Source organism: Cucurbita moschata, unplaced genomic scaffold (assembly GCF_002738365.1).
Source record: "Cucurbita moschata cultivar Rifu unplaced genomic scaffold, Cmos_1.0 Cmo_Scf00057, whole genome shotgun sequence".
Taxonomy (NCBI): domain Eukaryota; kingdom Viridiplantae; phylum Streptophyta; class Magnoliopsida; order Cucurbitales; family Cucurbitaceae; genus Cucurbita; species Cucurbita moschata.
Window position 1 is genome coordinate 920,063 of NW_019268573.1, and position 72,089 is coordinate 992,151.

A 72,089-nucleotide genomic window follows, 5' to 3' on the forward strand; every position below is an offset into this window, starting at 1 on the left:
TTTTCTAAAATAGATCTTCGATCAGGATACCATCAAATTAAGATTAAAAATGAAGACATACCGAAAACAGCCTTTCAAATTAGATATGGCCACTACGAGTTTGTGGTGATGTCTTTTGGTCTCACCAATGCCCCAGCGGTATTTATGGAACTAATGAACCGAGTATTTAAGGAGTGCCTAGACTCGTTTGTGATCGTGTTCATAGACGATATCCTGATATACTCGAAAATGGACCTAGAACACCAAGAGCACCTTCGCAAAGCCTTAACTATCCTAAGAGAGAACAAGCTGTATGCCAAATACACCAAGTGTGAATTTTGGCTACGACAGGTTTCGTTTCTAGGGCACGTAGTGTCTAAAGACGGAATCTTCGTAGATCCCAATAAGATAGAAGCGGTCACGAAATGGAAACGCCCAACAACGGTCACCGAGATACGAAGTTTCTTGGGATTGGCGGGTTACTATTGAAGGTTTGTCCAGGACTTTGCTAGAATAGCCACGCCTCTCACCCAATTGACAAAAAAAGGTGTACCTTTTGTTTGGGACGATACTTGTGAGGCCAGCTTTCAAGAACTAAAACAAAGACTAGTATCCACCCCAGTGCTCACAGTTCCAGAAAGTTTTTTGGGATATGTGATTTACAGTGACGCGTCCAAAAAGGGATTAGGTTGTGTACTGATGCAACATGGCAAGGTGGTTGCATATGCGTCACGCCAACTAAAAGATTACGAGAAAAACTATCCTACACATGATTTGAAGCTGGCAGCAGTGGTGTTCGCGTTAAAAATTTGGCGACCCTACCTGTATGGCGAAAAGACCCAGATCTACACGGACCACAAAAGCCTAAAATATTTGTTCACCCAAAAAGAATTAAACATGAGGCAACGTAGATGATTAGAGCTGGTAAAAGATTACGACATAGACATCCAGTACCATCCTGGAAAAGCAAATGTAGTCGCTGATGCACTAAGTCGAAAAGCAGTACACTCGTTGGCCCTCATCACCAGGGAGCCACGAGTGCGAACTGATTTCGAACAGGCTGATATCGCGGTAGTAACCAAAGAAGTTGCTGCCCAAATAGCCCGACTGACAGTGCGCCCCACGCTCAGACAAAGGATCATAGACTCACAACGTGGGGATCCAAGCCTAAGTAAAATCCTAGACCAATTGGAAGTTGGCCCAGTGGACGGATTCACTAAATCAACAGATGACGGATTATTATGCCAAGGGCGTTTATGTGTCCCACCCATGAGCGAAATAAAAAAAAAGAAATCCTAACGGAGGCACACAACTCAACCTTCTCGATACATCCAAGTGGAACAAAGATGTATCAAGACTTGAAACAACACTTCTGGTGGCGAAGTATGAAGAAGGATATCGCGGAGTACGTGAGTAAGTGTCTAGTGTGCTAACAAGTAAAAGCCCCTAGGCAGAAAACCGCCAGGCTACTACAACCTCTAAGTATACCAGAATGGAAATGGGAAAACATTGCCATGGATTTCATAGTAGGCCTACCCAAAACATTAAAGGGCTATACGGTAATCTGGGTGGCTGTGGACCGCCTGACAAAGTCGGCTCACTTCCTACCGGGTAAGGCAACATATACAGTAGACAATTGGGCACAACTGTATGTTAAAGAAATTGTGAGGTTGCATGGAGTACCGGTGTCAATTGTGTCGAATCGGGACCCGTGTTTTACGTCGGCCTTTTGGCGCGGACTCCAAAAAGCAATAGGTACCCGCCATGACTTTAGCACCGCCTTCCACCCACAAACGGATGGCCAAACAGAACGATTAAACCAAATTCTGAAAGACATACTTCGGGCATGCGTTATGGATTTCACAGGGAGTTGGGACACCAAACTGCACTTAATGGAATTCTCTTACAATAACAGCTTCCAAGCAACCATCGGTATGGCACCCTTTGAAGCGTTGTATGGAAAACGATGTAGATCTCCATTGTGTTGGGACGAAGTAGGAGAACGAGAACTTGTAGGACCTAAGTTGGTCCGTGTCACCAACGAGGCAATCTAGAAAATTCGAGTAAGAATGCGTACCGTGCAGAGTAGGCAAAAGAGCTACATGGGAACGAGAGGAGGAAATAAAGCCTTACGTAATAACCACAGATCTAAAAGCTCCTAAAAGCCACAAATCTAAGAATCGATTAAGAAAACCTTATTTTTTGACCCGGTTACCGACGACGACGCTTACGAAATAACACAAAACACACCCTGAGTTATTGTGCTTTCGTTAGGGATCCTTCTCATGGTGGTAACAGGTCGTTTGGTGTTGGTTTGAGGGTGGTTTGAGGGCTCGTCGGAGAAACTGGACACTCGCCGACGTTTGTCCGAAATCTCTCTCTCTCTCTCGAAATTTTCTATCTTTTCTCCCTTTGCAGGTGTTCTGAAGATGCTGGGTGTCGTGGGTTGAGGGCTGGGCATGCTGTGGCCGTCGTTACGCGTGGGTTCTGCGAAACTCGGCGGTCGCCAGAAAACTCGCGGGTTTTCCAGCGACTGAGTTTTTAATTTATTTTTTTAATTTTTATTTTTTATTATATGTATATATATATATATATATTTCTTTCTTTCCTGGGTCGTTACACTTTTGTTGTGTTGTTTTAAAGATGTTTTCGAAACACGTAAGTCCATGGCTGTGTTTTAAGTTAAAGGTTATGTTTTATGGAATTTAAATGAAGTCTTCCGCATTCAATGTTTATGGTATGTATACAGTAGCGACCTTAAATTAAGTAGAAAATTTTTGGTCGTTATACTATTCTAGCCCAAGTCTAAGAAAATAAATACCACTATCCTATGAATGTGTCATGATCTCGAGTTGCGATGCCGTCGTCAGCCGTACAGGAATGCCTTGCCTTAACCTGAAAAATGTAGTAGGACAAGGCTTGAGTATTTAAAGAAATACTCAGTAAGTGACCCCACTATTGGGTTAAATGCAACAATCACATGCAATGAAATGATGGAACCTAGCTTTCGTTTCGTTTCGTTTCCTTTCGTTTTTCCTACGGTGATGTCCTAACGGGTAATCGTGGATGTGTACCATATACTCTACACACAGCCCAACGTGTGAGTATGGGCTCACCAGCTAGTTCGCACACCGCTGGGCCACTTTCCTTATCCGATGGGCATACTCTGGGAGCTCCTTATGCTGGGAGCCATTAGAACTAGTAACCGTCACGCTATGCAAAGCATAACGATCGTTGTCCTGCCATTGGATGTACGCGTCCGTACCCTCGTGATGGGATAGGGGTATCCCCCAAATGCATGAACACACATGATGCATGAGATCCCCACTACTTCTACAATTTCATCATCCTTTAATACAACCCTGCTAGCATTAAGTAACATATCATATCATTTTTCATATCGTTTCAGATATCGTTCATCATTCATATCATATTGTTTCTCATTCTTTCGTTCTCAAATCATACATAATTCTAACGGGGTTATATTTTATGTCATTTATCGTAATTTCATGTCATTCATATCATGCTGTATACACACAATTTAAGAGACCTAACATAACGTTCTATGCTTTTAACATAACATTTCATCATATACACATACCATGACATATTGCATCACAATGTATCATATCATAAATAAGTAATAACGTAAACACTTCATAGTCATATCATTCTCTAACTTATCATAGCCTTAACATTCTTATACCTATCACAGACATATCATTACATGAACGTACCTTAGTCATATCATCACAAGAACTTAACCTAACGCTATCGTTCTATCAATCTATCACTAACGTAATGGTCAAATTGACCTCATCTTTTGTGGGGATTTAAAAGGGGATCATGATTGAATCACTACCACTAACTTCTTTTGTGGAGAGACTGTAAATAAAATTAGAGTGTGAACGAATTAAATTGAGATCTTAAATTGAGACTTTCACCCTTAGAAATCCGAGCATCATCCTTGCCATTTCTAAGTTTTAAGCAATTCTTGTTGTAGATTGCATTTGAGCCATTCAATCAAGCCTTGGTTAGGTTTGATTATGGGGTGACTCAATTTAGAAGAAGGTTCCAAATCTTTCTTCTAGATTTTCGTTCTTAAGCGGTAATCTAATTCTAGCCTTATCTTTTGGTTGATAGAAATTTTGTATAAGGAGATGTTAATTTCATTTATTCAAGGGTTCTTGCTTCAACAAAAGCTTGGATCGTTGGGTTTTGGATTAGGGTTGCCTTATCACATGAATCCAACCATACCCATGGTAAGATACTCACATTCACATAGTGCCTTGAACTTTTTTCATTGTCGACAAACTTAAAATTTGTTAATACTAAGGTACAAAGATAGTGGCATTGTGTAGATACGTACAAGACACTACAACGGCATGGGAGCGTAAGGCAAGCCAATAGGAACTCACCATAGATGAGATCTAAATGGAGGAGTGACAGAAAAAATGGAGTCAAAAGGTCTTGAGAAAAAAAGAGAAAGGAAAGACTCGTGAATCAGGCGAAGAAGACAACGAGATATGGTCAGATTTGGTTTGAACTTTGGCAACCCATCACTAGAGACAACCTACAGCCCATCATTCCTTTCGGTTGGTGACCCATTTGCTACCCACGGCTCAAACAAGGCTCACTAAGGAAGTTGCCAAAGAAAATTTGGAGAAAATCGAACACAAGAAGCTTTCTTAAAAAATATGTATGGAAATCACTTGAATTTCAATATATACCCTAAGTCAAATGTGAATTAATGGTACATGAAAGAAAAATATTAAGAATCGTGAGGTAAGAGAAAAACTGGACGTTTTGCTAAAAACTTAAGTCACATTAAATTAACCCCATAAATAAGCTCCACTTGTTATAAAATTTTAATACTTGACATATTATTCTGAGTTAAACCAACATATGAAATTTGGTAGCCATTGGATATTCCTAAGATGGTAAACGGAAAGGAGGTTTAAAATGACCATAATGCCATTCGCCCAAAATAACCTCGTTTTACGACTTTTGAGACATTAAGTAACAATGGAACGGTATAGACGACCTTGAAAGGGGGTTATCAAGTTACTAGTAAGTTTTCACGCCCATCGAATCACATTAGGTTGTTCTTTAATGTTTACCTAAATTAAAAACTAATGAGTTTTGATGCTACTTCATGATATAATGTATAAGCCTATGTTCATTTATAGACCATGTTCTAAGAATACCTAGGATCAATTGAATATCATGGTAAATAAGTTGCTAGGATTCAAACCCAAAAGTGACTGTTATCTCCCATCACGCGGTGTGCGACAATGCCCCTATTCCTTTTTTATGTGGGATGCCCTACACTATGTATCATGAGCAAGATGATGAGGATGGTCTCCTATTTCCCTCACTTAGATGAGATACATGAATCTGAATTTACAATCTGGATGAGATGATTGTGGTAGCACCACTCATGTGTTCACGGGAAGAGAACTAAAGATTACTTTAGAGAAAAGTTTTTAGGATCAGTAAGTGACAGGTAAGATTATAAGCTCTAAGTGCCAAGATCCTGAAGACACAATAAAAGATAACATCCTAGCTTAAGGTTGCCATTAAGAGCCTACAAGTAGACTACTTATTGACTTTTTATTCACTCCATGTTTACATTTTTTTTTTCAGGCTAGGAGTTGGTCGTGAATGGGAGCGAACTTTGGAGCGTGGTGATAAGACAATCATAATCTAAGCCCAACAATCGAAGTTTTTGTTGAATACAAAACCCTTGAATCAAAGAAATTAACTCTTCCTATACCAAATTTGGAACAACCAAAAGATGAGGCTAAAAGTAGATTACTTCTTCAGATCAAAGATCTAAAACCACGATTTGAAACATTGTTCCAAGTTAAGTCACTCCACAATTGAACTTGATCAAGGCTTGATTGAATGACTCAGATGCAATCTACAAAAAACGGCATGAAACTTAGAAATGACAAAGATGATGCTCAAAGTTATAAGGATGAAAGTCCCAATTTAAGAGCTAAATTTCATTCATCAAAATCTCTCTTTTACCTAATAATTTGTAGGTATTTATAGTCTTTCCACAAAACAAACTTTCAATTGTTCAAATGCCCACTAAATGGTCATTTCTTAATTGAATCAACTTGTATCACATGGAATGGAGGTTGAATCGAGCCTATTCAATTTTGACGAGGAAGAATGAATGCTTGTTGAATAATTTTGGTCTTGGATCGTGTAATAGATCTAGCTGAAACATTTGGAACACTATGATACTTATTAGAGGGCCATAGACTAACCTTCATTTTAACTTAGTATATGTAACAGCCCAAGCTCACTACTAGCAGACATTGTCTCTTTAGGCTTTTTCTTTCAAACTTCCCCTTAAGTTCTTAAAGGTTTCCACACCCTTATAAAGAATGTTTTGTTTTCGTCTCCAACAAATGTTGGATCTCACAATCCACCCTTCTTCCAGACCCATGATCCTCACTAGCACTCATTCCTCTCTTCGATCGATGTGGGAACTCACAATCACCCCCCTTTGAGGCCCAGCATCCTTGCTTGCTGGCACTCGTTCCTCTCTCCAATCAATGTGGGGTCTCACAATCTACCCCTTTTCGTGGCCCAGCATCATCGCTGGCACTCGTTTCTCTCTCCAATCGATGTGGGATCTCACAATCCACCCCCTTTAGGGCCCAACGTCCTCGCTAACACTCGTGCCTCTCTCCAATCGATATGGGATCTCACAATCCACCCCTCTTTGAGTTTCAGCTTTCTCACTGGCATACCACCCAGTTTCTTACTCTGATACCATTTGTAACAATCCAATTCTCTTTGCGCTTTCCATTTCTGACTTTCCCAAAAGGTTTTTAAAATGCGACCGGCTAGGGAGAGGTTTTCACACCCCCTCTTCAATGAATTTGAGATCTAACAATCCATCCTCCTTGGGAGCCCAATGTCCTTGCTAGCACTCTTTCCTCTCTCCAATATATGTGAGATCTCACAATTCACCCGTTCGGGGTCCAGCGATTGTACCACATTCACTCCTGAGTGAGGCAAGCAAATTTGGATTCGCGTCACCTACGGGCCAAGCAATGTATGCTCAAACCTCTGGCCCAATTTTGAGAAGAAGGTTTTAGAAAACAAGGGCAGATAGATTTTCGAAATAGATTTTGTAAGAAAATTTGAAATAAGGTTTTGGAAGCAATTTTATAGGCTATAAGCAAGAAAGGTAATACAATAGCTTCGATAGCATATTACTTCCGATAGGAAGAATTAAAGATTAGTCACATCCCCCTGTAGTACATTTTTAGGCGATTTAGGTATGGCAGGCCTAGACATGATTTCGCCGAACAATCATGCAAATTTTGGTTTGGGAGAGTTGACATTTAGTTGCATCCCCCTATAGTACATTTTGAGTCTATTGAGGTCTGGCCTGGATATAGTTTCGCCAAACAGTCATACAAAAGAAAATACAATAATACGATAATATAACATGAAATCAAATAAAGAGTTTGGCATTGCATGGACATGTGGCCATTGGGCTATACGCCTTGGACGAGCATGACCGTAACATCATCCCCCACCTAATTGGTTGACATTCTTGCAATGTTATAGGCTATAACCTAGAAAAGCAACACAAAGGCTTAGATAGCATATAACTTCGGGGAGTAAGAATTGACGAATATGACCAATACAATTGGATCAGTGAGGTCAGGTTCAAGTAAAGCAATTTAGGTCGGTTAACTCAAACCATCTTCTTCCTCACGATACCAACTACTCAACTACACTATGATTCTCCTTCAACCAGTCACTATACTTGCTCCACGAGCAATGATTGTGTAACACAAGTCTGAGAAATTAGTGTTTTGCCAATTTTGTCCTCCATGCCTAATTAGGGTTGGGAGGACTAATGAGGAGGAAAGGAAAAAAAAATTAAAAAAAAAAAGAAAAAAAAAAGAAAAAAGAGAGGGTTTTAGATAAAAAGAAATAGTCATTCGATCCAATTATGAATTCGAGACCTCTCACACCCAAAGCAAGAATCATACTACCAAATCAAATACCCATATGTTTGCCATTATTTGATTGAATGTGTAATCACTATTTTATTATTAATAATGAAATCCAGGTAGAAGTATTATTATCCTACCTTTTAGCTCTAAACCTATGCAAAATTTGATTATTTAAAATTATGTTTATGGACAGTAACCATAGAGGAGAAAAAAATCGTTGAAGTTATTCCATAATATAATTTTTAATTTGATAATTTCACTTTAATCATCCTCATGAATACACAAAGAAAATGTTAGAATTTAGATAGACTATGTGAATTGATAAAAATAAAATAAATAATAATAATAATAATAAATAAATAAATAAAAGTTAGGGAGTAAGAAGGTTGTCCCTTGCATCCTCAAGATATGCATATTTCACTATTACAAGGCCATATTTCGGAGTCTAATGTCCTAACCACTAGACTATAAGAATTTGTGTGTAATAAATCTCTTAATTTCAAAAAATAAATAGTACCTTCATATACTTTCAGAACTTCAAAAATTACCAATGTATCCCCGTTCTTTTCAGTTTTGTATTTGATAGGATTTTAAGACATTAAAATTAATTAATATATTAGGTGACGTTTACAATTATCTACCATTCTTTTTTAGCCCTACGATAATAAATATGGTTAAAAAGTAGTGAAAGAAGTATTTTCTTCGCCCAATTTTCTACCATTCTTTTTCAGGCCATGAGAAGCATACCCACGGTAAGATACTTGCATTCACGTTGTCCCTTGCGTTTTTCTTCACCGTCAACAAATTTACAATTTTTGAATATTGAGGTATAAAGATAGTCGAATTGTGTAGGTACAAGACACTACAACGTCGTGGGAACACATGGCAAGCAAATCGGGACTCACCATAGTTGAGATATGAATAGAGGAGTGACGGATAAATGGAGTCAAAAGGTGTCGAGAAGAAAGAGAAAGGCAGACAGAAAGACGCGTGAATCGGGCGAAGAAGACAACAGGATAGGGTCAAATTTTGTTTGAATTTGGGAACCCATCACTACAGCCAACCCACAACCCATCATTCCTTTCGATTGGTGACCCATTTGCAAGAAGTTCAAGAAACGAGGTTCCGAACACCAGACAAGAGGTAAATAAACATCTTTGAGTTTTCTGAATAAATACTTGAGAGAATCGATTGGATTTTAATATATAACCTAAGTCAAGTATGAATTAATGGTACATGAAAGAAAAATATTAGAACAGTGAGTTAAAGGCCTAAATCGGATGTTTTTTTAAAAAATTAAGTAACATTAAATTAACCCCTTAAACGAACTATGCTACTTACAAAATTTTAATACTTGGAATATTATTCTATGTTAAAGCTACGTATGAAATTTTGTAGCCATTGAATATACCTAGGATGGTAAACCGAGAGGAGGTGTAAAATGACCATAATATCCTTCACCCAAATTAAGTTACAAGTAAATTTTCACGCCCATGGAATCACATTAGGTTTCCCTTTCATGTTTAGCTAAGTTAAAACTAATGAGTTTTGATGCTACTCCATGATATAATGTATAAGCCTATGTTAATTTATAAACCATGCTCCAAGAATATACCTAGGATCAATTGAATACAATGGTAAATAAGGTTGCTAGGATTCATACCCAAAAGTGACCGTTATCTCCCACCACTTGGTGTGCAACAATGCCCCTATTTCTCTTTTATATGGGATGCCCTGCCCTATGTATCATGAGTAGGATGATAAGGAGGGCCTCCTATTTCCCTCACTTAGATGAGATACACAACATCAAAATTTAATAGTAGGATGATATGATAATGATAACACCACTCATGTGTTTACGGGAAGAGAACTAAAGGTTACTTCATGGAAAAGTTTTTAGAATCCATAAGGAAAATGTAAGAATATAAGCTCTAAGTGCCAAGACCCTGATAACTCAATAAGAGATAACATCCTAGCTTAAGGTTTCCATTAAGAGCCTACAAGTATTTATTGACTTTTTATTCCATGTTTACATTTTTTTCAGTTAACTAGGAGTTGGTCGTGGATGGGAGCAAACTTTGGAGCGTGGGTGATAAGGCAACCCAATCCTCATCTCAACAATCCAAGTTTTTTTTTTGAAGCAAAACCCTTGAATCAAAGAAATTACACATTCTTATACAAAACTCGGATCAACCAAGAGATAGTTAAAAGTAGATTACCTCTTAAGGTAAAAGATCTAGAAGCAAGATTTGAAACCTTCTTCTAAATTGAGTCACTCCACAATTGATCTTGATTAAGACTTGATTGAACGACTCGGATGCAATCTACTATAAGAATTTCATGAAACTTAAAAATGACAAATATGATGCTCAAATTTTAAAGGGGAAGTCTCGTTTAGAGCTTAATTTTATTCACATAAATTCTCCTTTTTACCAAGTAAGTTCTCACCTTTTTGCTCTTGCAACTACAAGAAGTTAAGGAATTAAAATAATAAAGAAAGTGTATGCAAATAAATTATCAATCAAGTGCTATTTATAAAAATTTGATCTTGTGCAAATATTCACTTTCGAAGCTCCAAATGGTAGTTCCTCAATCAAATCAACTTTTATCACATGGAATGGAGGTTGAATTGAACCTATCCAATTTTGAGGATGAAAAATGAAGGCTCGTTGAATATTCTTGGTCTTGGATTGTGTAATAGGTCTAGGATTGTGTAATAGGTCTAGTTGAAACATTTGGAACACCTTGATCCATATGCAACTAGAACTTGATAGTAAAATTATTTGTTCTCAAATCAGGAAAATCATAACTACATCAAAATAACTAAAGTAAGAGACATTGATAGTAAGATCAATTTTATAGGCATTGTTGTTAATTCTTTCAAGGACTTTGTAAGGGTGATCCCCTCTTGAATGTAACTTTGTTTCTTTTGACATGCAAATCACTCCTTGCGAAAATGTATCCAAACTCAATCATAGCGGTGAAAAATGTGTTCTTTTCGTCCTTTGTTAATTCTTGAAACAACTTTAAAATTTTGTTTCTCAATCTTCACATTTTTGTAAAGGGTTTTGATCAAATCTGTCTTGGCTGCTTCACTCACAAAAATATTAGAAGAAATAACAAACAAAACCAGAGGTATAAATGGATTAAAATATTATAAGGAATAACAAGCAAAACCAAAGGCGTAAATGGATTAAATCCATAAACATCTTTCAAAGGAAAGCAATGAATGGTACTTTCAATTACTATATTATATGCAAACTCTACAAACCATTCGTCCAAAGACTTATATTCTATTAACCACTTCCTTTTGTTCATCATTTTACTCGAGACTAAGTTAGTACCACTTCCTTTTAGAGCAACCCTACAAATAACATCTTAAAACTAAAATTTTTCTTGGAAAAGTTCTATAAAAAAGATAAGCTTTAGTTCAAGAGCTCTCGCACCAAGAAAAAGAATCATACCACTAGACCAAATGCCCATATATCAACATTATTTTTTATGTTTTATTAAATGTATAGTCATTATTTTATTAATAAAGAAAGAGGGTATTAACAAACCCATGTAGAAGTATTATTATCCCTAGAGAAGAGAAAAGGAAAAAAAAACCTTTGAAGTTATTCCATAATATAAGTTTTATAATTGGATAGTTTTAGTTTAGTCATCAATCATGAACACAAACACATGGATAGACGTGAATGGATGAATTGACCAAAATCTATATTTTTTTTTAGTATCCCAGAAGTGGCTAAAATCCACAGGTTAGATTTTCATTTTTGTAAATAAACATAAAAATAAGTCCCACCGAGATTTGAAATTAGTTTATTGGATCCAATGTCCAATATCCTAATAAATCTAAACTTTAAAAAATAAATATTATCTTCCTATACCTTTAAAACTTTGAAAATGACTAATGGATCCTCCTATTTTTAGTTTTGTATTTTATAAGGTTTCAAACACATTAAAACCCATTAATATATTATTAAATCAGGTTTACAATTATTCTACCTTTCTTTTTCAGCCTACCATTAAAAATATGATTAAAAAAGTTGTGAAATAAGTATTTTTCCATATATAAAAGAGAAGGACATGAAATAAAGAAAAAAAAAGTAGGGGTTTCCATGAAGGCCATAATTTTTGCTTTTTATCCTTCGAAATTTACTTTGCATAAGAGTATCATTATTATTTTCTTCATTTAATTTGATGTCTAATGTCACGTCATACTTTTTTCAACCGTGCTACATTGTGATCTTGACACACTTACGAAAAGCTTTGGAGGGAGCTCAAGCCCAATTCACATTTTTTGCTCGATTTTGTAGCTTTATTAAACCTTAGGCGAGGTTTTCCTTCACCAACTGAACACAACTGGTGTGGAATCCAAACTTGTTTTATCACACATGCCTCTTGTGTGTACATGTTCATGTTAGGATTGATATCAGTCGTTAGCTCTGATACCAGTTGTTAGGATCGCACAACAATGCACACACTCGATCTAGATGAACACAAAGAAAAGGATAGAGAAAATTGCAAGGAGAACTCTGGCTAAAAGGATTTTTTATTTGATGATTTTAGGTATGTACAACAAGAGAGAGTACAGAGAATAGAAAGTACATCTTCAAAGCTTTACCGGACCAGATATATATATATGGTATAGTTTACTATATATAGCTTTACCAGATTTAGCCATCTACTATATATAGCTATTTACCATATATAGCTTTACAGGATATAGCTTTACCATATATAGCTTTACTATATATAGCTTTACTATATATAGCTTTACTAAATATAGCTTTACCGGATATAGCTTTACCATATATAGCTTTACTATATATAGCTTTACTAAATATAGCTTTACCGGATATAACCGTTGACCAAGCTATAAATAAGTATCAGGCTTCATAACCTAACAATTCTCACACTTGGAGACTGATCTAGTCAACCAAGAATTTCACTCTCAAACGACCATGAGCATCCACTGCACCATACCAATTGAGGTTTTGCACAACCTCAACATTCCAACATCAACACATTTTGTCAACATGTTTGCTGGATTCTATGCACCCTCTATCTTCTCAAAACACATCACCATCTTCAACCAACCTCCGAGTGAAATGGTATCGCCTTCTGTGTTTTGAATGATAGACTGGGTTCCTCGCCAACAGCATGAGTCTCAGGAGTTTCTTGAGTATCTGCTACATCACTATGTGAATCTTTTAGCAACTCAACCTCAACTCCCACTTGCTTCACCTCTGATTTCTCAGCAAGAGTCTCAGGAGTTTCTTGAGTATCCGCTACAACATCACTCTGTGAATCTTTGAGCAACTCAACCTCAACTCCCACTTACTTCACCTTTGGTTTCTCAGCAAGAGTCTCAGGAGTTTCAAGAGTATCCACTACAACATCACTCTGTGAATCTTTGAGCAACTCAAAACTCCCACTTGCTTCACCTCTAGTGTTTCAGCAAGGGTCTCAGGAGTTTCTTGAGTATCCGCTACAACATCACTCTGTGAATCTTTGAGCAACTCAAAACTCCCACTTGCTTCACCTCTAGTGTTTCAGCAAGGGTCTCAGGAGTTTCTTGAGTATCCGCTACAACATCACTCTGTGAATCTTTGAGCAACTCAACCTCAACTCCCACTTGCTTCACCTCTGGTTTCTCAGCAAGAGTCATAGGACCATGCAACCTCCTCTGGAGTTTCAACGACGCTTCCAGCCAACGCAACACCCTCTGGAGTTTCAGCGACGCTTCCGGACGACGCAACCCCCTCTGGAGCTTCAGCGACGCTTCCGGACGACGCAACCCCCTCTGGAGCTTCAGTGACGCTTCCGGCCGACGCAACCGCTCCTGGAGTTTCAACGACGCTTCCGGTCGATGCAACCTCCTTTGGAGTTTCAGCGATGCTTTCGGCCGACGCAACTGCTCCTGGAGTTTTTGCGACGCTTTCGGTCGATGCAACCTCCTTTGGAGCTTCAGCGATGCTTCCAGACGACGCAACCCCCTCTGGAGCTTCAGCGACGCTTCCAGACGACGCAACCCCCTCTGGAGTTCCAACGACGCTGCCGGACGACGCAACCCCCTCTGGAGCTTCAGCGACGCTTCCGGCCGACGCAACCCCCTCTGGAGCTTCAGCGACGCTTCTGGGCGACGCAACCCCCTCTGGAGCTTCAGCGACGCTTTCGAGCGACGCAACCCCCTCTAGAGCTTCAGCGACGCTTCCGGACGACGCAACCCCCTCTGGAGTTTCAGCGATGTTGCCAGACGACGCAACCCCCTCTAGAGCTTCAGCGACGCTTCCGGACAATGCAACCTCCTCTGGAGTTCCAGCGACGCTGCCGGACGACGCAACCCCCTCTGGAGCTTCAGCGACGCTTTCGGCCGACGTAACCCCCTCTAGAGCTTCAACGACGCTTTCGCCCGAGGTATCACCCTCCAGGGTTTCAGCAATGCTTTCGCCCGAGGTATCCCCCTCCGGGGTTTCAGCAACGCTTCCGCTCGAGGTATCCTCCTCTGGGGTTTCAGCAACGCTTCCGCTCGAGGTATCCCCCTCTGGGGTTTCAGCAATGCTTCCGACCGACGGAGCCTCCTTCGGGGTTTCAGCAACGCTTCCGACCGACGGAGCCTCCTCCGGGGTTTCAGCAACGCTTTCGACGGATGTATCCTCCTCTGGGGTTTCAGGAATGCTTCCGACCGATGTATCCCCTTCTGGGGCTTCAGGAATGCTTCCAACCGATGTATCCCCTTCTGGGCTTCAGCAATGCTTCCGACCGATGTATCCCCTTCAATTCTCTAACAGTCTTTGTGAAGCTAACACGTTTATGTTTGCTCATAACGAAGTTCTCACAAGGACTCATAATAATCTCCGCATCAAATACACCTTGTTCATAGCCGACGGTTTTTCGTACATATTCGACAGCGCCTTCATCAGATCTGACGTTGTCTTCTCCTTGATGATGTTAAACGTCACGTTTCTGGATAGCGTCAACCGATCCTCCCTAAGGCTTGTCGATCCTTGAGCTTCCACTATTCCGTGGTCATGGTATCCGGCTTCACCCCCAATAGAGGTTCGTGAAGATCTTTCTGGTACAGATAATCTTCAATCTGCATCTTCCAGAAACCGAAATCGGATCCATCGAACTTCTCAATTCCAATCTTTGAACTTTCCATCTTAACAGATCGTGATGAATTTTGCCTTGCTCTGACTTCCGCCTGGCTCTGATACCAGTTGTTAGGATCGATATCAGTCGTTAGCTTTGATACCAGTTGTTAGGATCGCACAACAACGCACACACTCGATCTAGATGAACACAAAGAAAAGGATAGAGAAAATTGCAAGGAGAACTCTGGCTAAAAGGATTTTTTATTTGATGATTTCAGGTATGTACAATAAAAGAGAGTACAGAGAATAGAAAGTACATCTTCAAAGCTCTACCGGACCAGATATATATATGGTACAGTTTACTATATATAGCTTTACCAGATTTAGCCATCTACTATATATAGCTATTTACCATATATAGCTCTACCGGACCAGATATATATATGGTACAGTTTACTATATATAGCTTTACTAAATATCGCTTTACCGGATATAACCGTTGACCAAGCTATAAATAAGTATCAGGCTTCATAACCTAACCGTTCAATCATTTGCGACTCTATCCAACATGCCTTTAGACTAGGTCAAGTCATCTGACTCGTCTTTTTCTCTACTCTATGCCAAGATCTCTCTTAAGCAACGTTGAATCTCATAGTCATCTTGGTTACCAACAACATAATCCATGCATTTTGACATCATTTCTAGTCTCGATAAAGTTCGACCATCTTGGCTTGTTCTGACACATTCGTTGAGAACTGACCCATGTATTTACCATCTCACCATGACATCTAAAACATCTATCCATATGGGTTCTCATCACACATTTGAGCTTTTTGTGTCTATGCTAAACAATTTATTCTACAATTCTTTTTGGGCCCTAGGATCATAAATATGGTTAAAAAAGTTGTGAAATAAGTATTTTCAGCATATGATGTGGATAAGAAAAAAGGATGTGAAATAAAAAAAAATTAGAGGCATTCCGAGTATTGGATTTGGGACCTCTTACACCCTAAGCAAGAATCATACACTCACCTTTTACTCTCATTTTAGAGAACTTTTTTATTTTAGTCAAAGTTCTAGACAACGAGGCATTCCGAGAATTGAACTTAAAGTCTTTTACCTATTAAAATATCACCTTAATGGAAGTACAATTAATAATTAAGGTCTTTTAATTCTACTTATCAACAAAAGAATTAAGAATCAGACTCTTAGACCTCTCACACCAAATGCTAGAATCATACAACTAGACTAACAATATTCTTACCATTATTAGTTAATGTCTTGCTTTGAAGTATATTCTTACCATTATTATTTATCATATTCTTCTTTTATCCTTTCCATTTGCTTCAAACGTCTTTATTATTTTCTCTATAAATCATTATATTTTGCACCACTACCTCCAAACTCATATATTTAATCAGAATCATTTTAGTGAAGGATTGTACCTTATGCCATTTAGTAGTGTTATTGAATGAAACTTTTCAAAGGCATTTTTTAAACCAAGACGCCCGAGACTCTCGTAAAGTTACATCTAATAAAGCAACTGCTTTAGAGGTTAGACCTCATAATTTCCCTTTATATGTTTTACACATTTTTTCACATCACTTTAGCATGGCCTATATTGAATGATCTTGTTTGATGGGAACTTTTTATATTGAAAAATGTTATCTGTTTTCACGTAACTTTGTTAAGATGCTAAACTATCAAGAACCTGAGGGATTACTTATTTGGCCCCTTTCATGTGGATATAAACCTCTAACAAATAGATAATATTTTTATAAACCTCTGACAATAGTTTGAACTTTTAAAATATCTAATATATGGTTGCTTTAATATTTGTGTTAAGTTAATACTCACAAACATAAAATAAGTTCCACCAAATTTGAATTTGGGTTACTTGATTTAGAGTTCAATGTCCTAACAAATTCGATCATGAGACCACAAATATTTATAAAATTTGTGTGTAATAAATCTTTGAACTTTAAAAAATAAATTGTATTTTCATAAACTTTCAAAACTTTGAAAATGATTAATGTGTCCCCATTTTTTTAGTTTTGTATTTGATAGGTTTCAACATATTAATTGATTAGATCGCGTGTATAATTATTCTACCATTCCTTTTCAGCCCTAGGATAAAAAATATGGTTAAAAAAATTGTGAAATAAGTATTCCCGATTATTGGATTTGGGACCCTATCATCATTATTTCGGTAATTTATTTGATCTTTCAAATATTATTAATGAAGAAAGGGATATTAATGAAATCCATGTGCAAGTATTGTTATCATACATTTTAGTTTTAAAAAGATGCAAAGTTTGATTATTCTAAAATTATTTATACTACTAGGTGTAATGACCATTGACAAGAGAAATAAACTTAAGTAAAGTTATTGTTTCTTGGTTTACTAACTTCAACATGCTATAAGATGCTCACCAGATTGTTTTAATCTTACTTAAATTTTGAGTAATTTGATAAGTTTAGAGCCTTAAACCGTGATTTAGTCTGCAAGGGAGTTAAAATTACGAAAACTCAAGAAAAGTTGGGAAGTTTAAGACTCTCACCACCACTTTGTTGCCCCCATATGGGTTACAAACTCACATTACCAAGTTCAGCGATTTCCTTAAGACAATGACTATTTTATGAACACTACATCCAATTTTAAATCTATCAATGTGGGATTGTTGTAGCATAGAAATGTATCATATTTAGAGGTAAAATAGATAAATGCATTTATTCAAAACAAATGGCAACCTCAGTGTCCATTGTCCAAACCACAAAAAATATATGTAAAAAAAAAAAAAAAAAAGTGGACTTGAGGCTCAGGACTACCAAGAAGGTTTATATTGGGCCCAGGAGAATCGACCCGCTATCCTTCCACCGATATGAGCGGAAGGCTACGCTGCTCAGTGAAACCAGCCTCAGGCAATTTCCTTCACTCTAAGGGCCATGGACACTAGGCCTTCGCCCAAAGCCCATAGCCAAACTCCCTACTTGGAATGGACAGGCCAAAGAACAACTCCAACAACCCTAACCAATGGGCTGAGCATACCTCCAACCACTTTGTTGCCCCCATATGGGTTACAAGCTCACATTACCAAGTTCGGCGATTTCCTTAAGACAATGACTACTTTATGAAGACTACATCCAATTTTAAATCTATCAATGTGGGATTGTTGTAATGGAGAAATCTATCATATTTACAGGTAAAATAGATAAATACATTCATTCAGAACAAGTGGCTAACTAGATGTCCATAGTCCAAGCTACCAAAAATATATGTAAAAAAAAAAAAAAAAAAAAAAAAAAAAAAAAAAAAAAAAAAAAAAANAGGGTGAGGACTACCAAGAGGTTTATATTGGGCCTAGGAGAATCGACCCACTATCCTTCTACCGATAAGAGCGGAACGTTACGCTGCTCTGTGAAACCAGCCTCACATGGTTTCCTTCACTCTAAGGGCCATGGACACTAAGCCTTCGCCCAAAGGCCATAGCCAAACTCCCTACTTGGAATGGACAGGCCGAAGAAAGACTCCAACAACCCTAACCAATGGGCTTTGCAAACCACCAACCACTATGGTGCCACCATATGGGTTACAAGCTCCAATTACCAAGCTCGGCAATTTCCTGAAGACAATGACTACTTAATGAAGACTACATCCAATTTTAAATCTATCAATGTGGGATTGTTGTAATGGAGAAATCTACCATATTTACAGGTAAAAATGATAAATACATTCATTCAGAACAAGTGGCTAGCTCCATGTCCATAGTCCAAGCTACCAAAAATATATGTAAAAAAAAAAAAAAAAAAGTGGATTGAGGACACTACCAAGAGGTTTATATTGGGCCTAGGAGAATCGACCCCCAAACCTTCCACCAATAAGAGTGGAAGGTTACGCTGCTCTATAAGTCCAGCCTCACGCGGTTTCCTTCACTCTAAGGGTCATGGACACTAGGCCTTCGCCCAGAGCCCATAGCCAAACTCCCTACTTGGAATGGACAGGCAAAAGAACAACTCCAACAACCCTAACCAATGGGCTGAGCCAACCTCCAACCACTTTGCTGCCCCGATATGGGTTACAAGCTCACATTACCAAGCTCGTGGATTTCCTTAAGACAATGACTAGTTTATGAAGACTACAACCAATTTTAAATCTATCAATGTGGGATTGTTGTAGCACAGAAATGTATCATATTTAGAGGTAAAATAGATAAATGCATTTATTCAAAACAAATGGCAAGCTCGATTTCCATTGTCCAAGCAACCAAAAATATATGTAAAAAAAAAAAAAAAAAAAGTGGATGTCAGGCTGAGGACTACCAAGAGGTTTATATTGGGCCTAGGAGAATCAACCCGCTATCCTTACACCGACAAGAGCGGAAGGTTACGCTGCTCTGTGAAACCAACATCACGCGGTTTCCTTCAACTCTAGGGCCATGGACACTAGGCCTTCACTCAAAGCCCATAGCCCAACTCCCTACTTGGAATAGACAGGCCAAAGAACAACTCCAACAACCCTAACCAATGTGCTGAGCCAACCTTCAACCACTTTGTTGCCCCCATATGGGTTAGAAGCTCACATTACCAAGCTCAGCAATTTCCTTAAGACAATGACTACTTTATGAAGACTACATCCAATTTTAAATCTATCAATGTGGGATTGTTGTAATGGAGAAATCTATCATATTTAAAGGTAAAATAGATAAATACATTCATTCAGAACAAGAGGGTAGCTCCATGTCCATAGTCCAAGCAACCAAAAATATATGTAAAAAAAAAAAAAAAAAAAAAAAAAGTGGAGGTCAGGGTGAGGACTACCAAGAGGTTTATATTGGGCCTAGGAGAATCGACCCACTATCCTTCCACCGATAAGAGCGGAACGTTACGCTGCTCTGTGAAACCAGTCTCACGTGGTTTCCTTCACTCTAAGGGCAATGGACACTAAGCCTTCACCCAAAGCCCATAGCCAAACTCCCTACTTGGAATGGATTAGGCCAAAGAACAACTCCAACAACCCTAACCAATGGGCTGAGCCAACCTTCAACCACTTTGTTGCCCCCATATGGGTTACAAGCTCACATTACCAAGCTCGGCAATTTACTTAAGACAATGACTACTTTATGAAGACTACATCAAATTTTAAATCTATCAATGTGGGATTGTTGTAATGGAGAAATCTATCATATTTACAAGTAAAATAGATAAATACATTCATTCCGAACAAGTGGCTAACTCCATGTCCATAGTCCAAGCTACAAAAAATATATGTAAAAAAAAAAAAAAAAGTGGTTGTCAGGCTGAGGACTACCAAGAGGTTTATATTAGGCCTAGGAGAATCGACCCGCTATCCTTCCACCGATAAGAGCGGAAGGTTACGCTTCTCTGTGAAACCAACCTCACGCGGTTTCCTTCACTCTAAGGGTCATGGACACTAGGCCTTCGCCCAAAGCCCATAGCCAAACAACCTACTTGGAATGGACAAGCCAAAGAACAACTCCAACAACCCTAACCAATGGGCTGAGCCAACCTCCAACAACTTTGTTGCCCCCAAATCGGTTACAAGCTCACATTACCAAGCTCGGCGATTTCCTTAAAACAATGACTACTTTATGAAGACTACATCCAATTTTAAATCTATCAATGTGGGATTGTTGTAGCATAGAAATGTATCATATTTAGAGGTAAAATAGATAAATGCATTTATTCAAAACAAATGGCAACCTCATTGTCCATTGTCCAAACCACCAAAAATATATGTAAAAAAACAAAAAAAAAGGTGGATGTCAGGCTGAGGACTACCAAGAGGTTTATATTGGGCCTAGGAGAATCGACCCGCTCTGTGAAATCAGCCTCACGCGGTTTCCTTCACTCTAAGGGTCATGGAGACTAGGCCTTCGCCCAAAGCCCATAGCCAAACTCCCTACTTGGAATGGACGGGCCAAAGAACAACTCCAACAACAACCCTAACCAATGGGCTGAGCCAACCTTCAACCGCTTTGTTGCCCTCATATGGGTTACAAGCTCACATTACCAAGCTCGGCAATTTCCTTAAGACAATGACTACTTTATGAAGACTACATCCAATTTTAAATCTATCAATGTGGGATTGTTGTAATGGAGAAATCTATCATATTTACAAGTAAAATAGATAAATACATTCATTCCGAACAAGTGGCTAACTCCATGTCCATAGTCCAAGCTACAAAAAATATATGTAAAAAAAAAAAAAAAAGTGGTTGTCAGGCTGAGGACTACCAAGAGGTTTATATTGGGCCTAGGAGAATCGACCCGCTATCCTTCCACCGATAAGAGCGGAAGGTTACGCTTCTCTGTGAAACCAACCTCACGCGGTTTCCTTCACTCTAAGGGCCATGGAGACTAGGCCTTCGCCCAAAGCCCATAGCCAAACAACCTACTTGGAATGGACAAGCCAAAGAACAACTCCAACAACCCTAACCAATGGGCTGAGCCAACCTCCAACAACTTTGTTGCCCCCAAATCGGTTACAAGCTCACATTACCAAGCTCGGCGATTTCCTTAAAACAATGACTACTTTATGAAGACTACATCCAATTTTAAATCTATCAATGTGGGATTGTTGTAGCATAGAAATGTATCATATTTAGAGGTAAAATAGATAAATGCATTTATTCAAAACAAATGGCAACCTCATTGTCCATTGTCCAAACCACCAAAAATATATGTAAAAAAACAAAAAAAAAGGTGGATGTCAGGCTGAGGACTACCAAGAGGTTTATATTGGGCCTAGGAGAATCGACCCGCTCTGTGAAATCAGCCTCACGCGGTTTCCTTCACTCTAAGGGTCATGGAGACTAGGCCTTCGCCCAAAGCCCATAGCCAAACTCCCTACTTGGAATGGACGGGCCAAAGAACAACTCCAACAACAACCCTAACCAATGGGCTGAGCCAACCTTCAACCGCTTTGTTGCCCTCATATGGGTTACAAGCTCACATTACCAAGCTCGGCAATTTCCTTAAGACAATGACTACTTTATGAAGACTACATCCAATTTTAAATCTATCAATGTGGGATTGTTGTAATGGAGAAATCTATCATATTTACAAGTAAAATAGATAAATACATTCATTCAGAACAAGTGGCTAACTCCATGTCCATAGTCCAAGCTACAAAAAATATATGTAAAAAAAAAAAAAAAAGTGGATGTCAGGCTGCGGACTACCAAAAGGTTTATATTAGGCCTAGGAGAATCGACCCGCTATCCTTCCACCGATAAGAGCGGAAGGTTACGCTTCTCTGTGAAACCAACCTCACGCGGTTTCCTTCACTCTAAGGGTCATGGACACTAGGCCTTCGCCCAAAGCCCATAGCCAAACAACCTACTTGGAATGGACAAGCCAAAGAACAACTCCAACAACCCTAACCAATGGGCTGAGCCAACCTCCAACAACTTTGTTGCCCCCAAATCGGTTACAAGCTCACATTACCAAGCTCGGCGATTTCCTTAAAACAATGACTACTTTATGAAGACTACATCCAATTTTAAATCTATCAATGTGGGATTGTTGTAGCATAGAAATGTATCATATTTAGAGGTAAAATAGATAAATGCATTTATTCAAAACAAATGGCAACCTCATTGTCCATTGTCCAAACCACCAAAAATATATGTAAAAAAACAAAAAAAAAGGTGGATGTCAGGCTGAGGACTACCAAGAGGTTTATATTGGGCCTAGGAGAATCGACCCGCTCTGTGAAATCAGCCTCACGCGGTTTCCTTCACTCTAAGGGTCATGGAGACTAGGCCTTCGCCCAAAGCCCATAGCCAAACTCCCTACTTGGAATGGACGGGCCAAAGAACAACTCCAACAACCCTAACCAATGGGCTTTGCAAACCACCAACCACTATGGTGCCCCCATATGGGTTACAAGCTCACATTATCAAGGTCGGCGATTTCCTGAAGACAATGACTACTTTATGAAGACAACATCAAATTTTAAAAATATCAATGTGGGATTGTTGTAGCACAGAAATGTATCATATTTAGAGGTAAAATAGATAAAGTTATTTATTCAAAACAAATGGCAAGCTCGATTTCTATTGTCCGAGCCACCAAAAATATATGTAAAAAAATAAAAAAGTGGATGTCAAGCTGAGGACTACCAAGAGGTTTATATTGGGTCTAGGAGAATCAACCCGCTAACCTTCCACCAAGGAGAGCGGAAGGTTACGCTGCTCTGTGAATCCAGCCTCACGCGATTTCCTTCACTCTAAGGGTCATGGACACTAGGCCTTCGCCCAAAGCCCATAGCCAAACTCCCTACTTGGAATGGACAGGCCAAAGAACAACTCCAACAACCCTAACCAATGGGCTGAGCCAACCTTCAACCGCTTTGTTGCCCTCATATGGGTTACAAGCTCACATTACCAAGCTCGGCGATTTCCATAAGACAATGACTAGTTTATGAAGACTACATCCAATTTTAAATCTATCAATGTGGGATTGTTGTAATGGAGAAATCTATCATATTTAGAGGTAAAATAGATAAATACATTCATTCAGAACAAGAGGCTAGCTCGATGTCCATAGTCCAAGCTACCAAAAAATATGTTAAAAACAAAAAAAGGTGGATGTCAGGCTGAGGACTACCAAGAGGTTTATATTAGACCTAGGAGAATCGACCCGCTATCCTTCCACTGATAAGAGCAGAAGGTTATGCTGCTCTATGAGGGGCTGAGCCAACCTTCAACCACTTTGTTGCCCCCATATGGGTTACAAGCTCACATTACCAAGCTCGACGATTTCCTTAAGACAATGACTACTTTATGAAGACTACATCCAATTTTAAATCCATCAATGTGGGATTGTTGTAGGTGAGAAATCTTTCATTCTCACCTCTCTAAACACTCCTAAGGTCTCAAATTTTTATATTTTTAAAGCAATTACAACATATTATGGGTATCATTTATGTAACTTTGAATAGTTTTTTTGAAATATTTTGATATTGACATGTAAGATAGACTAATACATTGATTTAAAACAAATTGGTTAGACAATTATAGACATTCAAATACTCATACAAAAATGTATTGAGCCGAAAAAATTTGGAAAGTTTTAAAGTTACATTTATGAAATTTTGGAAAAAAGTAGTTGGCAAGCTCGATGTCCTTAGTCCAAGCCACCAAAAATATATGTAAAAAAATAGGATGTCAGGCTAAGGACTATCCAAAGTGGTTTATATTGGGTCTAGGAGAATTGACCTAGTATCCTTCCACCGATAAGACCGGAAGGTTACGCTCCTTTGTGACCATTGAGAATTTCGTTAGAACCACTCGAAAAGTAGTTCAATTTTATGAAAAACTAAAGAGGTTCAGTTTCAGGATTGATGTGATCGGTTCAGTTCAACTGGCCATGTCATCGTCTCTTCCTCCCACAAGGGAAGCACACGACTCATGGTGTTGCTCCTCCGTTTGAAAACGGAGTTCGCCAGCTCATTCCAGAGCATTTATCCCCTCGATTCCTTCATAAAACATAAAGATGAGCTGTCAAGGAAGAGTTTGGGATAGATATCTCACATGCTCTTGAACTACAGCGTAAGTTATAGACGTTCAAAGTCAGGAGAAACTCGTTTTGTTGCCGGAGTAAACCTAGGAGGTGTTGTTATTAGTTACGACGATGCAGACATTGGTAGGCCACACCTCCTCACCAAAGATTCTCCTTACACCTTTCTTAAACTAAAGGCATAATTCTTAGAGGTTGTTTGGGCATGGTTGAGGCGAATTTTGAGTTCCTTCCCTCGATCTACAACTTAACCTAGAACACGATTTTTTTGTTGGTCAGCTCAAACTAGGCCATCAAACATGTTCCATTTAATCCCCTCAAGCTATTGAAAACATCAATTTTGGATTTTAAGTGCCGTAAGTAAGAATTTGAATTCCGTCCCCAAAACTTACCGATATCAAATTTCTTAAATATCGAATTTCTTCGGTTACGCTTGTTCTTAAGGTTTTCTCCCTTCGAGACCTTGTTCAAAAATGGTCCTTAGTTGTGTAGAAATTAATTGGGATTGGATTTGTTCATCCAAAATGTCTATAGCTTCTGATTAGATTTCAAGCTTTCTATAACCAGGGCTTTATCGATGTTAATTTTGAATTCAAGTCGTTGGATATGCTGAGCTGTGAGTGTTTTCGATCCTCCCCAATTTTGGAGGAGATTGGAGGTTGAGAAATGAGTCCCATTTTTTTTAGAAAATCTTTGTTGATAAAATGTTACAATTCTTGTTCTTTAAAAACTTTTGAATTCTTATTCTTGGTAATGTTTTATTTCTTATGCCCTTTCATGTGATCTTTCAAACTTGTATCTGTTTTATTTCTTATGCCTTTTCATGTGAACTTTTAAACTTATATTTTATAGATCTTCTGCTCACAAATAGAAAATAAGGTCGCACCAAAATTTGAACTCTTATTGGACTCAAAATTCTTTGTCTTAACCACTCGACCACAAATATAACAAATATATATAAAATTTGTGTATAATAAATATTTTAACTTAAAAAATATAAATAGTATTTTCATTTACTTTCAAAACTTTGAATCCGATAGGATTTCAACATATTAAAATTAATTAATTTATTAGATTAGGCCAACAATTATTCTACCATGGTTGTTTTCAACCATGCCAACATATATATGGTTAAAAAAATTGTGAAATGAGTTTTTTTTCCATGTAATGTGGATAAGTAAAAACTAGAAGTCCAAGTATTGGATTTTGGACCTCTTTCTCCTTAAGCAAGAATCAAACAAGAATTGTACACTAGATCTTTTACTTTTATTTTGGAGAACTTTTCTATTTTAGTCAAACTTCTACATTTCTGGTTATTTCAAGAATTGAACTGAAGGTCTTTTACCCATGGAATTTTAAAATTTTAAAATTTTAAAATGTCAGCTTAGTTATTGCTTGATATTTTGCTCGCTATTGACTTATGATTCTACTTATGAACAAAAGGATTAAGAATCAGACTTAAAGAACCTCTCGCATCAAACGCTTGAATCATACAACTAGACGAACAATATTCTTACCATTATTATTGTAACACTCAAAAAATGAAGGAAATTAGCTCCAACAAGAATAAGCGGCCCATGTAAGACCCAAAGAGTCCAAGGAAAGAAATTAAGAGGATGAAGCAAGGACAAAGGTCTTAAGCAAGTTATTAAGAATTAATCTTAACGACTTAAGCTCTTTAGAAATGGACGAAAAATCATTTTTTTTATTTTTTTACAAAAAAAATTACAAAGGGGTTCAGGTCATTTTCCAATTTTTAAGAAAATTTTCCAAATTTTTAATTCCTTATCTTAAGGAATTTCAAGATGCTCATGGGAAAAATAAAGGGACCAACATATTTTAGAAAAATTATGGATTATTCAAGAAAAATAATAATAAAATATTCAAAAAGTAGTTAAACACCAAAATACCCCTAAAATTATGGAGAATTACGAATATGCCAATGTGCTCAAAATTAGAACCATCTCCTCCACAAAATCCTACGAATCTTAAAATCCAGCCGTTGGATCTTCTCTAAAATTGGACACGATCTAGAACATTCACAAGTCATCAAATCCAAAGATTAGAATTCAAATTCGTTGTTGGTAGCTCACTGATGGGAGATGATATTTTCGACAAATTTTTCAGAACATTCAATCTCCAAATCATGACGATTCTGGAGGTTTCAACATTGGTGGAAGTTTTTCCTACAAAGTCTAAAGTCGGGGCAACAATATGGAACAAGATTAGAGCAAGGTTGAGCTCCCAATCGTAAGCAATAAGCATTTAGATTTTTTGTCTCCTACTATCAGATTTCTTCCAAATTTAAAAGAATTCTCCACCATTTCCCTTCAAACTTGTTCCTACCGTTTCTAAACAAGATTGCCCACAAGTTCTATGAAGGAATAGGGTGTTAAAAGTGCCTAGAAACTGCTCTCCCAATCCAATCCGCCATTAAAGAGTTTCAAGAAAAACTTGAAATACAACTAGATGATACACGATAAATCTTCAAGCAAGCGTAATTCCAATTTGTTTCTGCACAGCGAAGAAATGTTTTCATAGAAGATAATCAAGAGAAATAACCTCAGGAATGAGCCCAATTGAAGGAAATCAATTTTAGGCTCAAAATTGGGGGTAAGTGTCGTATTCCGGTCTATAGTCAAATTTCATTCAATTTAAGGATTCCNTGTGTATAATAAATATTTTAACTTAAAAAATATAAATAGTATTTTCATTTACTTTCAAAACTTTGAATCCGATAGGATTTCAACATATTAAAATTAATTAATTTATTAGATTAGGCCAACAATTATTCTACCATGGTTGTTTTCAACCATGCCAACATATATATGGTTAAAAAAATTGTGAAATGAGTTTTTTTTCCATGTAATGTGGATAAGTAAAAACTAGAAGTCCAAGTATTGGATTTTGGACCTCTTTCTCCTTAAGCAAGAATCAAACAAGAATTGTACACTAGATCTTTTACTTTTATTTTGGAGAACTTTTCTATTTTAGTCAAACTTCTACATTTCTGGTTATTTCAAGAATTGAACTGAAGGTCTTTTACCCATGGAATTTTAAAATTTTAAAATTTTAAAATGTCAGCTTAGTTATTGCTTGATATTTTGCTCGCTATTGACTTATGATTCTACTTATGAACAAAAGGATTAAGAATCAGACTTAAAGAACCTCTCGCATCAAACGCTTGAATCATACAACTAGACGAACAATATTCTTACCATTATTATTGTAACACTCAAAAAATGAAGGAAATTAGCTCCAACAAGAATAAGCGGCCCATGTAAGACCCAAAGAGTCCAAGGAAAGAAATTAAGAGGATGAAGCAAGGACAAAGGTCTTAAGCAAGTTATTAAGAATTAATCTTAACGACTTAAGCTCTTTAGAAATGGACGAAAAATCATTTTTTTTATTTTTTTACAAAAAAAATTACAAAGGGGTTCAGGTCATTTTCCAATTTTTAAGAAAATTTTCCAAATTTTTAATTCCTTATCTTAAGGAATTTCAAGATGCTCATGGGAAAAATAAAGGGACCAACATATTTTAGAAAAATTATGGATTATTCAAGAAAAATAATAATAAAATATTCAAAAAGTAGTTAAACACCAAAATACCCCTAAAATTATGGAGAATTACGAATATGCCAATGTGCTCAAAATTAGAACCATCTCCTCCACAAAATCCTACGAATCTTAAAATCCAGCCGTTGGATCTTCTCTAAAATTGGACACGATCTAGAACATTCACAAGTCATCAAATCCAAAGATTAGAATTCAAATTCGTTGTTGGTAGCTCACTGATGGGAGATGATATTTTCGACAAATTTTTCAGAACATTCAATCTCCAAATCATGACGATTCTGGAGGTTTCAACATTGGTGGAAGTTTTTCCTACAAAGTCTAAAGTCGGGGCAACAATATGGAACAAGATTAGAGCAAGGTTGAGCTCCCAATCGTAAGCAATAAGCATTTAGATTTTTTGTCTCCTACTATCAGATTTCTTCCAAATTTAAAAGAATTCTCCACCATTTCCCTTCAAACTTGTTCCTACCGTTTCTAAACAAGATTGCCCACAAGTTCTATGAAGGAATAGGGTGTTAAAAGTGCCTAGAAACTGCTCTCCCAATCCAATCCGCCATTAAAGAGTTTCAAGAAAAACTTGAAATACAACTAGATGATACACGATAAATCTTCAAGCAAGCGTAATTCCAATTTGTTTCTGCACAGCGAAGAAATGTTTTCATAGAAGATAATCAAGAGAAATAACCTCAGGAATGAGCCCAATTGAAGGAAATCAATTTTAGGCTCAAAATTGGGGGTAAGTGTCGTATTCCGGTCTATAGTCAAATTTCATTCAATTTAAGGATTCCTTTAGTTTTAGAGGACGAAGTTGAGTAACTTTGATGAAGGAATTGAGAGTTGAAATGTCGTAGAACAAGCTACCCAAGAGAACGAAAATCTAGTGTCTCGGGTGAGTTGCAGACCGAGAACGATTTATGGAAATTGAGGTCCCACACTCAAAGATGTTCCTCCAAACCAATTTCTTTAGCTTGAGGAAAGGATATGAAGGAGGTCCCATGAAGAAATTGTGCCTTGAAAATCCATAAAATTGGCTACCCAATGAAAAATCCTCTATTTTTACTCTGACCAGAAATCAATTTTTGGACAAACTTTGGAAGGGAATATCTTGTGCTACAATTCACAGGTATGAAATCAATCCCTAGCTTTTCCTTGTAACAAAATCTTTAAGTTTCATGAAGAAATTGAGGGGGAGAAACACTATGAATGATGTTGTGGAGCTCGAGTTTCAGACGGCGGCGCAAAGGACGTGTGCATCTTCGTCCTGTCCAGAGGAAGAAGACAATGACGTGGTCTGTTCAGTTGAACCGCCCATGTCAACCTAAATTTCGACTTTCCCTTGATTTTTCTCAGTTTAAATCTCCTTCCAGTCTAGTTCTCATGAAAAATCTTATGGTTCAAGAAACTAGACACAATAAGGAGTTTGTGGAAAAAAAAATTGAGGTAGTTCGAATACTAGAAGCTAAAGAACTTAAGTCTCAGTAACTGAGAGCTAGTCGTGGTTTAATTTTTTTTGTCGGTAACTAGGAGCTGGTCGTGGTTACATTTTTTTTTTTTTTTTAATGTAACTAGGAGTTAGTCGTTATTACATTTTTTTCTTAGGTAACTAAGAGCTGGTCGTGGTTACGTTCCTAGCTTAACTTAAGGTTGTAATTAAAAGCCTACATACAAGTAGGCAATTATTGAGTTCTTAAACACTTCATGTTTACATTTTTTTTAGGTAACTAGGAGTTAGTCGTGGCTAGTTCCAAACTTAGTTTAAGGTTGCAATTAAGAGCCTGCACACAAGTAGGCTACTTATTGAATTTTTATTCACTCCATGTTAAAAAAAAAATTTTATGTAACTAAGAGTTGGTCGTCATTCCATTTTTTTTTTAAGTAAAAAGAAGCTGGTTATGGTTACATTTTTATTTAAGTAACTAGGAGTGAATTGTGGTTACATTTTTTTCTAGGCAACTTTATTTAGGTAACTAGGAGCTGATTTTGGATGAGAGGAGACCCTATAGACTAACCTTGATTCTAAAGTAAAGTTTTACAAAGCCTAAAGCATTTGGTGACATACTGCTAAACCAAATGGTTGACCATACTAAATATTTACAAATGGATACATTATAGGTTTTTATTGCTTCTAGTTTTAGGAAATTAATGTTAAAAAGACCTTTGCCTATGGACCATATATATTTATAGCAACACACCCTTTTTTAAGGGACATTTTAAGAATTGTACTCAAAGACCACTATACCACTATACCAAATGTTCATATTTTTATGTTTTATTGAATGTATAATCATATTTTATTAATAAACAAAGAGAGTATTAATGAAATCCATGTGAAAGTATTATTATCCTACCTTTAAAAATATCTAAATTAATTGATTTGTATTAGTGCTACACACAATTAAAAAACTAGGTCCCAACAAGATTTGAACATAGGTTATTAGATTCAAAGTCCAATGTCTTAACCACTAGACCATGAGACCACAAATATTTACAAAATTGTTGTGTAATAGATCTCTTAATTTTTAAGACACCTAAGTAATGTGGAACTTTATACATGACCTTAAAACGGGGTTATCAGGTTACTAGTAAGTTTTCACGCCCATGGAATCACGTTAGGTTGCACTTTAATGTTTCACTAAGTTAAAACTAATAAGTTTTGATGCTAGTCCATAATATAATGTATAAGCCTATGTTAATTTATAAACCATGTTCCAAAAATATATGTAGGATCAATTGAATACCATGGTAAATAAGTTGCTAGAATCATACCCAAAAGTGATCATTATCTCCCATCACGCGATGTATGACGATTCCCCTATTCCTTTGGAAACTACAAATGATCCTTACTCAATCAAAACAGCTTGTAACACATGAAATGGAGGTTGAATTATGGAGTGTGCTCTCTTATTTATAGTTTGGTCAACGGCTATATCTGGTAAAACTATATATAGTAAATAGCTATATATAATAGATGGTTAAATCTAGTAAAGCTATATATAGTAAACTAAACTATATATGTATATCGTAGAGCTTTGAAAATGTACTTTTTCTATTCTCTGTATTCTCTCTTATACATACTCATCAATACAAATTCTTTTAGCCAGAGTTCTCCTTGCAATTCTCTCTATCCTGTTCTTTGTGTTCATCTAGATCGAGTGTATGCGTTGTTGTGCGACCCTAACAACTGGTATCAGAGCTAGGCGAAATTCACCACGATCTGTGAAGATGGAAAGTTCAAAGATTGGAATTGAGAAGTTCGATGGATCCGATTTCGATTTCTGGAATATGTAGATTGAAGATTATCTGTACCAGAAAGATCTTCACAAACCCTTGTTGGGGTGAAGCCGGATACCATGACCACGGAACAGTGGAAGCTCAAGGATCGACAAGCTTTGGGGCTGATCCGGTTGACGCTATCTAGAAACGTGGCGTTCAACATTATCAAGGAGAAGACAACATCAGATCTATTGAAGGCGCTGTCAAATATGTATGAAAAACCGTCGGCTACGAACAAGGTGTATTGATGCGGAGATTGTTCAATCTACAAATGTCTGAAGGTGGATATGTTGCTGATCATATAAATGAATTCAATATGGTCGTAAGTTAACTGAGTTCGGTGGAAATTAATTTTGAAGATGAAATTAAAGCGTTGATTTTGATGTCATCTTTACCCGAGTCATGGGATACTGTTGTTGCCGCAATCAGTAGTTTTCGAGGATCTGATAAACTGAAATTTGATGAAATTCGAGATGTAGTTCTTAGCGAAAGTATTCGCAAACAAGAAACTAGAGATTCATCAGGCAATGCTCTCAGTGTTGATCGAAGGGGAAGAAGTAAATCAAAGAGCTCAAACAAACATGGGCGATTAAAATCAAAGAACCGGGAAAAATCTCCAAACAAACCCAACGTAACATGTTGGAGCTGTGGGAGAAAAGGACACTTTCGAACAGATTGTACAAAACTGAAGAAGAAGCAGAATCATAAATCTGAAGATGATGATGATTCTATATATACAACAGAAGATACTAAGGACGTTTTAATCCCTAGTGTGGACAACCCAGCTGATTCCTGGATTTTGGATTCAGGTGCATCGTTCCATTCGTCTCCAAGTAAGGAATTGTTTCAAAATTTCAAATCAGGAAATTTTGGGAAGGTATATCTTGCTGACAACAAAACCTTGGAGATTGAAGGGAGGGGAGATGTCTCCATACAAACTCCAGCAGGAAATCAGTGGACATTACAAGATGTCGATACATTCCTAGTCTTTAGAAGAACCTGATCTCTATTGGTTAGTAAGATAGCACAGGCTATGCAGCAAAGTTTGGAAAGAGTTCGTGGAAGATTGTGAAGGGTGTCATGGTTGTTGCACATGGCACAAAATCTGGAACCTTATACACTATTGCAGAGTGTATAAACATGACTGCTGCTGCTGAGAGTGCTTCCAATTCAAATCTATGGCACAATAGACTTGGATATATGATCGTCAAAGGACTGAAGATGCTGACTGCGAAAGGAGCTTTCGAAGGTTTAAAATCTGTTGATATGTGTCTTTGTGAGAGCTGTGTTATGGGCAAACAGAAATGAGTTGGTTTCACAAAGACAGCCAGAGATCCGAAGAAAGTGCGGTTGGAAATGATCCATACAGACATCTGGGGACCATCTCCAGTTTCATCACTTGGTCGATCAACGTACTACGTCACCTTCATCAATGACTTCAGCAGGAAGGTATGGGTTTACTTTCTGAAACACAAGTGAGATGTGTTTACCACCTTCAAGAAGTGGAAAGCTGAAGTTGAACATCAAACCGGCTTGAAGATCAAATGCCTGAAGTTCAAATTAATAGAGGGTCATCAGTACCCTTGAAGTTCAAATTGCCCGAAGAAGTATGGACAGGAAAAGAACTCAAGTACTCTCACTTGAGAACTTTTGGTTGTACTACGTATGTTCATGTTGATCCAGAGAAGAGAGATAAACTTGATGCTAAGGCTGTGAAATGCTACTTCATAGGCTATGGCTTTGACATGTTCGGGTACAGGTTTTGGGATGAGAAAAATATGAAAATCCTAAGAACACTGCGATGTGACCTTTGATGAAAATGTCATGTACAAGGACAGAGAGAAGATAAACTCTGAGACTACGAAGCAAGTGGGAGTTGAACTTGAGTGGCAGGAAAATTCACGCAGTGATGTTACAACAGAAGCTCAAGAAACTCCTGATCCAATTGCTGAAGAACCAGACGTGAGGCAAGTTACACCTGAGCAAGTGTTGAGGAGATCATCCAGAACTATCAGAGCACCAGATAGATATTCAGCCTCATTACATTATCTGTTGCTGACTAACGAAGGAGAACCAGAGTCCTTTGATGAGGCCCTACAAGTAGAAGATTCAACCAAGTGGGAGCAAGCCATGGATGATGAGATGAGCTCACTTGAAAAGAATAATACGTGGGTGCTGACTGAGTTGCCTATAGGAAAGAGAGCTCTGATGAACAAATGGGTGTTCAGAATCAAGGTTGAACCAGATGGCAGGAGGTTTAAGACTCGGTTAGTAGCTAAAAAATATTCACAAAGAAAAGGCATTGATTATGCTGAGATCTTTTCTCTAGTTGCGAAATTAACTACTATCTGAATTCTGCTGAGTGTTGTTGCATCGAAGAATTTTCACCTTGAGCAAATGGATGTAAAAACGGCGTTTTTACATGGAGATCTAGATGAGGAGATCTATATGCAACAACCAGAAGGGTTTGCAGCTCCAGGCAAGGAGCACATGGTGTGTAAGCTCAATAAGAGCTTGTATGGACTGAAACAAGCACCGAGACAATGGTACCAGAAGTTTGACTCCTTCATGTGCAAGAGTGGTTTCCACAGGAGTGAAAAGGATCAGTGTTGCTACCTCAAAAAATACACTGATTCTTATGTGTTTCTACTCCTGTATATGGATGATAGACTAATTGCTAGATTAAGTATGAGGAAGATAAACCACCTGAAGGCAAGCTTGTCTTCAGTATTTGAGATGAAAGATTTTGGTGCAGCGAAGCAGATTCTTGGGATGAGGATTTCTCGAGATAATCTGCTGGCACATTAAATCTATCCCAAGAGCAGTAAATTGAGAAGTTGTTGTCCAAATTCAAGATGAATGACGCTAAACCCAGGACTACCCCCTTGAAAAATCATATTAAATTGTCAAAAAGGCAATCTCCCAAGACAGTTGAGGAACGTGAGCACATGGCATCAGTTCCGTACGCTTCCACAGTTGGGAGTTTGATGTATGTTATGGTTTGCACTAGACCTGACATAACACATGCAGTGGGAGTTGTTAGCAAGTACATGGCAAATCTAGGGAAAGAACATTAGGAAGTTGTGAAGTGGCTTCTGAGATATCTGAGAGGTACATCCAATACTTCACTTTGTTATGGCAATGGCAAAGTAGTTTTGCAAGGTTTTGTGGATGCTGATCTGAGTGGAGATGTAGACTCTAGCAAGAGCACATCTGGATATATCGACACTATAGATGAAACAGCAGTGAGTTTGATGTCCAAGCTTCAGAAATGCGTTGCCCTTTCATCTACTGAAGCTGAGTACGTGGCAATAGCTGAAGCTGGAAATGAGATGATATGGATGATAGACTATCTAGAAGAATTAGGCAGGAAGCAGTGCAAAAAGATCCTTTATACAGATAGTCAGAGTGTCATACAGTTGGTGAAAAACTCAGTATATCATTCAAAGACAAAACACATTAGAAGGCGATACCATTTCACTCGCAGGTTAGTGGAAGAAGGTGATATGTGTTTGAAGAAGATAGAGGGTACAAAGAATACAGCAAACATGTTGACAAAATGTGTTGATGTTGGAAAATTAAGGTTATGCAAACCCTTAATTGGTATGTTGGAGTCATTTTACACCTCCTCCTTGTTTATCGTATGAGATGGTAAACAGGGAGGAGGTGTAAAATGACCATAATGCCTTTCATCCAAATGGGAAGAACCCAACTTGATTTTGTGTTGCGTTTGAAACTCCCTCAGCAAATTTGTCGGGATTAAACTCATTTGCATCATCACCCCATAGCTTTTTATCATGATGGATAAGAACAATTGGAAAACTCTGCATCACTCCCGCTAGTAAAGTCAAGTTTTCAAGTTTTGTTTTGTTTTGAACAAGACGAGTAAGTAACCTTGCTGTGGGTATAATCTCAAGACTTCGTTCAATATCATCGTAACTTAAATGTTGGGAATAACATAAACTTTAACCAATGAAATAATAAAATAAAAAAATGAAAATATATAGAAGAGAGTCTTACTCTCAATTTTTAGGCGATTTAAACCTTCAAAATCTGGTTTGTTGTTACCAAAGACCTGTAGGACCTCTTCTCTTGCTGCTAGATCTTGTCATTTTGTGTATGAGCTCAATAAAACCATAGTCCAAACTAGTAGCATTGCTGTGGTTTCTTGGCCAGCAAGGTAAATGTAAGGACCGGGTTGACTCGATGGCTCTAAAAGGCGGGTAAATTTCTCCTCCTTGATAAAACCATTAAAATTTAAAACATAATTTACATTATATCAAAATAGTCTGTGCACATTAGTCATTTAAAATACAACATAATAGTTAAAAGACATAATAAGGAATAGACGCAAAACATTTTAAAACAAAGGTTTAAGGACGATGGGTGAGGTTAGTCTATGGCACCTGCTCCAAAGTCCGCTCCCAACCTTGACCAGCTCCTTATCACCTGGAAAAAAATGGAGAATAAGGAATGAGTACAAGACTCAGTAAGTAGCCTACTTGTAGACTCTTAATCGTGTCCTTGATATGCTAGGGTACCACATTCTATGTTCTTGCTTGTTCTTGATCTTATTCTTGTTGTAAGTACTTAGGCCCTTTTAATTCTTGTTCTTGACTTGGGGGTTCTTATCTTGATCTTTCTTGAGGACCTTGGTCCTTGAATCCTAAAACCTTTGTTTTCCTTTAAGGGCCTTAGTACTATGATTTTTGGTTCTTGGTCCTTTGTTCCTAGTTCTTGTCCTTAGAACTAGGATCTTGATCCTTGTTCTATTCCTTGATCTTTCTCTTGTTCTTGGTACTTTCTTGGTTCTTGTTTTGTTCTTGATTCGCTCTCCAAGACACTCCCCATAGGATTTACGGCACTAGGCATGCACCTGACAATCCTGTGTCCAAGGCTTCATGCGTTCCAAGAGACACAGTCTTTACCTACGTCCAAGGCTTCATGCGTTCCAAGCGACGTAGTCTTACCGCATCTTAGGGCTTGCCCCTCGATACGGTCTGCTTAACCTATGCCCAAGGCTTCATGCGTTCCAAGTGGCATAGTCTGAAAACCTACATCCAAGGCTTCTTACGTTCCAAGCGATGTAGTCTTAATACTGCATCAAGGGCTTGCCCTATAATACAGTCTGCTTAACCTATGCCCAAGGCTTCATGCGTTCCAAGTGGCATAGTCTGAAAACCTACATCCAGGGCTTCTTACGTTCCAAGCGATGTAGCCTTAATACTGCATCAAGGGCTTGCCCTATAATACAATTTGCTTAACCTACGCTCAAGGCTTCATGCGTTCCAAGCAGCGTAGTCTAAGTCATGAGCATGCTGTACCGTGGGAGGTCTTAAGAGGTTCTTGATTCGTGGCTAAGGTAACGTACTCTCTTCTTGTTCCTCCGTGACTTTAGACTACTCCCCTTACTAGGCCGTAAAGGTCACTTGCTCGGTGTATACTTAAACATGGCATCCTGCAAGTCTGCAGGGCATCCCTTCTAGGTGAGGAAAACTTGAGGCACGACCTCCTGCAAAGGAAACATGGTGCAGGGCATCCCACCTAGAAGAGGAATTCCTGGGCACCACTTGGTCGGGGGTCATGGGTCACTTTGGACATGACTAGAGTATTACCTAGCATTCTTGAGTTCCTTGTGTTTGGGGACCTTGGTCCCTCGTCCTTGAGTGGTACTTAGCATTCTTCTTACTTGGGTAGTTGTAAGCTTGTGTGTTGTGTTTCTAAGGTCCTTGATTTTCTTGAAGTTGTAGCTTGTATTTGTAACCATATGAACCCATCATAGTATGAGTTGTTCTAGAATGTCATAGATTCCTAGGGAGTTCTTTAGAGGGTTCTAGAAGAGTCTAGAGTCTTGTGGCGTTTTCTTTAGGTGGTTCTTGGGTCCTAACTTGGTTTAAGTACCAAACCTGCTCCAATCAACTTGAAACCTCAAACGTATCTTCATGTCCTTCATAATCGACCTTATAAGAAATAGCAAATCATTTGAAGCACGTACAGACCTTGAAATCTCTTAAGTAGTCCTAGGGGCATTTTGGTCATTTTACACCTAATTCTTGGTTTTGCTACTTAACGTATTCCAATAGCTTTTTCAAACTTCACCAAATCATCAAACATTATAAAATAAGATCTACTTCAGGGTTTCATAGCATTTGGAGGTCATCTAGGTCATGAACCGTTGGTAGAATGTCCTTAGGGGCATTATGGTCATTTTGCACCATTTCTTGGTTTACCTACTTATCCTTATCCTTATCCAATGACTACCAAACTTCATATGTAACCTCAACATGCTATGGTATCCATTAAAATTTCCTAGGCAGCAGAGTTCATCTAGTGGGTTATTTTAACATTACCTAAATCCCGAGAAATTTGTTCGGTTCAAGGTCTTAACTTATGGTTCTTAGGCTTTTTCTTTCATATATCCTAATTTCATACTTGGTTTAGGGTTCATATGGAAATCTAAGCGATTCCTACAAGTATTTCTTAACAAAAAGTCCAAGGTGGCTACTTACCTCGTTGTTGACGTTCGGGTCCTCTTCTCTTGAGCTTCCGGTACTCGAATTACTTCAAATTTCCTTTCACAAACTCCTTATTGTGTCGACTTTCTGGAACCATAAAGTTTTTCATGAGAACCGGTCTGGAAGGGGGTTAAAATAGAGAACAACCGAGGGAAGGTCGAGTTTTTGGGTTGACATGGGCGGTTCAACTGAATCGGCCACGTCATCGTCTTCTTCCTCCAGACGGGAAGAAGACGCGCGCGACCGTTCGCACCATCGTCTGTAACTCGCCCTCCCAGCTTCTATCACGCCGTTTATCCCCCCGATTTCTTCATGAAACTTAAAGAGGATGTTATAAGGAAGAGCTAGGGATAGATTTTGTACTTTTTCTTGGATCGTAGCCTAAGATATTTGCTTCCAAGGTTCGTCCAAAATATGATTTCTCGCCGGATTTAAAACAGAGGATTTCTTATTGGGTAGCCGATTCTAGGAGTTTTCGAAGCTCGATTTCTTCACGAAACCTCTTCCTTATTCTTCCTTCAAGATAAAGGAATTGGTTTGGAAGAACGACTTTGAGTGCAGGATCTTAATTTCTAGAAACCACTCTTGGTGTGCATGTTACCCGACACCTCCGATTTTCGATCTCTTGGGTATCTTGTTCTACGACGTTTCAGCTCTCTATTCCTTCATAGAACTTGTGGGTAATCGTGTTTAGAAGCTATAGGAACAAGTTTGAAAGGACATGGTGGAGAATTTCTCTCGAATTTAGAAGAAACCCGAGAGTAGGAGACCCAAAATCTAAACACTTATTGCCAATGACTGGGAGCTCAAACTTGCTCGATTCTTGTTCCAAACAATTGCCACAACTTCAGAATTTATAGGCAAAACTTAAACCGACGACATTGGGAGCTCTAGAATCATCGTGAATTGTCAGTTGGATTTTCTGAAAATCTGTCGAAAATATCTACTCCGATCAGAGACTCGCCGACTTTGGTTTTGAATCCTAGCCGTTGGATGTGATGATCTGTCTATCTTCTAGATCATATCCAATTTTGGGGAAGATACAACGGCTGATATTTGAGTTTCGAGAAATTTTGTTCAGATGGTCACTATAGACGCTCTGATTCTGATCAGAGTGGCATTTTTGTAATTATCCATTCTTCCAAGGGTTTAGGGTAATTTTACACTTTTCGAATATTTTACTATTATTTTCCTGAAAAATCCATAATTTTTCTAAAAATCCTTCATCTCATGTTGATCATTCTTCCGTTCTTGAGCATCTTGAAATTCCTTCTAGATAAGAAACTAAAAATCCGGGAAGATCCTTAATAATTGAAAAAAATGACCTTTTTGCCCTTTTCACTTACTTTTACTTACCAATCTTTTTTCCATAGGTCTTAAACTCCTTAACATTACTTGTTAGGGTATAAGAATAACTTGCTTGAGATCATCATCCTTGCTTAATCCTTTACTTCCTCCCATTTTGATCATTTGGGTCTTACATGGGCGGCTTATTCTTGTTGGATCTAATTCCTTTCATTTTTGGGGTGTTACAGGTGGATTGTGAGATTCCACATCGATTAAAGAGAGAAACGAGTGCCACCAAGGACTCTGAACCCCGAAAGTGGGTGGATTATGAGATCTCACATTGGTTGAAGAGGGGAACGAAAGATTCTTTCTAAGAGTGTGAAAATCTCTCCATAGCATAAGCGTTTTAAAACTTTGAGGAAAATCCCAATCTTAAAAAAGACTCATATTCATGTCTTAATGGATTAGGTGTTTAAGCAATAAATAAGAATCTATAAATTGAATTGTGCAAGAGTTCACCTCCATCCTGGTATGTAAACGGGTAGATATAACTTTAACGACTAGATTCTCAAGTTGTTTTAGATGTATAAAGATCATTTTTCCTTGTTCATAGCTGCTTCGAGAAATCACATCAGCTGCCAAGTTTTCCAAATGAGGCATCACATCCAATTCATAATATCCATCTTCTGAGATCACTTCTTCCCACTTCCTAATCATCTCAGTGCAACTCTCACACATTGCACGTACCATGTCGTGTACGAGCAATTTAAGCATATATATGAACAATTAGACTCCCAAAAATATTTTTGCTCAAAGTTTTTAAACCAATCTAACTATTAGTTATAACAGCTCAAGCCAATCTTTAGTAGATATTGTCTTCTTCGGAATTTTCATTTCAGGCTTTGTCTCAAAATTTTTAAAACGCATTTGTTAGAGAGAAGTTTCCACATCCTTGCTTCGTTCTTCTCCCCAATTGATGTTGGATCTCACAAATAGACGCGTTTACAAGAGTGTGGAAACCTCTCCCTAGCACACACATTTTTAAAACCTTTAGGGAAATTCCGAAAGAGAAAGCCCAAAGAAGACAATATCTACTAGCGGTGAGATTGGGCTGTTACAAATGATTTCAGAGCTAGTAACTGGTAGTGTGCCAGTGAGGAGAAAGAAACGAGTGTCAGCGAGGACGCTAGGCTCTATAGAAGAGTGGATTCTGAGATTCCACATTGGTTGGAGAGAGGAATGAAGTATTAAGAGTGTGGAAACATCTCCCCAGCCGACACGTTTTAAAACAGTGAGGCTGACGGTGATATGTAACGGTCCAAAACAGACAATATCTACTAGCGGTGGGCTTGAGTTGTTACAAGTCATATCGACACCAACAATTGTACAAAATTAAACTTATAAATACTAACTATGAGTTTATTTATTTTGATATCTAATTACAAGAAGAAAGCATACCTTCAAGTGTTTGAAATGAAAGGCCGGATTGATTATCTTTCTATGCTTAACCCATTTGGGTCCTTCGTGATTAGTAAGTCCATAGAAAAGAAACCTTGTAAGAGGGTTGATAGTCGGCTTTTGAATATCATGCATTAAAGAAAGTGCAGCTTTGAGTTGATCAGGGTCCATGATGTGCACTCTTGGATATGGTCCAACCCACATGAACGAATTCTTTCCTGTATTAAATATAAACAAACACCCGGAAATATTTGCTATAATCATCGGATCTAAATGGTGATGAAAATGGTGATGAAAGTTCTCAATATATAATCATCAAATAAATTACAAAGAAAATGGGAAGAACAATAAATGAAAGGACAAAGCTAAGTCTAGTTATGTTTGCTAATTAATATTCGTGAAATTACAACTTTATCCAATTAAGTCGATTTTGCTTGCCATTCGCATCTAGCCATGAGATTGCCTGCCACCGAGACTAGTCATATAGGAGGTGACTTTTATTGCTGATAGGGAGAGTTTTCCATACCCTTATAAAAGGTGTTTCGTTATCCTCCCCAATCGATGTGGGATCTCACACTACACCCCCCCTTCGAGGCCCAGCGTCCTCGCTTGCACTCGTTTATTTCTTCAATGGATGTGGGACCCCCACCAAATCTTCGTTATCCTCCCCAATCGATGTGGGATCTCACACTACACCCCCCCTTTCGGGGCCCAGCGTCCTCGCTTGCACTCGTTTATTTCTTCAATGGATGGGATGTGGGACCCCCACCAAATCCACCTTTCTTTGGGGCTCAACCTCCTTGCTGGCACATCGCACAGTGTTTTGCTCTGATATCATTTGTAATAATCCAGACCCACCGCTAGCAGATATTATCATCTTTGGACTTTCTCTTTTGGGCTTTCCCTCACGTTGGTAAGGAAGAGATTTCCACACCCTTATAAAGAATATTTCGTTCTCCACCTCAACAGATGTGGGATCTCTCACTAGTCATATATAGTTAGATCACTTCTTTTTAAGAATAATTATGTTTCAATTTTTTTTATAATAATAAATTGAGAGGTAGGATGGTTTTAAATAAATTTAAGGGAAGAGATACCTCTTAAGTTACTATTAAAGCTTACGTCATATTTGCTTGCTTTTTCTAAAGAGATTTTTTTAATCAATTATCTTGTCCTTTTATATTTATGATTAAATTATTTTTAGTATTAATGCTAATTGACAATTAAAATTAAATGACTCACACTACATAATTTTTTTTTGACATAATTTTAAACATGCAAGCACATAAATATTTTAAGAAATACTCAATAAGTGACCCCCGATCGAAGTTAAATGCAAGCACATATAATTTGATGAATGAGACCTATCATAACAGTGTATTTCCTACGGCGCCTACCCTAAATGGGCAATTTGAATGTGTACTTTCCCTACACATAATCTACACGTGCAAGCATGGACCCACCAATCAGTTTGCATACCTCCTAGGCCCCTTTCTGGTCGGGTGAGCATTCTCTGGTAGCTGTTGATGGTGGACACCCGTTAGGAATAACAACCGTCACAGCTGCATTATGATAAATATAAAGATCGTTCCCCTGCCTTGTAGCATACGCGTTCGTACTATCGTGAAGGAGAAGGGGTATTCCTCGATACAGGAGAACACAATAATGCATGAGGTCCCAACATTTTTCCATTTTCATTATCATATAATACAATCCCGTTAGCGTTTCTTTCATATCATATCATTTTTCATATTGTTTATCATATCTTTCATGCGTATGTCAGGGTTGTATTTCATGTAACTCGTTGTTTTAATGTCCATCATATCATATCATTCATATCACACATATGTCATATCATAACGTTTTCATGCTTTCAGATATAACAATCCACATCTTGCACATATCGTATCATATCAATGTATCATAACAGTCACATAGCATATCTTGAGCATGTCTTCAACATATCATATCATAAACATATCAATTCATCAAATACAACATAGCATTCACATATCATAATATATACATATCATTTCATAACAGTTTGCATATACAAGCATATAACACATGTGGAGCCACGAACACATGTCATCATACAACACAAAATTATAACCTAAGGATGGTAGGGCCACTTGCTTGGTTGACCTTAGCTGACGTTTTCCCTGATTCGAGTACATTTGCTCATGTTCCTCGAAATTATTCCAATTATCATCGGTCATCGTTTTCTACTAAAATATTCATCCCGTTTCGTAAGTAATCTAAGAATTCTTAAGTCGGTCGAATTTAAATCGAGAAATTTACCCTTACTGGCCTTATTTGCCTTAAACAAGCTCAAATTCAACTTCGAGATGGTCGGAACTATGGAAATTAGCTATTTTTCCCTTTACTGAGTCGGAGCGAATTTTGAGCCATAGTGTCGAGCCGAGCCATTTAAGCCGACTTAGCTAAGGAAGTGTCTTACTGCAGGTGTGCCGCGTGGTGGAATCAAAGTTCGGCGCAGCTGTTGGCGACTTCAGGTCAAGGCGTGAGTCGTTACGCGTATGCAGGTTGCAGATTGCGGCACAGTACTGGCTGCTGCAGATGTGGGCTAATATGTGGGCCGTAGCAGGTTGCGCCTCGGGTACTCGGGTGTCGATCGGGCTGCAGGTGCACAGTTGGGGCTGAGGTGCTATAGTGATTGGTTTGGGTCTAGGTAGAATAGTGTCAGTAACGGGCTGCAGTTGGGTAACAATTCTAGGTTTGACCCAAAGTCCATGGACTTCGTCTTCTCTACTCGTTTCCCTCGAGTTTTTCAATTAGTTTTCTCTCTCCTCTGAAACCACGCTTCGACGTTCGTTTCTTGCCATTTTCCTTTTGGTTGTTCGTCACTGACCCTTCTTCTTTGCTTTCCACGGAGTGTTTCTGGTTGTATGCACCTATTATGTGCAGATCTATAAGATTTTAAAATCTGAAACTCAAACCCTCTTTTTCGATGACGAATCACATTGTGCAGGCGTGAGAGCTTACCTCCTATGTACGTGCAGTCGTCGGTGATCCCTTTCACAGTGTGAGTTGGTTGTTTCGACACTAGATCTATGAGATTATCGTTGTCGGAGTATTCTCGAAAATCACTCACTCTCCCTCTCTCATTTTCTCTCTGTGTTTTTCCTTTCTACTTTGCAGGTGGGTTCTGTGACCGTGACAGAATTCTTGTGGGTTCATTTGGAGTAGTGTGGGTGTCGAGTAGGGTGTCGCTGAGAGGGGTGCAAGAATTTTGGTGCCTCGCCAAAATTTTCGCGCATTTTCTAGCGACCTGGTGTTTTTTTTATATGTGGTCGTTACAAATTTCTACAACTTTTTTTTATTTGACATTTCTCTAGTTTGTTGAATTAAACGTATCTCCACTTGATTTCATCATGTTATGCCAATAATATCTTGGACTAATTTTTTTATTATGTTGATTTTTTTTTTTTATTATTATTATTTAATAAGAGTTAAGGTTATTATAATAATAATTAAATAATTGTGTAGGAAATTTTGGGCGAGTCGTTGGAACCGCTAGAACCCCAACCAACCACCCACTCTCCATTTGATTCTCAGGCCGCCTCCTTTCGGTTGCAACAACATAGAACTTCTCCCACATTTGACTTCGAGCTCCCCCATCCCTGGTAGAGAAGATGGTGTAAACCTCCTTTAGAATCTTGTCAGCGCATAGTCAACCCTACACTTCAAGTTGCAAACCAGTATCGTTGCAATTGGTCGAACGATCGACGACATCAAGAATCCAATACTATATAGGAACCATCGTCGTCACGAGTCATCAAAGGAGGTAATTGGAACCAAAGGACGACTAGACTACATGTGGATTTCCATTTGAAAAAGAGACCGGTGAAAAAAATAAACAAGGAAAACCAATTTCTAACAGTCGAGTAGAGAAAAAGAAACTCATATGTCCTCAGACGCACAACCCACAAGCTCTTTACGCTTCAATGGAGTATGACTTGCATCATAAGTACATGCCATCCATTACGATATCATGTACACTGTGATATTATACGCACTCCTTTTGCTCCGTGACTACACACACACATACGCACACTATGTTCTTCGAGGTAGGATTCTCCACAGATTTTGTGAAGGAACTCGGCAGAAGTTTGGACTAGAAAATAGAATCCCGAGAGTTCGTCCAAGAATAGTAAGAGGAAGCAATGAACCTACTTTGAACACGTATAACTTCGTCTCTATCTGGTGTTTAAATTTAAGAAAAATATCATGATCTTGTCGAAACTACGATCTACAACTTTGCTAAAGAAACCAAGTTGATTTGAGTTCAAAATAAAAAAAATACAAAAATTTAAAACTCAAAGAAAAAAAAACCTAATGGGATCTATGTTATGACTGTTAGAAGGAGAGATGAAGTTTTGGCATGCCACGTGTCAATCAGCGAGAGGAATTATACGTGCTATCAGAAGGAAGACACCCGTCAGGTGCCGAGTAGAACGATGCAACAAGCGTGGCGTGGAGCGACATGTCTCCACCCAGACGAGAACACGTCGCCTTCAATATCGATCCGGCCGACGTAGTTTGACCCAAACCGACCTGCCACGCACCAACCAACCCGATCGACCCTTTGTCCATAGAAAATTGAACTGACTAGCCCACTATCAGACCAGAAACCTTGACTTGCGACCCGCGCTTGTAGAATCCTCTCACGCATGGTACTCGCACGTGACTTTCGCGAGAAAAATATGTGACAACATTTGGTAACGCGTGGCCTGCGAGTGTAAGATCATTTCTGGTCGGTTTGATTTCCTTTGCTAGATTTTTATCCTAATTATGATTCTAACTATATTTTTATGTGAAATAGGTCCTAATCAAAGAAAATCACTTCTTTTGTACACTCTCCTAGTGATAAAGAAATATCTCAACATATCTACTTCTCTACATATGTTCCACACATGCAAGCATGGACCCGCCAGGCCGGCTCACACACCCCTTGGACCTGACTCGTCGGAATAGCACTCGCTAACAAGTTGTGCCAGATATTATAGAGGGAAAGGGCAGATAGGACCTCATGACAAACATAAATGCCGTAAATCACTAGTCATAATGTATACATCTGTACTCATCATAATGGAATGTATTATAGTGCACATGACACACAAATATACATGAGTTCTCATAGCTTTTAATCATAAAATATTATATGATGCAAGACAAACCTCCATTTATTTATAACATATTAAGTTGGTAAATTATGCTTACATAATTCCTCTACAATATGTAACACATAACATAGTTGTCACGAGACTTAAGCATTATAGAACATTGTTTTCTTAACAACTTTGACATGATAACATCATAGCATAGCTTATATGCATAGCACAACTTATCATGGCTCACACAACATATTGAAGCATACCATATCATAGCATGCATAACATAGCACAATATGGAATAACATAGCATAGCATGACATAACACAACATAATATGAGATTATAAAATATATCGTAACATATCATTCATACATATGACACGTGCAATGGCAATGGGGTATACATCATCATACATAATACAATTCATCCAACGAAGCCGATCATGGAGCTACTTACTTGGTTGGCCTAGGCCAAAGTAACTAATTATTCTTGGTACTAGCGTAAATCTACTCCTTAACATCCAATTCAACCTCAGATTCATCTTCTTGATGATATCAGTTAAAACAAAATCATTACAAAGATCAGTCACCTTGTATTCTAATTATTGAATTCTAATTATTGAAGATAAAGAAATATCTCAACATATTTGCTTTAATCTCTTTCAATTTACCCAAATCAAGTCTCTTGCTACATATTTAAGATTCTTAAAATTAAAAATCATGTGTAGCTGGTTTCGTATAATTTTCATTGAATATTTTAAGGTAAGACATCTTATTACATATGACAATAGTGTCGGTAAGAAGACCATGGAACTAGTGTTAGGGTAGCTGCCTTTATGTCTTTCTCTAGCCATTAGGTTAGAATATGACATTAAATTATTTTTCCTTTTTGCTTCAAATGCTACATTATTTACTTTTCTACTTTACAATTAACCCTCTACAAGACTTCCCATCTCATGACTTCCCTAATGTGTTTTTAGAGAATGTACCAAGGATACCTCCGTCCTGGACAGTAAATCTCTGCATAGAGCTTGAATTGGGTACAAATTCTATCACTTGGCCGACCCGTCACCCTGGACCAATAACCCACATGCCTACCCAACTTGACCTGGCTTCTAGGTCGCACGCATACTTTACTCCAACTCATTACCAACCCGACCCGATCGTGACCCGCATACGTCCACCTCCCTTGACTCTTAAAGGAAAGAAGTGCTTCAATAGAATGTTCAAAGACAAGATTGTAAAGTGGATAGATAGGCTCCAAGAGGTTGGAATAGGGGTTTGATAACTAAGTAAATATCCTTTTGAACTTCCAAGTTCCAAGTTGTTGTGTACCTCCATTTTGCCTTACAATAGAGAATGAGAAAAATAGTAAACATAAAGGGTAAAAAGAAACATAGTCAAGCAAATAATAATAATCTTAACAACACTAAATAGATGCAAAGGAAATTGTGAAACAAACAATATCAAATGAAGTTATATCACAACTAATGGTAATTATCATAGGCTCGAGGTATATAGCTCCTGTTCTTCATAGACTTGGGTAGCTAGCTTAGCCTACGTAATGGTTAATTGGTGTCCAAGATTGAGGTGCTATTATCATAGAACTCTCTCTTTGTCATGAGGATGCATGGGTGTGTGCTCGCTTGTAGTCATCTATGGGATGCTAGCTGGTGAACTCTTCCCATATGATCACAAGTCACGGAAGGTTGGGGGAGCAACTCCTGTGTGTGCCACCTCCATTGAGTACCCTCATGATCCATGCCTTCCCATAGGACGGATCCACCGTGCAAGGTAATCAAACTAAACTATTAGGCTACACATATTTTTAATTGGCCCCATGTCTTGCTCAACGATACTGTACTTGAGTGGAAAGAGAAGTAGAAACTCTGCAAACACTGTACCGACTGCTAATGGTCTTGGAGGCTAAATTTGTCTTCTTAGGTTACCATGGTGGTCTTCTAGGTCTCTACGGTGGTGTGGCTGTCTTGACATGAACTCATGTCTCCAGGTTTCTCAGTTTTGACTCCTTGAGTCTAGTTGGATTGGGAGCATTAGGGGTTGCACCTCTGATCGTCTCTTACGATTGTAATGTGCTTGGAGTACGGGAAGCGTTTCATCCTAGGTCCTGTTCTAGCCAAGTTGACACTAACACCCTAGTCTTATTCAATTTCTACTATCACTCTACGGATCATATATTTAACCACCTAGAGTTAATGTATAATATCATGCATACAATTACACATGCTATATAGGGAGATAAATTTTATCAAGCACCTGGAGCGCAGAATACATCGTCAATTACAACATACAAAGGCTATTTCAGATATACCTACAACAAGTGTGACAGTTCTCATGCTTATCCGATCATTCTAAGTTTTGGTCATACTAAATCTAACCTCATAAGATTTGATTTTACTAGCATGCATGCATATCCAAGTTATCCCTACCAATATTAATTGCCTAGAAATTGAGTGGATACTTATATGATTTGTCTCATGCCTTCGAGTTCAATTACAGATGAAAAGTCACAAAAAATTCTTGAAATTCACTGGTGGATTCTAATTCAGACAAAAAAATTGGTTAGCATTAAAATCGGCACAGAAACGGAAAAATGACACATGTCGGGTTTCTTCCTTCTTATTACAATTTTTTCCGAAATCATAAGTATTTCGTTCCAATCTATTTTCTTTTCATTTCGTAACTCTTGATTCATAACTCAAAACAATTTAGTTTTTCATCAGTATGGAAGATTTCTAATAAAACGAACTCTTGTGAGGCAATAATTACCCTCTTCTTGTTACCTTTGTATAAGAAATGATAATTCCTTTGTGATGAGTATCGTGAACGACTCTTGGCATAAAAAGTATTATCGATTAGGATTTAGTCTCGCACAAAATCCTCACTATTCCAATTAAATTATATCAATCAAAAGATTAGTGAATTAGAGAGCCGCTTCTAACTCTGTTAACTTTTATAAATTATTATCAAATAGAATCTAGATCTTACATGAAATCTTCTCTTGCATCTCAATGAAGTTAGTAACAGGAATTCGAGATGAGATAATTGTCGTCCTTGGCTAAGCATGACTATGTTATGAGATATTTAACTATCTCCCACGTGCTTTTAGTACTCGAATCATGTTTAGTTTTTTTTTTTTTTTTTTGAAGTGTATGATTGTCCCTAGATTACATAAGGCTCTACCAAACTTTTTTCCTTCTATTGTTACTAGAATAGTGATCAATCATGGATCCTTCTCATTCAATGAGATTTTATTCTTAAGGATTGCACTACATTCTTCATTCATTGCTAGATATTGAATTCCTCAAATTTCTTTCGTGTAGTGAGAATGCCCTTCAAAAACTTAGCGTACTTGCTTTGTGGTGTTGTTTAGATTATTGTAGAAGGTTTTCATTTGTTTGCAATGAAGTATTTTGTTATTGGGAAATTTCTCAGTACCTTTTTCATGCCTCAATTAACGTCTCATCGTCAAATTGTTGAAAAACTACTATTTAATTTATGAATTTAACATTTTTGGTGGGCGGAAAGTACTCGATTAAAAACTTCTCAGCCAAAGTGTTCCATGAGTTAATTGTTCCTAGAGGCAGAATCTTTAACCAAGATTTTGTGGCTGTCCCTTAATGAGTAGGAAAATAGACTTAATCTGATCCATTCCTGATTGACTCCTTGAAATATGAACGAGTCACTTACACCTACCTATGATTTGAAGTGTAAATGAGGATCTCTCTGGGGAACCCATGAAATTTCTCAAATGTTTGCAACATTTGGAGAATCTCTGATTTTAACTAGAACATGGGCAACTTGCAATTCATGCTTGATTATTATGCATGGATTAAGTTTTTTGGAAATTGTTATAAGTTTATATACCATTAAAAAAAAATTCGTTAAACTTTAGACAAGAGCCTGTCTAGCTTAATTGGTAGAGTGTAAGGCTCTTAACCTTGTGGTTGTGGGTTTTTGAACCCCATGGTGGGTGTTTTCATTTAGTTTTTCACATTTTAGTAAAAATGTTATTAGTTATTTATTAATTTGGTTATCAACATGACCATTTTATTTTTCTCAGATTACTTTGAAATGTTAAGCATATGTTTTAGTCCTCATTATTTAAAAACAATTTATTTAACCATTTATGTTTTAATATTTTCCAAAAATTACTTTAAAATGTTAAGCATATGTTCTAATCCTTAAACATTGTTTAGTTTATGAAAAACTTTCCTTATATAATATTGAGTGAAGGGGCTTCAATTCAATTTAGAGAATGAATGTCAAATAATACATCATTAAATTAGACATTCTATGAAAATCTTTATGGATACCATCTAAATTTACCTACTACTTCTTAAATCCTAAATATGTAAAATGACCGAAATGTCCCCGGGGCCTTTTAAAGTATTTTAAGGTCTAAACACTTTCCAAATGACGCACTACTTAGTATAAGACTTATTCTTATGAACATACAGATGGTTGGGATTTATGCCCTAAAGCCTTGTAATTAATTATTTAGTTTTTAACTATAATTTTATTATTTTATTTGTTATTCAGGGTATGAAAATCCAAGGTTATTAATGTAATCTTGAACAATATGTGGTTGACATACAAGAGGATCATGTTCAAGTAATAACCTAAAGAGTCTATAGTATATGGATAAGGTTGGGTGCCTTATCCTGGTAACACTGTTGATACGACCCACTTTGTAATTGTTACAAAGGATTTGATCCAAATCATTCATGTGAAGACATGTAAGTGGGGGTATCCTGTACAATGAGTTTGTATAAGATTGGACCAAGAAATATTTAATCTCACTCTATAAATCCGTTAATTGAGAAGATTAATATTTCACATGATGATCATATGCGACTCGATCTTAATCCTGTGTGAGTTATGAACTCCTACTTGGGAGGGCTTGTCCTTTACTTTGTATGGATGAGAATGACTCTTTTAGTCGATTCAATATGCCTACAATTTTGGTGACTTGACCAAATAGGGAGTTGGGAACATAATATCATGAGATGGTCTTCACTCCTTTCAATATAAGGAAAGTAGATGAGTTGTTCTCTTAAGTACTGATTTCAGAACTTGAACAATGGGGCCCCACCCTCTCATTGGCCCGAGAGAGACTTGGCTTATGATTGGATCATAAACAAATTGATCATTAGAGAATCAGTGGTATTTAAGGTGAAAGATGTAATTACGGGGGTAAAACGGACTTTTGACCCAACTGTAATTATGAACAACTCGTGAAGGATCTACTTGCTTGTAATGATTATATCAATGGACATAACTTGTCCTACAATACATAAGAGTGCAACTCTAAGTCTATAGTGGAGTGACCTATAGTTAAGGAATGAAAATTAATTAATTAAAGAGTTTAATTAATTAATTTTGTATTATAATTTGTAGGTCCATATGGTCTCCTTGCTAGCTCATAGCAACGCTAAAAGGTTCAATTTATTTGAAAGAAAATTTGAAAGTTTCCATTTGATATTTAATATATTAGATATATTAAATATAAAAGCGAAAATAAATTTAGTTTGAAATATCAAATTAATATTTAATATATCATATATATTAAATAAATAGAGAAAATATATTTAATTTGAAGTATTCAAATTAATATTTAATATATAAATATGTTGAATATAAATGGAGAAAAATATATTAATGGGAGGGGTTCAAAATAATATTTAATATATTAGATATATTAAAGAAAAAATATATTTATTGTATTTGATACAATTAAATATTAAATCAATTAATGTATTTTGATATATTAAATAAAAATATATTTAAAATTTGAATGAGATTCAAATTAGTTAAATATATATTAAGATATTTTTTGATATCTAAATATGATTTGTATAAAGTATTATATCATAATATATTAAAATGCAAATATATTATTTTGTAAATATTTTCCAAGAGTCCCTATAAATACGACTCTCGTGGTTGAGACAAAAATATATGAATCTCTCTCACTTTCTCTAGAGAATGAAATTACATATCGAGAAAATTCTTGAAACTCTTCTTCGTCAATCCCTTTGGAATTTTCTTTGAACAGGCTCCCACCAACTTTGACCTTGTGTTCGAGTCATGGCAAGGAAAATCTCATAGAACGTTGAAAATTGTTCCAAAAAAAACAAAAAAAACAATTTTACTGCATAGAGGAATTGTTTACAATTTTACTACATAGTAAGAAATCTCATGGAATTTCTTTACCATTTTTGAAACTTTAATTTTACCACATTTAGAATTGTTCCAAAAAAAAAAATATCTACATTTGGAATGGTTCCAAAAAGGAAAATAGATACATTTTTTAATCTTGAAAATATCTATACTTAGAGTTGTTTCAATAGTAAAAGTTTTTGCTTTGAAATTGTTCCATAAGGAAAAAGGAAAATATACAAATATGTATATTTGGAATTGTTCTACTTTATGAATTCTTTCCAAATCAAAAATTTATTACATTGGTAAATATCTAAAACCCTAATTTTATTAGATTTAAATTATTGTAATTTAATTCATTTTTAATTTTTAGGATAGGTTAGATATGCCGGTCAATTTTGATATATTTTTAATTTAATTATGAAATTGATTGATTGCATGCCTATGGTATGTTATTTAGTTTAAAATCTATTACAGGGCATAATCATGCATTTTAATTCTTTTTTTTTAATATAAATGTTATATTTGGTTGAAATTTTTTTATTAGGTGGTTTCCTAATAGAATTGAGATGGTTTCCTAATTAGCATGTATTTTCCTTGAACATTTGAGTATAATGGTTATGCTTATAAATAAATTAGAAAATTAAAGTAGGATATTTATTTCTTAATTTGAATGCATGATATTTACCGAATAGGATGAGAGTATGTTCTAATATGATTAGAATTTTGAGTAATCTATCAAATTTAATTTTAAACCGTTTAAAATGCTAGAATTATAAGATTATTCCATAAGTGAATTAGTTTTTCATAGGATTAAAAATGGTTTAATTCACGTTCATTAATCTAGTAATTAATAGTTAATTAAAGATTAATGAATTTTAAATAAAAATTGACTAGGAACCCTATCTAAGGAAGGTTCTGGCTAGACTGAGGTATTTAAACTGACACGGAACTGACGGAGTTGAATTAGTCAAATTTTATTTAATTTCATTAAGCATGTTCATAATGTGATTAGTTTTTTTAATAGTTTAAAAATTTGGTAATTCACGTTAAAAACAATCCAACCAACATAGTTATGAAATGGTAGATTGGAAACTTAGATAATGAGATTAGCGTAATTTGTTGAGTAATAGAAAACTCTATTTCAAAATACTTAGTAGGAGAAGGACGTGTGTCAAGATGTCAAGATATTAAGGACACATGTCAGGATATCCTACATTCTCTATTATTGATTCACACCGTGAGATTCATGCGGGGCCTCGTGGCGGCTTTTGGACCGTCTCCCTACGGAAGGTGTTTGCATGAGTCAATATCAAGGTGAATATCTTGAGAAAATATTTATAGTAAATGGGAGAGGAAATGTGTCAACATATCCTATGGTCTCCGTCATTGGTTCATAACGTGAGATTTGTACAAGGTCTCGTGGCGGCTTTTGGACCGTCCCCCTACGGAAGGTGTTTGCATGGGTCAATATTAGGGTGAACTCTTGCGAATGATAAGATAGTAATTTTATTTCCAATACTTGACCTACCCTACAGCGACACTTGTTGGGATAAAATTACAGGATCTAAAATGATGGGTTACATTTACGAAGAGATCATTAAGGTCGTTAATGGTGTTCTTGATCAAACTAATGGTAACTAAATATTATAGGAATAAGAGTTATTCTAGAATAATGTTTGGTTGAGATTGTCTCAGTTTAGTGAACGAACACTAGACCTACCCTACGACAGCACTGGTTCTAAATCACTAAAGTATCATAGCATTAGAAATGATTTATAGGGTTCATTTTGTAAAATTGTTTGTTTTCTATGCTGAAATTGAATGGATACTTGATTGTTTGTAATTAAATAATATTTTATATATTTTAAATATTATGTTCAAGTTCTCTCGATTCTTTAATTTTCACTACTACTAAATCGAGAAAATTTTAATACTTGAAAAAATAATATTAGTATATTAGCACTATGATGGTAGTATATACAATAATAATAATAATTATTATTATTATTTTTATTTCTTCTTTATTGAGAAGAGTTCTCAAGATCTATTGTCAATCTAGATCGAATTATTTGAAAAACACATTTGATGAATCAAGGGTGATGAGAAAGCTTTGTTCATATATTCTAGTTGACATGTTGGATGTCATGACTAAAAGATAAGAAAATGACAAAAACATGTGAGATGTTTAAGTCAATAAAAGCTAAATTTAGATGGTTATCTAAACTATCTCCAAATTAAGTATTACAAAATTCAAGAAAAATCTTATTACTAAAGCTATGCTAGGAAATAGTTCCTAATTAGCCATGTCCATCATAATGAGATAAATTTTCGAAATTACTCTATAGAAAGAAAAATCTAAATTACTAGATTTTTTGTGGAGACTAGATGATACCACCTGAATAGTTGATATAAGATCTAGTATCAAGATTTGCTCTTCCGTACATTTATATGTAATTCTTGAAAAATACTTGATGAGGTAGAATAGATTCTACTAGTTGACACTAGAAAATCAAACTGGGTGTAGTGGGAAACATTAAGATGTTAAGTAAAAATTGTTAGGTTGAATATGGTGTTTTTAGAAACCACGAGAAAAATTCAATTTCTCAAACTTTATTAGTAAGTAGTCACTAATAGTTCATAGGGGAGGAATTACTTTCAACTATTAAAGTTTATATTTTCAAAATTGTTTGAAAATATGTTCTGATTAAATGAAGTACAATTAGTATATGTTAAAACGTTAACACTTACTATACCTTTGAAATATTGCGATATTCATGATTAGAGAATCAAGAATAAAAAGACAAATTGTTTTCTCCTAAAGAATGATACTTGTCTTTGGCAGTCAATTTGATTAACATCAAATGGAATAAAATGAAAAGACTAGTAAAAGGTAATTCTCTAAACGTTGGAGTTAATTACTTTACATGTGTGTGGATCTTGCTTTTCAGCCAAGATAATCGTTGACTTTTGAATAAGGCTACAAGTCAAAAGATATTTTTACCAAATGCAACTTAGTCTATTTTTTGAACTGTTAAAAAAAAAAAGACTAAAGTTGAAATCCATTTATGTAAATCTATCAAGACATTATGATCGGATCATAATGAATAGTATGAGAACCTTGTGTACTAAAATTAGTTGATAGAAAGTTGAATTGATTTCCAACTCTAAGCATGATACAATTTTGTAAAATTTTGATGTAAGAGGAGAAAACAAGATTATATTAGATATCGTCATGTATTAAAAAAAAAAAATTACGTCATTACCGAACTCTGGTTAGGATATGAAATAGGGATTGCCTATAAAATTGTCTATGAGACAATTTTTAGGATTATGGGAATGTAGTTTACAACACTTCAATAATACAAAATCATGCCTAAGTGTAGGCTACTCCAAAAGAGAAACAAAATAGTTTTTGTTTAATTCTAAATAGAAAAAGATATTTGTATGGCAAATGTAGCCTTCTAAAGGATCTTCGATAAGGTGAGATAGTGTTAATTAAATAGTTTTAAGTGAAGCGGTTGAAGATTATTGGGAGTGAGTCCCACCTTCATTAATTTAGGAATGATCATGGGTTTATAAGTGAGGAATATTATCTCCATTGGTATGAGACCTTTTGGGAAGCCCAAAGCAAAGCCATAAGAGCTTATGCTCAAAGTGGACAATATCATACCATTGTAGAGAGTCGTGATTCCTAACATGGTATTAGAGCCATGCCCTAAACTTATCCATTTCAATAGAATCTTCAAATATTGAACAAAGAATTGTGAGTCTCGAAGGTGTAGTCAAAAGTGACTAAAGTGTCGAACAAAGGGTGTATTTTGTTTGAGGGCTCCAGAGAAAGGAGTTGAGCCTCGATTATGCTCAACATCTCCAGAGAATTGTCGAAACTCTTTCTCCAATCCATTTGGGATTTTCTTTCAAGAGGCTCCCACAAGCCTTGACCTTATGTTTGAGTCATAGCAAGGAAGATCTCGTGGAATGTTGAAAACCTTTGAGGAAGATCTCATGGTCAAGAGGCTCCCACAAGCGACCTTGTGTTCGAGTCATAGAAAGGAAGATCTCGTGGAATTTTGAAAAACCTTTGAGGAAGATCTCGTGGTCAAGAGGCTCCCACAAGCGACCTTGTGTTTGAGTCATAGCAAGGAAGATCTCGTGGAATGTTGAAAAACCTTTGAGGAAGATCTCGTGGTTAAGAGGCTCCCACAAGCAACCTTGTGTTCGAGTCATAGCAAGGAAGATCTCATGGAATGTTGAAAAACCTTTGAGGAAGATCTTGTGGAATGTTGAAGAACCTTTGCATGGTAGGAATACTTCTAGATCTCGTGGAATGTTAAAAAACCTTTGAGGAAGATCTTGTGGTCAAGATGCTCCCACAAGTGACCTTGTGTTCGAGTCATAGCAAGGAAGATCTCGTGGAATGTTGAAAAATCTTTGCATGGTAGGAATACCAGTGGAAAGAGTTGCATGTGTTTGTATTCTCGGACCTCAATAGTAGGGTCACTTATTGAGTATTTCTTAAAATACTCTAGCCGTGTGTTACTTCTATTTAAAGTAAAGACAAGACACTCCTGCACGACTGACGATGACTGTAACGACCTTAAATTTCCACATATCTAGAGTCGCCACTAACGTCTCATGCTCATCTATAAAGCGGAAATATAACTCTTACATGAACATCATTTATAACGTAAACTTCAAAAACATTTAAAACAACTTTTTCTCTGGAAAACACACCCATGGTCTTGTTAAATACAAAATACTAAAATTTATAGAAAATAAAAACAAATACAAAATAATTTAAAACAATGGAATGGAAAACAACCTATTCTAACTTAAAACTAAGAATTTAAATATGAGTCTACCCTATGCACATGCCACGGTCTCTGCTCGCGATGTCGCCGTCCTCCGTACAAGTGCACCTTGCCTTTACCTAAAAAATGATGTGGCACACGGCCTGAGTATTTCAAAGAATACTCAGTAAGTGGCCCCACTATAGGGGCCATGCAAATGCAAACACATGCAATCATGATTTAGGGACCTATCTCTAATCATCTTAGGGGTGGCTTCCAGTCTCGGACAAATTGGATGTGTAGTACTTCCCTACACACGACTCACATGTTCGAGTGTGAATCCCCAGGGCGCTTGCACACCCCTTGGATCCTCTGGTCAAGCTAATCTGTAGCGACGTCTGGAGGTCAGCGGAACCCCATAGTGTCATGCGCCTCATGAACACCCTCATCTGTGTGCATTCGCACCTGTGCACATTCGCACTTATCATATGGTGCACGTCCGCACTCATCATCTCTAGGGGAAGTAGCCCTATGCTTATGAACATACAATATGCATGAGGTCCCTCTAAATTCATCATAATGTCTCTTCTGACACAACCCTCTAGTCTCACCTCTTTGTTACTCTAGGTAACACATACTCGTGGATATCTATATTAATATCATTTTCACGCTCTTAGGGTTGTGTCCTATGTCGATCTAACGACATGATGCAATATGACACTCATCATCATATAGCATGCTCAATATGGAAAACATCATCATATTAAGGTAAACGTCATGCAATCATCATACTCATCATATTGCTACAAAGTGCATCAAACATATCAAGTACGACATTCATCAAAATATATATATATACTGAGCACATCATCAAGTATTGTAACCCACACATCATCATAACTCATATATCATCATAAGTCATACATCATCATAACTCATATACCGCATCGTAGGACATAGTTCATACATCATCATAACTCATACATCATTATATACATCATCATAAATTCAATATAAGGTATAATATATATGAATGTATAATAATAAATAATTTTTAGCATTATAATGTGCTATTTTTAACTTATAATAACATTTATTTAATCCTTCAATATTTCGTAACATATTAAATACCAAGAAAACTCCATTCATAATTGAAATTTCATAATCTACTTACATGTACAAAATAAAGTATTCAATAATTTTCTATAAAATTCACCAAACGTTAAAGAATAGAGTATCACCTAGATAAGCTATCATTTTTTAAAATATATATCAATTAGCTAGATCATCATGCAATTATACTATCCACTTCTTCAATAAACTCACAAGAATAACTCTCTCAAGAAGAATAACTCTCTCACATAACTTTATGAACTTAACCGTTAGAAATAAAAAATTTAAAACAAAACCAAGAAAACGATAAAGCAAAAAAAAAAAAATATATAAATAATAATAATAATAGTGTAGCATTTAAAACAAAAAGGAAAAATAATTCAATGCCCTTTTCTAACCTAAGGGCTATAGAAAGGTATAATGTAACTACCCTAACATTGGTTCCATAGCCTTCATCGCAACCTAGTCATCACGTATAGGGGTGTCTTACTTACATTTACCTAAAATGTATGAGTAGCACATTGATTGAGTATTCTAAGAAACACTCAACAGGAAACTTCACTATTGGGATTGTAAAATTGTAACACATGCAACCTGAAGGGACATATCATTTGAAAATATCATAATATGGCCTTAGGCAGCTTTTTGGCTCAGGTAAGGTTGGATGTGTAGTACTTCTCTACACATGGCCCACACGTACAAGCATGGGCTCACCATGTAACGACCCGGGAAAGAAAGGAAAAAATATATATACATATAATAAAAATAAATAAATAAATAAATCAAATAAAGTAAAAAAAAAAAAAAAAAAAAAAACTCAGTCGCCGGAAAACCCGCGAGTTTTCCGGCGACCGCCGAGTTTCGCGGAACCCACGCGAAACGACGGCCACAGCACGCCCACCCTCAACCCACGACACCCTGCAAAGTTTCAGGACACCTGCAAAGGGAGAAAAGAGAAAATTTGGAGAGAGAGAGAGAGATTTCGGACGAACGTCGGCGAGTGTCCAGTTTCTCCGACGAGCCCTCAAACCACCCTCAAACTAACACCAAACGACCTGTTACCACCATAAGAGGGATCCCTAACGAAAGCACAATAACTCACGGTGCGTTTTGTGTTATCTCCTAAGCGTCGTCGTCGGTAACCGAGGTCGGAAAGATTAGGTTTCTTAATCGATTCTTAGATCTATGGCTTTTAGGAGCTTTTAGGCCGCAAAACTCCCAGAAAAGAAAGAAGGACGACGAACAAAGAGGAAAAGGGAAGGAAGAGGACCGAAATCGGCAACGGAAACGCCGCGGGAAAGAGAGAGAAAGCTCGCCGGAAAATCGGCCGAAGTCGGGTAAGGAAGACGAGATCCACGGATCCGGGTCAACCCGAACCCAGAACCCGGGAGAGCCAGCCCGTTCCTCCCTTGGCCTCTGCCTTCGGCCCAGCCCAACTTCAGCGGCCCAAACCTCAAACCGGCCCAGAAGCTACGGTTCAGTTGAACCAACCCAGACCAGAACCACGGTCCAATTGAGCCGGCCTGCAAACCAAACTCCTTCGGCCCAGCCCAGTAAGCCGAGGCCCAACGATTAGTCTTGGCCCAGTAGCCTCCACAGCCCACGACCCGAACCACGACCCGAACCGGGCTGCGACCCGCGCTTCGACCCGACACTGCCGCCCGACGTGGCTTTCTCTGCTACGGCCACGTGTCACTCAACGGCGCAGGCAGTCCCTCGGCTCGGCTCGGCGCAAACGGCTCGGGCTCCCTCCGGCGGCTCCTCCGGCGACGCTCCGGCGGCTCCAGCGGCTGTTCGGCTCGGCTCACCTGTTTTCAACCCGGTTTCCACTGTTCCGACCCTCCCGAATCTGTTTTCGGCCCCGATTAAGGTATCCGAGGCCGTTTTAGAGCCGTATTTCACATTTATTAAATTATAGGTAAATTAATTGTGAAATACTAACGGAAAGTGGGGACGGTGTGATAGGAAACAAACCCCGGGGACGTAGGGAGCGGCTCTCACGGAACGGGAGCTTACGTTTAGCGATTTAGGGAGTACTTCGGCCAAGGCCAACCAAGTAAGTGGCCTTACTATAGGATAGGCTAAAAAATTGTATGAGTTACGATGTTGTATGAACTATGTCGTATGATGCGGTATATGAGTTATGATGCTGTATGACTTATGATGATGTGTGTGGGTTATGATACCTGATGATGTGTTCAGTATTTATATATTTTGATGAATGTCGTACTTGATATGTTTGATGCACTTTGTGGCAATATGATGAGTATGATGATTGCGTGACGTTTACCTTAATATGATGATGTTTTCCATATTGAGCATGCTATATGATGATGAGTGCCATATTGCATCATGTCGTTAGATCGACATAGGACACAACCCTAAGAGCATGAAAATGATATTAATATAAATATCCACGAGTATGTGTTACCTAGAGTAACAAAGAGATGAGACTAGAGGGTTGTGTCAGAAGAGACATTATGATGGATTTAGAGGGACCTCATGCATATTGTATATTCATAAGCATAGGGCTACTTCCCCTAGAGATGATGAGTGCGGACGCGCACCTTATGATGAGCGCGAATGCGCACAGGTGCGAAAGCACACAGATGAGGGTGTTCATGAGGCGCATGACACTATGGGGTTCCGCTGACCTCCGGACGTCGCTACAGATTAGCTTGACCAGAGGGTCCAGGGGGTGTGCGAGCGCCCTGGGGACTCACACTCGCACGTGTGAGTCGTGTGTAGGGAAGTACTACACATCCAATTTATCCGAGACTGGAGGCCACCCCTAAGATGATTAGAGATAGGTCCCTAAATCATGATTGCATGTGTTTGCATTTGCATGGCCCCCTATAGTGGGGTCACTTACTGAGTATTCTTTGAAATACTCAGGCAGTGTGCCACATCATTTTTCAGGTAAAGGCAAGGCGCATTTGTACGGAGGACGGCGGCATCGCGAGCAGAGACTGTGGCACGTGCATAGGGTAGACTCATATTTAAATTTCTAGTCTTAAGTTAGAATAGGTTGTTTTGCATTTCGTTGTTTTAAATTATTTTGTATTTGTTTTTGTTTCTCTAAATTTCAGTATTTCATATTTAAACACGTAAGACCATGGCAGTGTTTTTCAGAGGAGAAGTTGTTTTAAACGTTTTCTTGAAAATTTTCACTATCAATTATGTTCATGTAAGAGTTATATTTCCGCATTATAGATGAGCATGAGACGTTAGTAGCGACTCTGAGTATGTGGAAATTTAGGGTCGTTACACACCAAGTAGGCTCACACACCCCTAGGCCTGACTAATCGGGATAGCACTCGTTAACAAGCAGTGTCGGACACTATGGAGGGAAAGGGCATGTATGACATCATGGCTAACATAAATGTCGTAAATCACCAGTCGTAATGTACGCGTTTATACTCATCATAATGAGAAAGTATTACGATGCACATGACACACAAATATGTATGAGGTTCTCGTAGCTTTTAATCATGACATAATGTATGATGCAAGACAAACCTCTATTTATCTATAACATATTAAGTTTGTGAATCATACTTACATAATTCCTCAGGTAACACATAGCATAGTTGTCATGACATGGTCTAAGGAGACTTAGGCATCATAGAACATCGATTTCTTAACAATTTTATACAACATGGCATGATAACATCATAGCATAGCTTTTATACATAGCATAATTTATCGTGGCTCACATAACATATTGAAGTATAACATAGCATAATATAGAATACCATAGCATAACATGGTATAGAATAACATTCCATAGCATAACATGATATAGAATAACATAAAATGGCATTTTATAACGTAACGTAACATATCATTCATACATATGACACGTGCAATGGTAACATGGCAATGGTAGAGGCTATTCTCTTCCATATCAAATAAGCCTCCTTATAAGTTTTTGATAGAATAGATTTGTTTGTAGAGGCATGTACCACTTGCTTTGTGGTGTTGTTTACACCATTGTAGAAGATTTTCATTTGTATGCAATGGGGGTATTTTATTATTGGAGAATTTTCTTAGTCATTCTTTGAACTTTTTTCATGCCCCACTTAAGGTCTCATCATCAGATTATTGAAAGGCTAATACTTATTTTATGAATTTGACATTTATTGTGAGTGGAAAATACTTGATTAAAAACTTTTAAGCTAAAGTGTTCCACGAGTTAATTGTTCCTAGAGGCAGAGTCTTTAACTAAGATTTTGCGGTGTCCCTTAATGAGTAGGAAAATAGACTTAATCTGAAGCATTCCTTATTAACTCCCTACAATCTAAAGGAGTCACTTACACTTTAAATGATTTTAAGTGTAAATGAAGATCCTCATAAGGCAATCCATGAAATTTGTCAATGGTTGGAACAACATTGGTTTTAACTTGAACATGGCAGCTTGTAGAGTTTTAACTAAGATTTTTCATAGTATTCTTCCAATTTCAGGATCAAATAGAAATTCCAGTCTAGAGGTTTCGCTCATGCACTCCCTAATTGCTCCTATTTACTATCAATAGTTACGCTTGCTCTTATACCTAACTTGCGATTCTACAAAAGAAATTGAGATAAAAAAAAATCAATTAACTCCCCGACAACAATGCTAAAACCTTGATCACTTGTATAAGTGTAAGTATACAGTGCTAACTTGATCACTTGTATAAGTGTAAGTATACAGCATCACAAGTAGCAAGTAATAAATAAATTCTACTAAGAGTTTATTGAATTCTTTACTCAATCAATGGGGAACTACTTGGTTAAGCATGAGTATTCTAATTTCACTGAGCTAATAAACACTATAATAAAATTAAACTATGATACCAAGAGTATGTTATAGCAAAAATTAGTTGTTAAACACAAATTGATTAAGCTAAAGATAATGGACGAGGGATATAACTTTCAGCTACATATTTTTATTAATAGCGACAACAAGGTTAAGAAACATTGGAATGTTAAAGCTTATCTTCTTCTACTATACTAAGCTTCCCCCTTCGTGTAGATCCAAAAGTTGATGGAGGTTGCTCTCGCTCACTTTTGTGTTCTTATCCTCTACTTTGGTTGGAATCGCCCTCGAATATATGTTAGCATTTTTTCTGCAAATCACCTCGACGCTTTTAAAGGCATCCAAACAATTGGTATCCCATTGAGAGATAGAAACATAGATTCATGTCGCTTACTATCTTCAAGCACAAATGGAATGATTGATCATTCATTTCATTCTATGAAGTTTTTAAGACCTCATTAATCATGCTTACACTTTTGAGTGAATTATAAATGAAATTCATCCTTCCAGAGAAAATCTCCCCCTCTTAGACATACTTTCCTTTCCCTTTTAGGGTAACGTCTTTAAATAGCGCCTCCATTGTCCAAATTTTAATGTTGATGTAGCCTCTTTTCCACTTGTTTCATGCTATGTTACATTAGCGGCTAGCTTGTGTCCCCTCCTTACTATGGTCATTCCTCCAACATTTCTCTTTATCAAGGCACCAAATGATCTATTTGTGCCATTCTTGATATTTTATCTCATTACTAGGATCAAAATAAAAAATGTCTCCTTAAAGGTACGCGTAAAATGTTAAAAAATTTGTTATTAAGTTACATAAGAACATACTGCCATAGGAATGCCTGTACGTGTTTGTGCATACCTTTAACTTCAAAGGATTAAGTTGAGTAATTTTGATAAAGAAATCGAAAGTCAAAATGTTCTAGACCAAGCTAAAATTGTACGTTTTCGGGTGAGTTATGAATCGAGGATGATTTCTCAAAATTAAGGCTACACGGTTCTTTCGAACCAGAACCAATTATTTTAGTTAGAGGAAAGAATAAGGAAGATATTTCATAAAAAAAAAATTGGATCTTGAAAACTTCTAGAAACAACTGTCCAATGGAAATTTTCTGGGTTGAACTCCCGTGAGAAGCAGCTCCAAATTTTCTCGTCGAACTTTGGAGGTGAATAGCTTAGTCTACCATTCACGAGAAGGTATGAAATCAATTCCTAGCTATTCTTTGTAATCATCTTTAAGTTTCATGAAGAAATTGAGGGAAGAAACGTCATGAATGGAGTTAGAGAGAAGCGTTTTCAAACAACGGAGCTATAGGTCGCAAGCATCTTCTTCCTTCCAAAGGTGAAGATGATGACGTAGCCGGTTAACCCGAACCAGCCACCTCAAACAAAACTATGACGCAATCTCAGGTTTGACATAAGGACTGTATGCTCAATAAATACTATGGAAATTGTTATAAAAGAAATGAAACGAAGGAATAAGTTTATGTAGCAAATTGAAATAAAATTTGTTAAAATTTAGAAAAAAAGCCCATCTTAACTCAGTTGATTGAGCACAAGGCTCTTAACCTTGTGGTTTGAGCCCCACTGTGGGTGTTTTTAATTTTTTTTTTACATTTTATTAAAAATATTATTACTTATTTATTAACTTGGTTATCAACGTGACCATTTTATTTTCCAAAAATTACTTTGAAATGTTAAGCATATGTTAGTCCTTAAACATGTTTAGTTTATGAAAAACAATTTATTCAACTATTTATGTTTCAAATGTACTAGTTTAGTTTATGAAAAATTTTCCTTATATAATATTTAGTGAACCGAGAATGAATGTCAAATAATATATCATTAAATTAGACACTATGAAAATTTTTATGGATATGACGTACTGCTTCTTAAATCTCAAACATGTAAAATGACCAAAATGCCCTTAGAGCCTTTTAATGTATTTCAAGGTCTAAACACCCTCCAAATGACGTACTACTTCTTATAAGGCCTATTCCTAAGAACATACAGATATGTTCAAGATTTCAAGTTGAACAAAGTAACTCTTACTCAAGATCTAAGATTCTTCTAAAATCATCTAAAGAATACACTACGAATAACTTATGCTTGTTACTATGTTCTGTAGAGCTTAAGAAGGTCAATGCATGCATGTTATCTAGGGTAATGTGTGAATGATGTATAGGATTGTGTCATAAGAATGATTTAAAGATAAAAACTATAGGGACCTCATGTATTTTGTGTGTACATATACATTGTACTTCTCCAATGATGAGTACAGACGCGTACACGATGATGATGATAATGTTCATACCCTGCGTGACACTTAAGGGTATGCTGACTTACGGACAGCTAGCTTGACTATGGTAGGTTCAGAGGAGGTGCAAACTGGGATCTACACTTGAACGTGTCAGCCGTGTTTAGAGAAGTACTACACATCCAATTTGTCCGAACTAGAGACCATCCCTATGATAGTTATAACGATAAGTCCCTAGATCATGAATTGCATGTATTTTTATTCCTAGACCCCAATAGTGGGGTCACTTACTGAGTATTTGTTAAAATACTCAAGCCGTGTGTTCTATTTCAAGTAAAGGCAAGACATCTCTTTATGACTGACGACGACATCGCAATTAGAGACCATGACACGTGCATAGGATAGTGGTATTTTATTTTCTTAGTTTTCGGTTAGTATAGGGTGTTTTTACTTTTAATGTTTTACTTTATTTATTATTTTTATGTTGTTTTAAAGATGTTTTTCAAATATATAAGTCCATGACAGTGTTCTAAGATAAAGTTTTAAATGTCTAGTTTCACATAAGAGCTAGACTATGATAACGGTTGTGACTTTATGTTAGTAGAAATCTAAGGTCATTGCATGACCCAAGACTCTAACCGTAAAATATGAAAGATGACCTCAATGATAAACTTAAAGGAATTCAAGAGATTCCATGAAACTCAAGAGTTACAACAAATATAATGTCACTATTAACTCAGCTCATAAGGATGATTTGTTACACGAATAAGATATATTTACTTTAGGATTATTGATTCAAAGCATATCATGAATATGGAGTGTTACCGCTACGCATCACCCTAAGATTAACTCATGAGATTATGGCCAGATTTGCTGGCCTAAAGATATAAATATCTAATATAACAAAAAATAGATGCTATAAATATATGTATATAATATAATATAAATATATAATATGTCCAACATTTATATAAAAGAATTTATCTTCATTTCCTTGTTCTTCCTTACTTGACTCCAAAAAAAATAATTCTTTATTAAAAAATTTCTTACATTTTTTAAAATGGGGCCTTGGTTAAAATTTAAAGTTTAATTCAATCGAGGGAAAGAAAAGCTAAATAAGTTATAATTTGTTTAAAAATTATTTGTTTGTAAATAAGAAAAGCTTATAATTATATTATTTTGATTCAAATATTGATTTAATTAAAACATACAAGATTTCATAGCTCAGTTGGTTAGAGCGTTGGTCTTATGAGCCGAAGGGTAGCGGGTTTGAGTCCCGCCGAAACCAACCAAACCATGTATGTTATCCCTTGGAGTATCTTACTTAAGATTTTTAATACTCACCCAATATTAAAAATAGAAGGTCATTGTCGCCCTTTAGTACGAAAATAAAAAAAGAAAGCCAACGGAAGATCGAAGTTTCGATTGAGCCTCAAGAATTATTAGTTTTCGAATTTTAGACAAACTTTGAAGGCGCTTATTTACTTCCATAGTTAACAAAATATAATGAAGTTAATTTTTTTGCATTGTTATTAATACTCTTCAACTTCAATGAACGTACTGAGTTTATATTTACACTCTTATCTATAAGTATTTTTAAATACAAAATATGGAACAAACAAAACATCAAAACAAAAAGAAGGTTAGAGGTTAGTGTGAGGCTTGTCTATGTCATCTCCTCCAGCATCCACACTTACTGTATAATTCTGCTACTGAACTTATTTGCTAAACTTACTGTATAATTCTAGCATCCACACTATTTTAAGACTTTTTTTTTTTATTCTTTGTAGCTAAATTTTCTGCTACTGAACTTATTTGCTAAACTTACTGTATAATTGAGTGTATGAACCCAAGGACGGGTTCAAAATTTATTTTGGATCTCAAAATAAAGAGAATCTTTAGGCTAGAGTGGGTGGATCAAAGGTTGAGAATGACAGAACAAAATATTCCACAAATAGAACTTGGAGCCCAACTGAATCAGGTGTTTGAAAATCTAGTAGTGATGGCTACGGGAGAGAGAATAACTATTAATGGTATTCATTTAACAGAGCAATCAAAGCATATGCACACCAAGATGTGGAAGAGCTAAATCCGTACAATATCATACCAGAAATGCAAGCAATTACTTTTGAGATAAAACTCGTGATGTTCCAAATGTTGCAAGCCATTGGACAATTTCATGGACTACTGTTAGAAGATTCCCCTACATCTAAAGTCAATTTTTGGGAGTTAGTAACTCATTTCAACTCAATGGAGTGATTAGGGTTATTCCCTTATTCTTTTAAGGATTGTGCTAAATCATGGTTGAATACTTTAGCACCGGAAACAATTGATTCATGGAATAGTCTAGCAAAGTCATTCTTGATCAACTATTTTTCACCCACTAGAAACTCATGGTTCATAAATTAGATTGTTTCTTTTCAACCGTTTGAAGATGAACCACTAAGCGAAGCTTTGGAGAGATTCAAGGAGATTCTTAGAAAGTGTCATCCTCATGGATTACCCATTGTATCCAAATGAAGACTTTCTACCATGGATTGAATATTGGTTACTAAACAAGTTGTTGTGGATGCTTCCACCAATGGAGATATTTTGTCAAAGACATATAATGAAGCTTATGAGATTCTAGAAAAAATAGCATCTAACAATTGTCAATGGGCCGATGTGAGGAGAAATCTAGAAAAGAAGACACGAGGAGTACCTGAAATTGATGTTTTGATCTCTATCAACGCTCAATTAGCTTCGGTGATTAATATTTTACAAAATCTAGCGTTGGGATAAGGCTCAATCACTAAAGCACCGGTCCAAGCTACTACTAAAATGACACAAATAGCAACCGAATCTTGTGTATATTGAGAAGAGGAACACACTCTTGATCAATGTCCAAGTAATCCAATTTCTTATATGAGGAATCAAGCTAGTCAAGGCAACCCAAAATTCAACCTAAAGAAATTCCGAATTTTTCATGGAAGGGACAAAGTTCCTATAATAAAAAAATTCAACGTAATGAAAATTACGATCCAAGTTTTGGACTAAAAAATCAAATGATATATGATCCTCAACAAGCCAACACAGAAGGGAAAGGATTTAGTCAAGCTCAACCCATATGGAAAACATCTCTTGAGAGCTTAATAAAGAAATATATGGTAAAAAATGATGTTGTGATACAGAGTCAGCAAGCATGCTTGCGAAATTTGAAAGTTCAAGTAGATCGATTATCAACTTACTTATGAAATAGACTTCTTGGAAAGCTGCCAGTAGATACCAAAACACCAAAAAGAGAAGGCAATGAGTAATGTCAAGCAATATAATTGAGAAGTGAGAAAGAAATACTCAGCACGGGAGAAAACTTAAAGAACATAGAGACAGTCACCCCTAGGAAATTGCTGAACAGAAGAAGCCGAGCAAAAATGCAAAAACAGTGCAGTCTCCTAAAATGCAAACAACAGTCAGTAGTGTAGAAGAGAGTAGAACATAAATACCAACCCCTCTTTCTCCACAGAGAATAAAAAGAAAGAAAGAGGAAGCCCATTTGAGAAGTTGATGGATATTCGGAAGAAAATTATATAAACATATCATTGGTGGAGACTTTCAAGCAAATGCCAAATTATGTGAAATTTTTGAAGGATGTGCTCAGTGATGGAAGAAAGTTTGAATTTGAAAAATTCAAGGTGGTGGCACTAAATGAAGAGTGTAATGGAATATTGAAAACTAAGATCCCACTAAAAGAAAAAGACCCAGGCTTGTTCACCATTCTCGCATCAATTAGATTAAAAGGAGCTAGGTTGAGCATTATGTGACTTGGGGGGCAAGCATCAACTTAATGCCTCTATCCATTTACAGGAAGTTAGAGATTAGAGAGGCTAGATCAACTACAGTCACCATTCAATTATTAAGACTATGAAATGGACCATGATGTACGGATTATTTTGGGGAGATCATTTTTAACGATGGGGAGAATACTAGTACATTTCGAAAATGGAACCATAACATTAAAAATGGGTGACAAGAAAGTCAAATTTAATATCAATGACAACATGAAATATTCAATAGTAGTAGTAGAACAATGCTCAGTAGTTTATAAGTTTATAGAGCAACCAATAGTATAGGAATGTGATAGTTAAGAATGTGAGTAGAAAGAAAATAGTCGCTTGAGTAAATCCACATAACAGTTAACAATTTTAAATGAATTTAGCAGCACTTTTGAGACACTAGAATTAGAGGTAAGAATAAGTTTACCTATGAAGCATCTATGGAAAAAGCACTGTAGCTAGACTTGAAATCACTACCTCCTAACCTTAAATATCCGTATTCAGATGACAAAGAGACACTACCCATCATCATCTCAGGAACATTATCATGAACCCAAGAGGATATGATCCTAGAAGCGGGTTAAGAAGTATAAGGGGGCGATAGGGTGGACATTGGTAGATATAAAAAGAATTAGTCCTTCACTATGTCGGCATAAGATTCAATTGGAGGAAGGAAAATTTAAACCAATTAAGTAACAAAGACGATTAAATCCAATGATGAAAGAAAAAAAATTATCACATGGCTAGATGGTGGAATACTATATCCAATTGCAAATGCATTAGGGTCCATCCTATTCAATGTGCTCCTAAGAAAGGAGGATAACAACAATGACAAATGAGAACAATGAGTTGACCTCCACTACAATGGAGCGTCTCTATGGATTATAGATGTAACGACCCTAAATTTCCACATACTCAGAGTCGCTACTAACGTCTCATGCTCATCTATAATGCGGAAATATAACTCTTACATGAACATAATTGATAATGAAAATTTTCAATAAAACGTTTAAAACAACTTCTCCCCTGAAAAACACTGCCATGGTCTTACGTGTTTAAATATGAAATACTGACATTTAGAGAAACAAAAACAAATACAAAATAATTTAAAACAACGAAATGCAAAACAACCTATTCCAACTTAAGACTAGAAATTTAAATATGAGTCTACCCTATGCACGTGCCACAGTCTCTGCTCGCGATGCCGCCGTCCTCCGTACAAATGCGCCTTGCCTTTACCTGAAAAATGATGTGGCACACGGCCTGAGTATTTCAAAGAATACTCAGTAAGTGACCCCACTATAGGGGCCATGCTAATGCAAACACATGCAATCATGAATAGGGACCTATCTCTAATCATCTTAGGGGTGGCCTCCAGTCTCGGACAAATTGGATGTGTAGTACTTCCCTACACACGACTCACACGTGCGAGTGTGAATCCCCAGGGCGCTCACACACCCCCTGGACCCTCTGGTCAAGCTAATCTGTAGCGACGTCCGGAGGTCAGCGGAACCCCATAGTGTCATGCACCTCATGAACACCGTCATCTGTGTGCTTTCGCACCTGTGCGCATACGCGCTCATCATACGGTGCGCGTCCGCACTCATCATCTCTAGGGGAAGTAGCCCTATGCTTATGAACATACAATATGCATGAGGTCCCTCTAAATCCATCATAATGTCTCTTCTGACACAACCCTCTAGTCTCATCTCTTTGTTACTCTAGGTAACACATACTCGTGGATATTTATATTAATATCATTTTCACGCTCTTAGGGTTGTGTCCTATGTCGATCTAACGACATGATGCAATATGGCACTCATCATCATTAGCATGCTCAATATGGAAAACATCATCATATTAAGGTAAACGTCACGCAATCATCATACTCATCATATTGCCACAAAGTGCATCAAACATATCAAGTACGACATTCATCAAAATATATAAATACTGAACACATCATCAGGTATCATAACCCACACACATCATCATAAGTCATACATCATCATAACTCATATACCGCATCATACGACATAGTTCATACAACATCGTAACTCATACAATTTTTAGCCTATCCTATAGTAAGGCCACTTACTTGGTTGGCCTCGGCCGAAGTACTCCCTAAATAGCTAAACGTAAGCTCCCGTTCCGTGAGAGCGGCTTCCTACTTCGCTGGGGTTTGTTTCCTACACACCGTTCACCACTTTCCGTTAGTATTTCACAATTAATTTACCTAATTTAATAAATGTGAAATACGGCTCTAAAACGGCCCCGGATACCTTAATCGGGGCCGAAAACAGATCCGGGAGGGTCGAAACAGTGGAAACCGGGCTGAAAACAGGTGAGCCGAGCCAAACAGCCGCTGGAGCCGCCGGAGGAGCCGCCAGAGCGTCACCGGAGGGAGCCCGAGCCGTTTGCGCCGAGCCGAGCCGAGGACTGCCGCGCCGCTGTGTGACACGTGGCAGCAGCAGAGAAAGCCACGTCGGGCGGTAGTGTCGGGTCGAAGNAAATTTTATTATTTAAGACTATGAAATGGACCATGATGTACGGATTATTTTGGGGAGATCATTTTTAACGATGGGGAGAATACTAGTACATTTCGAAAATGGAACCATAACATTAAAAATGGGTGACAAGAAAGTCAAATTTAATATCAATGACAACATGAAATATTCAATAGTAGTAGTAGAACAATGCTCAGTAGTTTATAAATTTATAGAACAACCAATAGTAGAGGAATGTGATAGTTAAGAATGTGAGTAGAAAGAAAATAGTCGCTTGAGTAAATCCACATAACAGTTAACAATTTTAAATGAATTTAGCAGCACTTTTGAGACACTAGAATTAGAGGTAAGAATAAGTTTACCTATGAAGCATCTATGGAAAAAGCACTGCACCTAGACTTGAAACCACTACCTCCTAACCTTAAATATTCGTATTCAGGTGACAAAGAGACACTACCCATCATCATCTCAGGAACATTATCATGAACCCAAGAGGATATGATCCTAGAAGCGGGTTAAGAAGCATAAGGGGGCGATAGGGTGGACATTGGTAGATATAAAAAGAATTAGTCCTTCACTATGTCGGCATAAGATTCAATGGGAGGAAGGAAAATTTAAACCAATTAAGTAACAAAGACGATTAAATCCAATGATGAAAGAAAAAAATTATCACATGGCTAGATGCTGGAATACTGTATCCAATTGCAAATGCATTAAGGTCCATCCTATTCAATGTGTTCCTAAGAAAGGAGGATAACAACAATGA

At 37.0% G+C, this 72,089-nt stretch overlaps 1 non-coding gene and 1 pseudogene across 1 annotated transcript; both read right to left on the reverse strand.

The window, feature by feature from the left end:
- Positions 1–13,313: 13,313 nt before the first annotated feature.
- Positions 13,314–41,171, reverse strand: LOC111436619 (annotated as a pseudogene).
- Positions 41,172–67,399: 26,228 nt separating this feature from the next.
- On the reverse strand, positions 67,400–67,505 carry LOC111436627. Its single transcript, XR_002709298.1, has one exon. It is a non-coding gene; the product is annotated as a Plant small nucleolar RNA R71 (small nucleolar RNA).
- Positions 67,506–72,089: the final 4,584 nt, after the last annotated feature.